The sequence below is a fragment of the Columba livia genome, chromosome 1 (assembly GCF_036013475.1).
Source record: "Columba livia isolate bColLiv1 breed racing homer chromosome 1, bColLiv1.pat.W.v2, whole genome shotgun sequence".
NCBI classification, from domain to species: Eukaryota; Metazoa; Chordata; class Aves; order Columbiformes; family Columbidae; genus Columba; species Columba livia.
Window position 1 is genome coordinate 49700944 of NC_088602.1, and position 72089 is coordinate 49773032.

Consider the following 72089-nt stretch of genomic DNA (forward strand, 5'->3'; position numbering starts at 1 on the left):
TAGCTGTCTCTTTTCCTATCAGTTAGTACTCATTTAATGATACAGCTGTTGAAACATTATCTGCTTAAAGTGCTTCCACATTTTCTCTGCATTACATAAAAACCTTGGTTCAGGTGATAGCTTAGAATTGCTGATCTTTGACTTTCCCATTCCTTGGGTAATTTGTCTGAGTTTTCTGGGTTACTTGAAACACTAGTTTCTATGTCGAAGATGCTGCCAAGCCCTGCTTGCAGTGCTGTCAATTCCAAACGTTTTTTATACTTGCAGCTCTTGGTGCGGAAGGGAAATCTTAATACCTATCAGATTCTTTTGCATCTGTGACAGATGCAGAAAACATAGGAAAAGTCAACTGTTACAATGTGAATACATAGTACTATTCAAAGGGCCCAGTTTAGCTCTACCAAAAGTAATGTGAACTAGACCCAAGACCATAGAATTAAAGAAGCCTTCATTCTTCTTTATAGTTATAGCTGGATAAATCCGTTCTTAAGGGTGCAATTATTCTTCAGAGAGAATGATATTTTCTGTAAGTCTACGTAATGAAGAATCTAGTTCATGTTAGACTAATGGAGAACACCATTGAAAAGTAAAAATAGCATGTGTTGAAGGTAAGAAATATCTAGAAGGAAAAGCTTTAGTATATGGGAATTTTTCAAACCAAAAATAATGCAAAATAATGACAATTAAAACCTCAGTCACCTGCTGTGTATCCTAGCAATATAACAGAACCTGATTTCCTTAAGTATGTATATTATGTATATGTTTTGTGACAAGCAAGTATTTTATAGATTCTGAAATTATTAATCACTATTTGAAGACTAATTCAGCATTAATAACTTGGAAAATAAGGTAACAACTACAGAATCATATTTCTCTGAGATTCATTACTAACCCCAAGCAAAAAAATAATGCGATATGAACTCAGTCCACAACTGATACAGGATAATCACATTTATTTTGTAGAAATGTAGCTCTCAAGAAGCTAAAATGTTCTTGCAAATTGTGAAAGATTTGGTCTGATATAGGTGTTAGTATCTGAAATTATATGGCATATAGAGAGGAGGCATAGCACTTCATTTGGCAAGCTGAATCTAGATTTTTTTTAACAGATGTTAGTAATTTTTTTCCTGCTTTTAATCTTAGAGAAAATAAGGGAAAGTTAAATTTATCTTACAACTGAAATTGTAACTATACATGCAAGATTACCCAAAACAGTAGAAATGTAGATGCCTTGATTAGCAGCAACAATGAAAATGCAGGAACCTGTTCAATTGGGAGAATAAATTGAGAAAATGTAATTCTAGAAACAATATAAAAAGTACCAAAATTAGCTTCTCAGTGTCAACAATGACAACTGAACTAAGATTGCTCGCTTCTTGCTTCATGTCAAGTGGTAAAGAAAACAATGCAAGACCAACAATACTTAAGAACAGAATAGCATATAAGCACAACTCTAAAATAACATACTACTCTCAAATTATTCTTCAAAGAAAGTGATTATTTTTACAGAGCTAAGCTAGGTAACTGCATAGCTGAAAACAAAGTCATTCAGGTAATATTTTATAAAACAGGAAGGGAAGAGATTTTTCATAGATCTTCAAATGGATGGAAGAGTAAGGATGAAGAAATAATGCAACATTCACTTAAAAATTACATACAGTCTGGACATGAAAACTATTTTGCATAGATTCACAAGATAAATCTGACCTGGGACTGAAAGTAAGCAATGCTCAAATCCAGAAATGTATTTTCAGATGCTCATTTTACAGTGTACCTCCATAAATTCATAGTCTGATGACCTAAATATTTTTAAGCTTTTATATCAAGTAAGGTTTTTAACACTGTCATAACATTCTCATAGATTAACTGATAAAGTTCAAACTAATTACATGGACAGTGAGGAAACCTGGCTGAACTGTTGTGCTCAAAGGATTGTGATGCCTGATACAAAGTCCAGTTGGATGTCTGTCACCAACTGCGTGTGTCAGAGGTTGATAGCAGGAAGAATATTTTTAAACATCTTCATTAATAATCTGAATTATGAACAAGGTGTAGACTCTCAGCTAGTTTGTAGATTATATAAAACTAGGAAGAGTGGCTATTAAGCCACATGAATTTGAGACATGCTGAGGAACATGGTCCAACAGGAATCTCATGAAGGAATAACTCTGTGAAGCATTACACATTGTAGGTCAGCTGACTGGACAGTAGCTTAGCAAAAGAGAACCTGGTGGACACCAAGTTGATCATGAATAAGCAAAGTACACTTGCAGCAAAGAACACCAACAGCTGCCTGGACTGTATTAGGAAAGATGACCAGCTGGTCAAAGGGTGTAATCCTTGCTCTCTACTCAGCCTTGGTGAGGCCACTTTTGGAGTACTGTGTCAGGGTCCAGCCTCCCAGTACAAGAGAGATTCAGAAACACTGTGTGAGTCCAGTGAAGGGCCATATGTAGGACTATGAAGATCATTAAGGACTTGGAGCATTTGTCATATGAGGAGAGGCTGAGATGGGACTGTTCAGCTTAGAGAAGAGAAAGGGGGAACCTATCAAGGTGTACAAGTGCCTGATAGGAGGAAGTATGTAAGACAGAGTTTAACTGTTCTTCATGGCATACAGTAACAGGACAAGAGGCAATGAGTACAAATAAAAATACAGGAAATTCTATTTAAACACACACACACACAAAATGACAGTGACCGTCATGTCAGGGACTGGAAAGAATTATGTCTCAAACATTGTGCCAAAACCAACTTCTTCAGCCGCAGGAGATGGAACATTGTCAGAGACTGAAAAGCATCATGCCTCAAACATTGTGTCCTAGTAGCAGAAGACGAGGCATTCAGGGTAAGGTGTACAGTAGGAGGTGGGTGATGTGCCAGAGGGCCCAGCATGACACAAAGTGAAAGCTGAGACCCTTTAAGATGGCTTGAGACTTGTCTGTCTTTTGCAATCCCCCCCCCGCCCCCCCAGACTTTTCTATCTTTCACAATAATACCTCTGCAAAAGACCAAAAAATTATGCAAGCAGGCAACACAGAGGGCTACAAAAGGCTCACCCATACTAGCACTGGAAGGGAACCCACCATCCTGAGGACCACTCCACCCACCAGCCTTGTCACAGGAACTGAACTGAAGACGCTGCATTCCCAGACTACAAATTCCAGCAGACTCGTTGTGGGACACTGGAGGCCACACATCACCGTACCCAGACTACACATCCCATCATCCACGCTGCAGAGCCATAAGGGTGGCAGAATCCCTCTCTTTCTTTCATCTTTTTAAAAAATAATTACTTTGATGCTTCTAATGAAAAGTGTATACAAATGTGTAGAAATGCTCTTTGTTTTTATTCCATGGGAGACAAAATTGTAGGTGTCTCCCATTTCAAAGTTTTTAGATGATTATTCAGTATGGAGATAAACACAGCTGACAGAAAGATACAGTATCATTTACAGTGATTATTTTTCATGCCAGGTGTACTACAGTAAAAAAAGTGAAAAAACAAAATTAACTTTTCAACATCTGAGAAGTTAGCATTGTGTTCCAGTTCATAATCAACATTTACATTCACTAAGTCAGAATAATATTTTGCCTTACTCTTATCCAGTTCTCTTTTCAGTACCCCTGCATTGTTCTACAAGAACTTATTACCAAAAAAAAAAAAAAAAAAAAAAAGGAAAAAGAAGTCACCTTGCTTCATGAAATGTCATCTCTGATGCTATCAGTCACTTATTTTGTTAAGCAAGTTGATTTTATGAGCTGAAGAAAACTCATGGCTCATAAACTCAGCAGAGGTGAGTGAATTATGAGTGTCTTTCAAATACGTTAATGAAATTCCTAAAACATCAGTATGGTACATTAGTCTTCCTAACATTTAGCAATATTAAGTACACAGATCAATAAGAAGCTGTCTTGTATGCCAATTGTTTAGCTTCTTTAAAATGGCATCAGATTTTAAACTACTTTTTCCTCTGTAGCTGAAAGGAAACTTTAAGGGTCAAATTTCAATTTTGTCATGAATCTGAGAATTTTGTAGGTGTACACTGGAGCTAAGCCCAATCTGTCAATTTTAAGAAGTTGTGAATGTGAAGATGTGAATGCTAGTTCTAACATTATCTCCACATATCGTTTATCTACAGCTCTTAACTTCCATTAAATTTGGAAGTGCTTCTGTGTTCTAGAATCCATTTTGGAACTGTCTACACATACTTTTCATTTCTACCCTTGAGAAAGTGGAAAGTGATGTCATGATACATATTGCCAAGGTACTGACACTTCTGTGATCAAAAAGTATCAAAAAGTTTTCAGAGACAGAATTTTTTTTTTGAGTGAGATTTGAAGTGAATCATCAATAAAACACTAAAGAAATTCATCATATTGCAAATAAAATAAGTTGCACATCTATTCTGAAAGTAATCAAATGAAAATTTGAAATATGAATAATTTTTTTTAACAGAAACATGTTTACGTGGAATGCTTATTTACCACATCAGTAAAGAATGAATAGGAAACAGTATAAAGCTTTGCATTTGAATTTGGAGCAATTGGTTAAAAAAAAAAAAAAAAAAAAAAGTTATTTTGTCCATCAGGTAGCAAATTAGTTTCTCAATAATGAAGAAAATGTTCTCTCTTTATCCTAGCTCTAAACAATATACCACACTGTTCTGCACTTTGCAACACAAAGAATACTTCTCAGTTTTTAGGTGCCTTTCTTCTCTTCCTTGCTTTGTTCTTTTTAGCTACTTATTCTGAGTAGAACAAAACCAACAACAGCAAAAACAAGAACCCACAGAAGAGAGAAAACTGCTGTTTCTTGTGAGTATGAACAAAGAATATGTAAAAATTATCTGCTTCAGATATCTACATCCTCTGATTAAAATTTATGTCAGTTGTTTTTAGATTGTGAAATATATAAGTAAAATTCTAGAATGATACAAGATCAATAGATTGAAGTGACAAATCTGGAATAGCAGCTGGTGGTGAGAAATCATTGTGTGATGATGCTTTTTCAAAAAATGTTGTGGAACAGCAAGTATTGGACATTTCATGGCAACTAATAGAGTTGACCAATTCTAACAATGAATAAAACAGAGACTGATGAATCATAAATAGCAACAACAACAACAATAATAATAATAATAAATAAAAGGGAGAAACAGTTGAGTCAGAAAAAATAGTCTCGATCACTTGGTAATTTCAAAGTAAGGGATCACACTCAAATAAGAATACTGAAAAAGAAAACAGGAGAGTAGTAAAAGAAAAGGGGACGATATTGCCTCTACTCAGCACAGATTAATATTCATTAGTGTCCATATTTTGAAAAAATGAAAAATTGTAGTAGGTACAGAAAAAAGACATGTTTAAGCACTGAACAAAATGACTCGTGGTGGAAGATTCAAAGCACAGTCTGTTTGGTTGATCAAAAAGATTAAGTGATTTGATTACAGCCATAAGTACTTATACAGGGGCAAAATGCCCACTGCTAAAGGGCTACATTCTGGCAGAAAAAGGCCTATCAAGGACCTATGCCAGGAAGCTGAAGCCAGATAAATTCCAATTAGAATTTAGGCACATCTTTTTAAGAGGAAGGACAATTAATCACTGAACCAAGCTACCAAGGGATAAAGTAGATTTCTCTGTCTGTAGAAACCTTTAAATGATGAATGGTTCCATTTCTGGGAGACATGCTTCAACCAAACACAAGTTATTGTCTATGTGAATAAAAGTTATTGAGCTCAGTAGAGGTATAACTGGGCAAAGTTTAGGTTTGTAACTGAAAAAAGGCTGGAATTGATGATTTAATGGTGCCGTTTGAACTTTATCTGAAAGATTTTGTGGTGAATATCCTTAGCTATTTCTGTGCCTCTTGTAGTTTGCTTACACAAAAAAATACTGGACCAGCAAACTCAACCTGGTACCTGAAAAATAACTACTTATTTTTCTTCATTTTGCATTTGCAGAATAGATGTACCATTTACTGCTATGCAACTTTGTTGTTTTCAGTGGAGTCATAAAGAAGTAAGAGAATAGTGGTTTGCAGTTGTTTTAATATATATTTGTCTTTCAAATATATAAATAATTTATATCTATTTTCATTTTAGTAGATTCAAATATGGTTGAAGTATTAAAGAAATAAATAAATAGAAGATTGTGGAGTTCAAGGCATCATGGAGATACATTTGGTTAACTTTACCAAGAATGGATAGCCTCACTTTGTAGTCAGGCAGTGAATTCAGCAGCACTAATCACAGTTCAGTATATGTATAAATCTTTGAAGAATCAATGTTTTAGTTTTATCTCTGTAATGATTCGACATGACTTTGAACACACAGGGGAAATGGGCATATTAGAATAAAACAACAGAACATTTAAACCACCACTAACAAATGAGAGATATCTTTAACGAGGTGGAGGTTAGGTGGAATGCAAGTCCAGGCATCAGGCATCCCTCTGGGGACAGTGGTGGCTAAGTCCAGGCTGTGATATGGGGGACTGGCAGGGCAGGGTGTGGGTAGCTGGGGACTGGCCCCACTGCAGTGTGGCTGGGGCAGGGACTGGTGGACCAATGGGGGCTGAAATAGGATCCTGGGCCACGGGTGTGGCAGAATGCAAACCCCCCTCCCTCCTTCAGTATGGCACATCTCCCCCTTTTCTCTGCTACTTGAGGCTAACAGCTTCTTTTGTTTGGCCCGGAGCACCCTGGCTCCTGGGACATTGGGAGAGGGGAGTGCCGAGCCGCTGGGCGCCAGCGGCCAGGGTAAGGCTTCAGGGGCACCCACAGCCAGTGTGGGGAGTGCAGAGAAGCTTCTAGAGTGCCTGCAGTCAGATCTGATCAGATAAAAACGGGACTCTAGTCGAGACCCAGCCCCATTTTTTGTGTGGGGGTCTCTCAGAGTACGAGCTTAGCCACTGCCGCCAGGAGAGCCCCCCCCGCCCCGGACGGAGACTCCGCTTGCCTTACCACCATGGATGTAAGTAAAACTTCTCGCAGGATTGCGAGTATACTTATACTTTCCGTGCACATATGCACGTATAACTCTCCGTGCTCCATTTGAGTGCGTATAAATTTACCCTCGCCGAATCGCGGGTGTATTTTCCTCCCGTGCACATATGCACGAGTAACTTTCCGTGCACATTTGCACGCGTACTTTATCTCTTTAAAATAATCCCGCACCGTGTTAGGCAAGTGTGTACTTCTCCGGGACTCAGGGCCAGCTCCGGCATTTTTTGAGTGAAGCCACGTGTATGCACGCTGTGGACCGCCTGATTGGTTGTATCAGTTGCTGCCCCTCAAATAATTTTCCTCAGCTGACATCCGAACCTTTATTTAAGTCACTTTTGGAGTGCTAAAACCCTGTTCCTCGCCGGTTTAATAAAAGTTGTTTTGGACTCTGTTGTCCCTTAAATTAACCTGCGAGGACTCTCCGTGACAATGGGCAAGGTGATGGGAGAGTCAGGGGGCTGGACAGGGACAGGCAGGGCTGGTGGTGCCTGCAGGGTCCTAACACTCATCATTTTCATCTGCATCTCCTCTGGTTCCATGGATGCCCACAGAAACCAGGGGCAAAAAAAAAGCTCCTAAGTACTCCATCCTTCTCCACATCCCCGGTTACTGTCTCCCCCACCTCACTGAACATCAGGTTCAGGATTTTTTGTTTGTTTGTTTTTGTGTTGGCTCTACACCCTCACACTCAGGCAATGCCTCTTTATTGCTACCATCCCTGCTTCCACCTTCTGTGTACTTCATTTTCACATTCAAGCTCAGTCAGACAGTCACTGTCCAGATCTTGCTGGCCTTCTGCACGACTTTTTGCAGGGAATGTACTGCTCTTGCACTCTGAGGAGTTTGTTCCTGAAGATCGACTGGCTGTCCTGGGACCTTATGCTCTTCAGGTCAGTTTTCCCATGGAATATGGTCAAGTAGATCTCTTAACAAACCAAGATTTTCTCTCTTGAAGTATATTGCTCTAATTCTGCTACTCTGCTATTGCTCACTCCCCTCAGGATCCTTTTCTCCACCACCTCCAATTCTCCAGCATCCACCACAGCCAAGTCTGCCATTAGCCTACACAACTCTGGACAGCTTTGGAACAGTAAGTCTACCAGTACACATCATTCTGTTGGTTTGTTGATCACGTAAGCCAAGAAACTGTCTTTTACATTCTTAGTTTCTTGCACCCAGGCGTGTTGCCTTTGCAGGATGTATTGAAGTGGTTACTTTTCCTCATGAATACCAGGACCTGCAGCTGTGAGACTTCCTTTGCTGTCTAAACAAGGCTTTATAAATAGACAGCATCCCAATGTTAAACCATGAAATCCAGTTTCATGTCAATGAAAATGTTCAGTTAAATATTGAGTAAACACTAGCTTTTTCTAGAAGTGATATATCTGACCAAATAGTAAAAGTTGCTGAAAATTGTAGGCTAATGAGATGATATATGCATTGGAAAATTGGTTTTCACAAAATTTTTAGGGTCTAATTGGTGATTATTATTTGTATAAAAGAAGCTGAGGTTTTGTTCTAAATGCAAATGATAGCACACAGTCCTGAAAACAGGCAATTAAAAATGCTTTTTAAAGAACATACACACATTAGGAAGATAATACTGAAGAGAAAAATAATGAGGAACTGTGTGAAGACTTACCATAACATGAAAATGTATTTGACACTCCTGCTCTGAGACAAATATTTTTGAGAAAAGTAAACACACAGTAAGGCCCTTTGCACACACCATCCAATAATAAAACGAACAAACAAACAAACAAACAAACAAATCCTTGAAACAACTTCACTTATTTCTGTGTTCCAAAAATGATGACATTGATTTTTATTCCTATCATGAAAGTTCCACAGTGATTATATTGCTTACAACACTTACCTCATTTATGTTCATTTCTTCTGGACTTACTTTGTGGCATTTATCCATTTTATTTATTTACTAAACTATTATTTATAGTGACGTGAGAGCTACAGTTTAAAAAGAATCTGGATTTTGACATCTTTTACATAAAAGGACCAATCTTGCAGTAGAAATAACTTACGAAACCCACAGATATTTCACTTATGATCTACATAGCAGGGGTTGTCTTTCCAGCACTCTACAAAGGTATGAGGGCAGGCAGAAGTAATATGACAGGTAGGGGGGAGGAATAGAGGTAGCACCCTCCTTCACAGTAGTTTCAGGGCCGGTTCAGAGACAGAGAACTTAGTCTGTGTCCTTCAAATGTCATTTTGCAGATGTCACTGAAGTGGTTTAAGAAATCAAATACTTCATCATTATATTGGCAAAGAAATATGTTAAACTTTGATATTCAAATTGTTATAAGACTTTTCTAAAACAGAAGTATGACACAAAGTATGTCAACTGTATTTTGAGGTCATTCCTATTAATTAAGCATATTTTTAAATACTGAAAAATGCATACTGAAATCTTCAGGCATTTCTAAACCAGTCTGTCCAGTTTCTAATTTAAAGACATGAGGACTTAATACACATCAATAATCCTTTAAGTAAAATTGTAGCTTAAATGCTGAACATGACGATAAGTCTCTCCATTGGAAAATGGATTCCAAATAGCTAATCTGCTTAAATATATGCTTTGTAGAAACATCTTTGTAAAAACATCTTTGCAAAACTGATAAGACTGTTTTGAATAATGCATTCCACCTCCAGTTCTAAAAGGACTATGGCATTAGAATGCACACATATTCTCGGTCCTCACATCTGGTTTCAAACCATCTCTCTTCATTTTGCAGAAAAGTATTTTACGTATTAGAAGATGATACACGTGCATATGCATGCATACACACAGCCAGAGGTATTTTCTCAGCTGGAATGAAAGCTGCTTTGTAAATATTTTTCACATAGTTAAAAAAAAAAAAAATGCATAGCGCATAGCTTTATTTCTAGAAGAATTCTGCATAGATGTTTTAAAATTAAGATGAATTCAGTTTTGTTTTATTTTGGTTTGTTTTTTTTTCCAATAATAAGTTGGCTTGCATTGTATAATGATGACAGTTACATTGACACTACAATTGCTTCCACAGCTATTAACAAATTCAGGTGAATTTTGGAGTTATTAGAAGCAAAATGTTCCAACATAGAAATAACTCAATTTAAAGCCTATGGAGGCTGGATGAAAACTTTATTGATGTTTGTACTACAGAGTTGCTACAGTTTTAACAGCACTTCACTGTTACACTAGTTTCAGTATAGTACAATATAATTTCTATATCAAATATTTGTGGTGTATGTGAGAAGAATCAGTACAGCTGTCAGAAGAAGGCATGGAAAGAATGCAAGACTTAAATGAAATATATCCACAGGATATTTGGAGATTATAGATTTTATATGCCTGGTTCATCTATTACTATTTTGGTGGTTTTGACTAACATTTGAATGATGAATAGACTGATGCTTACACTTTCTTTGTTAACTCAGAATGTTACTATGTGATGATACTATTCATAAGAGTAAAAATTCAAATTAAGATATTTTACAAAGATTAAAAAGAAAAATATTCTCTCTCTCTTTTTTTTTTTTTTAATATAAAATGAAAAAAAAAAGCTAGAAGTATTTTACTAAAGCAATGAAATTTCTTTACAAAACCACCTGGGTTTTTTGTTGTTGGTTTGGTTTGTTTTTTTCCCCCCCATCTTGAGAGCACAGCTATTCCAATGCTTAACAGATCTATCTTACGTGTGTATTTTTTCTTCAATAATTTACTTTTGGACAATAAAGGTTATTGCCAATGAAATCCCTTTGCAAATGTTAATAGTTAAATTCTTGGAGAAGTCTGTAAAAAAGAGTAGGTCAGATTGTGAATTTTTAAGGAAAGGAGTATCAAATGTGTTTGTAAAGGATTATATATTTATCCAGATTCTCTGAACTTCAGTCAGTATTTCTTAATTGGAGTTTTTGGTTTTACAGTGATGCTATTCCAGGAAAACTGAGAATAAATTTATCGTATTTCTGAAGCAATAATATTCTTAGTCAATTTAGCACCATGACTGAAATAAAGTACAAAGTAGCTGATAATTGCTAACAGTTAGCAATTACTCTCAGAAACAGTAGCTCAAAATTACTGAAAAACATTTGAAAAATACTCACGTGTATTGTCACGAGCTCTTGGGAATATCTGGTCATAGGAGGTTCAGCTATTCAAAAACTGAGTGTAAAAGAATGAAGCTTTTCACACAGAAAGTCAATTTAAAATGAAAAAATAAAGTGAGGGTCCATGGTCATTTAAATATTTGGTATTTTAGATGTGTGAAAGGTTGGTTTGTAAGGCTGTGTCCAGAAGTATAAAAAGTGTTTATACCCGGTCCCAGACAGAATATTATATAGCCTATACATAGATGTTGTAAATTTTAGCTTCAGAAAACTAGGAATTAGCATAAGTAGATAAATTATTCAGTGATTCAATTATAAGGAAATTTGCTAAAAATATTTTATATTATATCAAAATGAAATATTTGGGGTATCAAAATTATATAAAAATAAAATTAATATTTCCATTAAGATTCCATTAAATCTGTGTATGTCTTCAAAGCTTCTAACCTCCTTTATTCAGTAAATTGTCTTCTGACAAAGCAGAAAGGCAAATCTTCCCAAAGAGCTTGATATTAATTCTGTTTGTCCAATGAATCATGTATTGCTTCAGACAGTTCAAAATGTTTTCTTTTGCAGTTGATAAACAAACACTGGAAATATTTTTTCATGTTTTGTCTGACTGATGATTAACTGAAAAGAAATTATTCATTTTGACATGCTTTGGGTTCATAGTTCTAAACATTGAAAGTGACAAATGTCACCCTACTAGTTGAACAGGTCTGCACATGTAATATTGAATAACTATTACTTTTATGTGATATACCCTGTTTATTTTAAAATATTACAAAACATCTACAGTTGCTGATAAGGTTCTATGAAGGGTTAGATCATATAATTGGGTTGTGCTACCCCAAAGGCTGGTGACTCTTTTAGCTGTAAGGGCAGCAAAGGTCAACGAGGCCAAATTTTGCAGTTCCCCTGGAATCTGATTTCATGCACAAATCGGTACACAACAGAGCAGGATTGCTGAAGGGTAGTCTTTCTATAGCCCAGGAAATACAATGTTTTGTCATTACTTGTAAAAAGCCTCAGGCTTTGGATTGACCTGGTAGTGCTGTCTCTCAGGAGTCACTTGAACTTGCCTTGTCCTGAGCTGATGTTCGCTTGCTTTCCCAGTGACAGCAATTGTCTAACAATCAAGTAGCTATTTCCTAAATTTGTTACAAATGTATATAGCTGTAACAGCCGTTCTTTATGGGGGGAACCGCTGGAGACACCAGGTTGCAATGCGGTGTGGAAGAGTATGGGTACAGGATGACATCAGAGGTTCCAGACTGTGAAAATAAATCACAGTGGTCAAAAGCTGGCCATTGCAGAAGTGCACCTGTGTGAGCCAAGTGTAATCAACTCCAGAGAAAAAGGAGAGAAAATACAATCAAACACCCTTAACAATGTACTTATTTGGGCAAAAACCTCAGGACACTGACAGGTTGTTATAAACTCCCACTTCTTAGTAAGAAAGACTGATGTTCTTGACCTTACTACCCCCGAGGGAAGCTAAATGGTGAGCACAACATCAGAAGTAAGGGATGTGTAGTAGGAAGTTAATATATGTTAACTGCTTTTGAATCAGTGTCCTCTCTTATAATTTTTACTTTTTTTTATTAGACTGCTGAAATATTAATTAGACAGATTCTTAACCACACATGTAACGTGTTAACTTATGGCCTGAATAAGATGTTCATATGTGTTTCTCATCTCTATCATGTGAGTGTCTTTTGGACATCTCCTTCCTCGGACTCTGGTGTGAATCTTATAGCTTTCAGACACTGATTTTTGCATGAAGCTTACTGAAGCCTGGCGATCTTAATTTCGTTGACTTATATTGTTATGTGACAACAGCTATTAATAAAGCTGTACTAAGTCAGGCAACAGCCAAATAGACGTAAGAAAGTTATTGCTACTTTGCACAGGAGGCCAGCTTTAATTTTGTAAAATGAACGAGTACATTTGGAAAGGAAGTGGAACTCAAATTAAAACTTAGTTAAAGACTTTTACTTGAATTATTAAATTAAAGAAGAGCAATGTAGTTTTGTTTTTTTTTTTTTTTCTTCAGGAAATGCAGTCTAATGATAAACAAGATACCCTTTGGTATAAAATTGGTTTAGTAAAATACATCTTGCCTTCTATCTGATGTGGTTATAGTTCTGTAGTGATTCTTTCTGTATGGGAGAGATTAACAAGTCCTTTAATATTAAGTGTTTTTTTTTTAAAAAAAGAAAAAAGGTAAAAAAAAACCCAAACCAACAACAATCTCATTTTCACAGGGTGAGAAGATTTCTGCTAGGTCACATTCTTAGCTGCTGTAAATCAGGTTAGTTTCAGAGTCAATGAGCTAAATCACCAGCGTGTAATCTATCTCTCAAATAATTTTGTAATTCTGAATCTCTGTGAAATAACAGAATTGTGAAATTTAATAAACAACTACAGAATTATGTGGTTTAAGCATAAGTTAAACAGACAGTCCAGTTCATCAAACAGTTGTTAGTCACTTCTTTCTATAATTGTGTAAACCATAGCAAATTTTTAAATAAAGCTTTTATTTAGTTAGTGTTCTCTAAGTAAAGGCTTTTAAGGCTATTAATTTTAGTTATACTGTCACAATGTTTAAATAAGAAAAAAAAAATCATGTCCATAGTCTCAGTCATTTTAATTGTGTGGTTTTAAGAGTAATATTTGCTTGCTTAAACTGTGAAATAATCTATCAGTTTGTGTGCCAGAAAGATACACATCTTTATTGGGTACATATGCTAATGCAGTTGTTCTGCTCCTAGCTCCCTGCCCATTTTGCTGCAGATTCAACATTGTTCCAATCTCCTTCAGGAAAAAAAATAGAATTTTTCATTCAAAGGACAATAAACACTCAAGATAGATAACTCCTTGCCCCAGCTAACTTAAACATTCAGAATTATACAGAGGTGATGGAGTATAAAAACTTCTCACGAACCACATTATATGCAATTTAGTTATTAAAAGGCCAAGATCTTTCAATTCCTTGAGGGTCTATGTACTTGCTTTTTTTTTTTATTTTTACAGTCTCATCTTGGTTTATGAGATATCTTCACACAGTCAGGATAGAGAGACCCTACATTTTTAAAGACTTAAAATGCAAAAATCTGTATGCAATCATGATCATATAGAATTGATTTGGCATTCATCTCACCTAACTGTAACTAAATATATAATCTAAATTATTCCTTGTCTGCAGGGTAAAATTACCCCACTCATTGTAAGAGAGAAGCTAGAGGCAGCTCCCACTTGGTACTGGCAATTATGCCACCTGTGTTTACTCTTCCTTGCCTCTATCTAAAAGTTCATCAAGAAGTTATCTGATAGTAGAAGATTAACAGAGTTGTTTTCTTGGTAGAAAATCCCCTTACAGCTCAAATAACCAAAATGAGGTAACCCTTTCCACAGATGACGTCTTCATGATATGTTGCCTGTGGATTGAAGACTTGTTTATTCAATGTTGTACACCTCAGGGTTCCCACCATCTAAGGAGATTTATGATTACCTATCTTATTTCCTCTTTATTTATAGTGTTAACTCTAATAAATAGCATTTTCAATGATACTTTCCAAAGTCTGTGTACCTTTCTTCCTGGTATCATAAAGCCCCAGCACCTTCTTGTGCAAAACAGATGGTGAAAAGTTTATTGTATAAGCACAGAGAAAAAGATATTGTCTAATAACTTAAATTGTTCAAGAAAGTATTCAAGACATTTTCTTTTCCTAGAAACAGAAAGTTCTTTCAACTTCTCTCATCACTGCATTGTCTGAACCCTTTCCAGGTTATGCATTAAGTAGTATACGTATATGAAAAGTATGACATGTAGTCCATTCTTCTATGAGAGAAATGGTATGGGTTTGCAGTTTAAATGATACAATCGGTACAATTTCCTATCTGCATAAGATGGTTATCTTTAGGAAAGAGTGCCAGAAGAGTGTTCTTCATATTTCTGGAAGCTTTTTCCCTCCCTGCAGGGACTCTTAGCCTTGTCACCTGCACAGGTAAAAATTACCCTTTTGGATAAAAGTTCTGTTGACTCAATCAGCAACACTGACTGCTCTGATTATCGCTTGAGAGGCTTAGGTTGCTCTTTTAGGTAGTGTTTGATCTGTTAATTGAACATAGGGTATAATATTTGATGTATTTGCAGCACCCTCCACTACTGAGAAGTGCATTGCAAAGGTTTTCAAAGATCTCATAACTCCATTCTCAAGTGCAGTTAATGGGTTTTATTCATAGTGCAGGAAACAAATACACCTGCAACCAAACAAATACACACGCAACCAATCCAAGGACGTAAGCCTCTCTTATTTTCTCAGCGAACGGATGACATCAGAGGATATATGTGAGGGTATTCTGTGAGAAAAAGAAGGTGATTCTGATATACATACCTGGTCTTTTCTGTGCATCAGCTATGAAACCTTTTAGGGCAAACAAGGAAAGAAAATAGTAGGAGGTATAGTAAAAAGTGAAATGATGTATAAAATTGCTCAGTGTGTTGGTTATAAAGGCTTTAATGATAATCCTATTATTTCTCTCCTCTAGTTGTTAAAAATCTGAGATTTATTTAGCTCATTTTCTGAGTTTAGACTTGCTTTTGCTCAAATTGAAGACGTTGGAGTTTTAATAGCACAAATACTGAATTTTCTCACACCTTTCTTTCTATTCAATGGGCAGAAAATTCCAGTTGATAATTAGATAATTTTTCATGTGAATTGCTGAACTAGTCTTGTTTTAACACACTTTATAATAAATATTTAGGCACTGACTGTGCCTCAATCTAGAAGCATAAATTTCTGACCACTGCCATCTTTACTTTCAGGAGGTGTTGTGGCGATTGCTGGAGAGAAGTAAGATCACAGTATCACAGTATGTTTGGGATTGGAAGGGACCTCAAAAGATCATCTAGTCCAATCCCCCTGCTGGAGCAGGAACACCTAGGTGAGGTCGCACAGGAACATGTCCAGGCGGGTTTTTAATGTCTCCAGGGAAGGAGACTCCACAACCTCCCTGGGCAGCCTGTTCCAGTGCTCTGTCACCCTTATTGAGAAGAAGTTTTTTCTCAAATTTAAGCGGAACCTCTTGTGTTCCAACTTGATCCCATTACCCCTTGTCCTATCATTGTTTGCCACCGAGAAGAGCCTGGCTCCATCCTCATGACACTCACCCTTTATATATTTATAAACATTAACGAGGTCCCCCCTTAGTCTCCTCTTCTCCAAACTAAAGAGACCCAGCTCCCTCAGCCTTTCTTCATAAGAGAGGTGCTCCACTCCCTTAATCATCTTCGTTGCCCTACGCTGGACCCTCTCCAGCAGTTCCCTGTCCTTCTTGAACTGAGGGGCCCAGAACTGGACACAATATTCCAGATGTGGTCTCACCAGGGCAGAGTAGAGGGGAAGGTGGACCTCTCTTGGTCTAATAGCCACCCCCCTTCTAATACACCCCAGGATGCCATTGGCCTTCCTGGCCACAAGGGCACAGTGCTGGCTCATGGTCATCCTGTTGTCCACAAGGACCCCCAGGTCCCTTTCCTCTACACTGCTCTCTAATATGTAATTTCCCAACCTATACTGGAACCTGGGGTTGTTCCTGCCCAGATGCAGGACTCTACACTTGCCCTTGTTAAATTTCATTAGGTTGTTCCCCGCCCAACTCTCCAGCCCGTCCAGGTCCCGCTGGATGGCAGCACAGCCTTCTGGCATGTCAGCCACACCTCCCAGCTTAGTGTCATCAGCAAACTTGCTGATAGTACACTCTATTCCCTCGTCTAAATCGTTAATGAATATATTGAATAATATTGGCCCCAGTACTGACCCCTGAGGCACTCCACTAGATACTGGCCTCCAACTAGACTCCACACCATTGACTACCACTCTCTGGCTTCTCTCCTTAAGCCAGTTTGCAACCCACCTCACTACTCTATTGTCCAGACCACACCTCCTCAACTTAGCTGTGAGGATGCTGTGGGAGACTGTGTCAAAGGCTTTACTGAAGTCAAGGTAGACCACATCCACCACTCTGCCATCATCCATCCACCTTGTTACATTCTCATAAAAGGCTATGAGGTTGGTCAAGCATGACTTACCCTTGGTAAAGCCATGCTGACTGCCCCTAATAACCCTCTTATCCTTGATATGCCTTGAGATGGCACCAAGGATAAGCTGTTCCATTACTTTCCCAGGGACAGAGGTTAGGATGACCGGTCTATAATTACCCGGGTCCTCCTTCTTGCCCTTTTTGAAGACTGGAGTGACATTTGCTTTCCTCCAATCCTCGGGCACCTCCCCCGTTTCCCAAGACTTGGCAAAGATGATGGAGAGCGGTCCAGCAATGACTTCAGCCAGCTCCCTCAGCACCCGCGGATGCATCCCATCTGGACCCATGGATTTATGGATGTCCAGACTATTTAATTGCTCCCTAACCCAGTCCTCATCAACTAAAGCAAACTCCTCCATTGACCTGGCTTCATCCAGGGTCTCAGGGGTACAGGGCTCCCCAGGACAGCCTCCGGCAGAGTAGACAGAGACAAAGAAGGCATTCAGTAATTCTGCCTTCTCTGTATCTTCTGCCACCAGGGCACCCACCCCATTCATCAGTGGGCCTACATTGCCTCTGGTATTAGTTTTATCTGCTATGTATTTGAAGAAGTTCTTTTTGCTGTCCTTGACCCCTCTCGTCAGCTGTAATTCTAAGGAGGCCTTGGCTATCCTAGCTGCCTTCCTACATCCTCTAACAGCAGCCTTATATTCTTCCCAAGTGGCCAGCCCCTGCTTCCATGACCTGTAAACTCTCCTCTTCTGCTTGAGCATACCCAACAGATCCCTATTCAACCACGCAGGCCTCCTGGCTCCCTTCCTTGACTTCCTATGTGTGGGGATGCTCTGATCCTGAGTGTGGAAGAAGCAATCTCTGAATGCAATCCAGCTATCTTGGGCCCCTTTTCCTTCAAGCAGTCTTGCCCATGGGATTTCCCCCAGCAATTGCTTGAAAAGGCCAAAGTTAGCCCTGCTAAAGTCCAGGGTTGCAATTCTACTTGCTATTCTGTTCCTGCCACCCAAGATGCTGAACTCCACCATCTCATGGTCACTGCAACCCAGGCAGCCCTCAACCTTTACTGCTTCGACCAGACCCTCCTTGTTAGTGAGGATGAGATCCAGCAGTGCACCTCTCCTGGTCGGCTCCTCCACCATCTGCATGAGGAAGTTATCATCAATGCACTGGAGGAACCTCCTGGACTGTGGCTGGCTGGCTGAATGGTCCTTCCAGCAAACATCAGGGAAGTTAAAGTCACCCACAACAACCAGGGCCTGTGACTGTGAGGCCACTCTCAGCTGCCCATAGAAGGCCTCATCAACTTCCTCAGCCTGATCTGGTGGCCTGTAACAGACACCCACAACAGTGTCACCCCTGCCAGCCTGTCCCTTGATTCTGACCCATACACTCTCAACTCGCTCGTCATCCACTCCTGGGCAGAATTTAGTACATTGTAGTTGCTCTCTCACATAGAGGGCAACTCCACCACCATGCCTGGCTGGCCTGTCTTTCCTGAAAAGGGCATAGCCATCCATGACCACATTCCAGTCATGTGAACTGTCCCACCATGTTTCTGTAATTGCCACCAGATCATAATATCCCGACCGAACACAGGATTCTAACTCCTCCTGCTTATTCCCCATGCTGCGCACACTGGTGTACAGGCATTTTAGGGAGCAAGCAGAACACACCAATTTCTCCCTAGGGGCATAGGAGGCCACCCGGTCCTCACCAGTTTTAGAATGCTGCCCCACTGGGACAAGCCCAGCTACAACCCCATCCCCCTTTGAGCCTAGTTTAAAGCTCTCCAAATGAGCCCAGCTAATTCCTGCCCCAGCATCCTTTTGCCCCTGCGAGATAAACTTTTCCCACTTGACACTGTCCAGACTGGTGACTTATAAAACCAACCATTATCAAAAAATCCAAAGCCCTACTTGTAGCACCAGAAGATATAAAGATATAAAGGAATTTATGTAATCTCTTTTTAAACTGCATAATATTTACAACCTTCTTTGAAAGTCTACTTTTTCATCTCAGATTTAGAATGAAACAACAACTGACATAAGAGTATACACAGTTGTCATCTCTAAAGGTTTTACTCAAGGACATATGGATTTGCAGAGTTCTAAATTGGTTTGAGTTAGTGCATAGAAGGAATTCAAAGAGGCCTTGGCAACTGGAGAAACCAGATCTTAGATACTTACTGAGACCACATGACAGAGTTCTCTGAAATTAATAACAAGCTAAAGAGTAGCACACAAAATCTAACTTCACTGAAATAACAGTAACTTAAAGAAAAAAGGAATATTAAAGAAGCCAAGCCAGAGCATGCTCATCTTCAATATACCTCAGCTCATTCCACTTGAAAACAAGAGATTTCTTGAGACTTTTCAGTTACAGCATACTTGAATATATTCCTACAGTACAAAGCTCACTCTAATTCAATTATAAATCAACAAAATTTTCCCCCTCACAGCTGTAATGATAGTTAAACATATGACCCATCAACAACTAAAATGAAACCAAACTGGTTATTTTAATGCTAAATTGTTCAATTGTAATTATAGTATTACATTTACAACTGGGACTGTAAATCAAAAATTTTAGTTGTTAAATTCCACTAGATTGTTTTTTTATAATTGTTATTTCTATTATTTCCTGGTTACATCCAGTTTTATCTTTCTAAAGAGGCAAAGACTTTATCCTCCCAAAACACTTTGAGTTTAAAGCCTTTCACAATATGTGGCAGTTTTCATTACAGGACAAAATCTAGGCAGATTCACCTCCAACCTGAACACACTTAGGATCCTCTCACACGTGTATACATATTATCAGATATGATTCAGCTATACTTTTATACAAATGCATACAGAAAAAAAAATGCACCATAGAGATCGATTTTATGAATTGAGATTCCAGTCAATGGCCCATTCTAATTTCTAATATTCATAATATTACTGAATATGACATGCTATCACATCTTAGTCAAAAATTATGTAGGACAGCTTCCTGTAATGTATATTTAATGTAACTATTCAAAGAAGATACTGCCTTGAAACAGTGAAGTAATGAGACTCACTTTGAAGAGTCAGTTAGACATTTTTCTAGTATAACTTTTGAGGAGTTGATAGCAACTGGTAAAAAGACAGAACACTATTTTCTTATTGCTATTATCTCTAAATTGATTAAATTGCTGCTGAATAGAGTGGAAGATGCAAGCTCTGTAGCCGAATGTTTTGAAGGAGACTTTTATGCAGTGCTGAAACTAGGACACTAAAATTAACAAGGCAGCTGCTCCTATCCATAATCTTCATATGAAGATCTGGTACTTTGCTTATTTGCAATTGATAGAAGTTGATAAAATTTTGAATAGATTTCTTTGGGACAATTTTTAACAATGTGTGTACACATAGGTAGAGACAGATATGTAAATTTATTTCAGGGGGTATTTAAGTTTCCTGATGTTTTGTTTTGAATATCTAGAAATGCTGTGGTGGATTGAACCTAGCCAGCAATTAAGCACCCACCAGCTGCTCACTTAGTCACCCTCCCTGCACCAACCCCCCTTCCCACACTGTCCAGAAGGAGGATGCTGGAGAGAATTGGAAGAATAAAAGACAAAACTCATAGTTCAAGAGAAATTGAGTTTGATAAGTGAAGAAAAAAAGGGAAAACCAAAAAAAATAACAACTGATGCAAAACCAGTCACTCGCCACTTTTTATGAGCAGACCAAAACCTGGTCAGTCTCTGAGCACAGGCTAATTTTTAATGGCTCCCACTCCACTCTCCCCTCAAGTTTTTATCGCAAAGCATTATGAAACATTCCTTTGGTCATTTGAGGTCAGCTGTCCCAGCTGTGACCCCTCCCAGCAACTTGCCTGCCCCAGCCTACTTGCTGGGTAGAGAAAAGAGTGAGAAAATGAAAAGGCCTTGATGTTGTGCGGTGTTCAGTATTAGCTAAAACACTGGTCCGTTATCATCACTGTTTTAGTCACAAATTCGAAACACAGACCCATATGGGCTGCTTATGAAGAAAATTGACTCTCAGCTGGACGCAGTCCAAATGCTCATGTTAAATAGTTCAGTGTGAGGAGCTTGACATCACATAAGAGTAGAACAAAATGGAGGAATACTAGTGAGACTGGTTGATAAAGGACAGTTAATATAATAGGCGTGTCACAGAATTTTCAAAAAAACTGAGGTAAAACACTGAAGGTCAAAATATTGTACAGTGGATTTTTTGAAGTTGTAAGTATCGTAGAATTTAACTGATTCACAAAATTAATAGAATTATGTTTGTTCAGAGCACAGGAAATATAATAAAGAATGTTAGTCTCATCAGACAGAGTCCCCATAATAAAAACAAAAAAATATAAGACACAATGCTTAGCTGGTGCGTATGAAGAAGCAAATGCTGGATCTTATGATGGGTTCCTACTTAATTGCATTTTTCAAGCCATCTGTTTGCTTTCCTAAATAAATATGTATCTGTGCATCACATTAATTTTTGACAAAGCTACATTTAGAAGGACCTGCAAGACGTCACTGTCCTTGTACCACTTTCCTACACAAGTAACTATAGAAACAGTAGGTGACATCGATTTAACATCGCTTTAAAGTTAGATATTAAAATTCAACCTAATTACCTTTTACAGAGAGAAATGGAGACTTCTGGAGGGCAACTCATCTCATCTTAGTCACATACTTCAGGATACATCAACTGAACTGCTCCCTGGAGGCACAGACATTAACTGTTCTTTACTCTGCTCTTTGCTAGGTGAAATGACTCGGACTAATACTCCAAACTGTTTTGTGTTTGGTGTTTATACAAGTTATAGCCCATCCTACTTCCTATACAGATTCACATGTCAATCCTATAATTACCTGGAATACCAAAATTGATTAAAGATAATTAGATCATATACCTGCCTTTTGGAAATCAGCATAGCTCTGTTGCCCCTAAAGAGGATTAGGTTGACTAAATTAAATATAGGTATCTAAATGTTGGAGACACAAATTTATGTGAAATTGTTTATATCCCATACTTGTAAAGTCAGGAGGATTTGGGGGCTTCATTAAACAGCTATTACAGCTACTACACAACATATTTCAGGAAACTGTGGCTCATTTTAAAGAATAACTGCAAAAAAATTACTTCAAGTGTTTTCTCCTTCATTGCATATTCCTTGTATTTTTTTAACTTATTCATGTAGAAGTTAATTTGCCATGAAAGACCAACAGTCATGCCAAGCTGAGCAAATAGCCTAGCACTGCGTGCACTATTTGTAACAATACATTCACAAATATTTAGGGCCTTTTCAAATATTTTTTAAAGTTCAGGAGCAAGAAATGAATTTGTGTGACATACGAATGTCTCAAGCAGTTCAATGTACTTTACTTCAACAAAATGTCACAGAAAAAAACACGATGATTCTAAAGTGAAGATCATGCAGCATTTGAGAGAGGTGAACTTGCAAAGGGCTGATGGTTTTACAAGTTCTTAACTGACTATTTAAGTTGGAAATTGAGTTATGTAAATATGAAGTAAAACATAGTGCGATTTATTTTTCTGTCTTTTGCAGGCTTAAAAATTAAAGCTATACAAGGAAGGGCTTTATTAAAATTATAAAATATCTCATAAGCTAGAAGGTAATTTCAGCATACAAGATGCTGGTTTTGACTACTTTATTTCATTGTAGTATAATACTATTATGTTATATTCATATACAGAATCTTTATTTTACTATGCAGTGAAATTAATATGGAAATATAGGTACTGTGAGTGATACGAAGGTTTGTAAATATATGTTAGTTACTATAAAATTGTTGAATGGTTTTAATGGAAAAAAAAAACAACAGAAATACTTAAGTTAAATGTCAATTTTGTCAATAATATTCATTAGGTTTTGAATTCTACCAAAATATTTATCCAAATCTGAAAATAATTTTGAAGATTTGATCACAGATATTAAAATGCAAACAAAAACATTTAAAAGTCACTTTTCAAGGTGAAAGTTTATTTTTTCATCTTTCTTTCTCCTTTTTTGTCTCACTCCCAGTAGAACAGAAGAGAGAAATTATTTCTTTTTTCATGGTGACTTCCTTGGAAAACGTTATTACTCATAGGTGTATACCTACAGTACATGACTGTCTCAGTGAAGGGCTTTCCATCACAGTGTTCTTTCCTTGAACAGTGACTACCAGAGAGTATTATTGATTTGCTTGATGTATGATGATTCAGAGGTTAGACAGCTCAGAGTGCAGCTGGTTTAGAACCTTTATGTCAAATAAACATGATTCTGTAGATGACAAACCTCAGGCATTTTCTGCCCTCTAGTGAAATTATATTTCTTAGTTTTTTTATTTTGTTTGTACCAATTAAAATAATGTAATTTTACAATTATTAAATGTAATGTAAAAACCTATTAGCAAAGATATTTGTCAAAAATGGTCACAGGCACAGTCTTCTTATTTTTAAAGCTTTAAGCAAATTTTAAAAATATACTATCAAAATAATACAGCCTCAATTTTATATTTTTATTTTTTTTATATAGCTTAGTGTTCAGTAACATAAGCCAAATGCCTATGGGATTTCAACATGAACTGTCATTTTTCTTTTGCATTTTTGTAGAATTGTTCCAGACAGAACTAGTACTTGAAATGGAAAGTGTTTTATTCATCAATGCACCTACCTAGGACAGGAGGGAACCCAAAAGTCAACATAAATCTTTCTGATTCAGAGACAAGGTATGTTTCACACCAGTTGGGTAAATTTTGTGCAGGCTGTCACCCAGACTTTGTAGGAGTGGTGTTAAATTAGGCTCAGCTGCATTCCATATGGTTATGTTCTCCTGCTTGGAGTTATGTCACAGAACAAGAACAAGGCCAACTGAAGAGTTTGCACCTGCAGCTGGGTACAGGTGTGGCAGTTGCTGTGTGCCTTGCTTTAGGAAGCCATCTAACAGATTTACATTCTCAGTAGGCTCACCAGAAGTATCTGGGATAGAAACACCTTGAGAAATTAGAGAAGCTAAAACAAAACAGGATTAAAGGAGCTACATACATTCAGTCAATAAACGTTGAATTTAAGGTTAAAGAAATCAAAAGGCTCTTTAAACTCCTGCTAAGCCCTCATCTGGTCTCAAAACCCTCTTCCAAATAATGTAAAAGAGAGACGTAAGTCGGTGTCTTCCACAAGCCAATTGAATGTTCTAACCCTTGTGCTATTCACTATTCATTACATTGTTTTTTCAAAGTGCCTTTTTCATTTTGATGTAGTTTTTAATGTTTTGTAGTTTTGTTTCATTTTTAATGTAATTACTTTCTTTTTGAAAATGGAGTTCTTGTTTTCAGACCAATCCATACTGAAATGATGATGTAGACATTTAAATTAAGTGAAAGCATAATATTCAAGATGTCAGGTTTTGGATACTTGTTAATACCTTTCAAAAGCTGTTTAACGCCATGATTATTAAAGCCTTTGATTTTGCAACATCATTTGCTCTGACTGGGCGACACAATTATCATTATCCCGAAAGAGAGAGGAAAATACATACAGCTGATAAATCTCTATAGGATTTTACAGGGAAAACAGCTGAGGTCCATGAAATTTCAATTCAAAAAGGTCAGAGAGACAGACAGAGCAATTCAGAGCCACACAAATCACCAGTTCTTCCCATCATGCTCTGTGTCCTAGGAGCAAGTGATTGATAATAGATCTGAGTTTTCTCTAACAATAATAAACAATGATAAACTATTTACCTCCTTTCATTAATATTTTAGCGGTGCCAGTTTTGATCCCAGGGGAAGCTACAAAATGTAGTGAGGACAGATGAGACTATCATCATTGTGCCATTGCAGGAGCACTCATGGGATGTCTGATGACTGCAAAAGGAAAGAGGAGGGGAAGCAGCTGTTGACAAGAGATGACAGGCAGGTGATCCAGTCTTCGGAAGAGAAAGACAAACCGTAGCTGACCAAGGAGGGAAAGTCTGTTGCACAATTAATATAGTTCAAGGGCAGAGTACTTTTTCTACCTCATCAGTATTCCTGAAATGAGCTTTCTCTTTTGTGTCATATACTACAGAACCTTTCTCACAGTATTCCTGATGTCCAGTCATCATAGATATCAAACACCAATAGAAATAAACAAAAAGTTCAGTACCACATAAAATTCAATAGACCCCAAATCTGGAAAATACTTCCTCTGAAATGAAATTCCTATTGCCACTCATCATGGTGTCAGTAAAGGGCCATTGGATCACACCAGTCCCTTATCAGAAATATCTGTCAGGTTGCAATAAAATTAGACAAGACGAATGCAGTAAGTAAAGTACTTATTCTGTAACTATTCTGCTACTTATTCTGTAACTATTTTAAAATCACTATTGTAGCATTAAAAGTATTTAGTAAAATTCCCATGAGCATACATCTCAGTGAAAAACAGTAAAGATTGCAAAATGGCAGTGTAATGTGTTTATGAATTGTGGAGCTGACTTCAGCTTATTAGAAGCCAGTAACACCTGATGTATTTTTACCAGCCATACTTTTGAATTTATTTGCAAAAAATGCTAAGGGTTTTTACTTCTGCTTCCTCTTGAATGATTTCTTTTGAAGAGAAAAGCAGTAGAAATCCGACTGTAAAGCAGCAGATAGTTCTTGTCAATTCTGTTAGGATTATATCAGCATGTTTGGTTTATAGTACATTTTGCAGTTGCATTTGCCCCTGGTGTATACATTCTCAGAAGAGCAGGTTCTCTCAATTATTGACTCTCTGACTCTGAGTTTTCTGAATAAAATGCATCTTTCCCTAAGCAGTGCCTCAGCAATAGGGATTTATTTATGCCACAGAAGCCTTGGTGGGTTCTAAGTACTTAGGTCAAAAAATGCTTTGAAATTGTACGTTTTTATTCACTCTAGATTTCCTCTTTATTCAGACAAACACAGACAAAAAAAAAAAAAAGAAAAAAAAAAAAGGAAGTCCAAACACAGTGAAAAGCTTAAAAGCTTAAGGGAGAGGAGTGCACTTCTCCAATTCTCCTTTGCATTTTCTCTTGCCAGACATTACAGCAGGTACTTGCTTCCTCACTGTGAAATCTGAATGAAATATGGTTATCTGTTAGCTTTGGACAACATAAAAAATTATGTATAAATACAAATAAAATTATACTAGAACACAGTGTGGACCCAAGATGCAAGACTCATTGATTATTCAAAGAGTATATTACTCCTGGTATTACTGCTGGTTTCAAATGTATTATTTTACTTCGCAGTTCCGCTTCTGTTTCTGCAGCATGTGTCAGCCTTCAGTTCTTTAATGGAATATTTTCATTTCTTTCTCAGCAAGACTAAATTCCTCTCATGTCCAACCTTATCTTAAATGTAGAGTGAATACTGCTAACCAGTGGGAATGTATCAATTTTGTGTTTAATCTGTAGCTGGAGATAAATGAAACAGTGTCCTTTCATTTCAAATAGCAAACTGAAAATACTACATTCAAATAATGAACCAGTGCAGATAGGAACATCTCTCAGTCCACTGTGAAACTTATTCTTCACTGCACAGCTAAGTGCATAAATTTGAGGTGGAAACAGGATGGAGTGATGCTGAGCTTCAGTGTCTTCCCTCCAGAGAATCTGCCTTCATCTGTTTCACAGTCCTCTGCTTCCTAACCTGAAGACATAATCTTTAGCTCTCCATCTTGGTCTTTCTCTTCATAGTCTGTAGCAAGATGTGTTTCCTGACACCTGGTCACTACAGAAATACTTCAAAGAAATTAAAATCCTCATTGTCACTTTGAGTACAGCCTACTGCCCTGACTCTGAAACCTTCAGGCCAAGTTGAATTTAGATTAGATTAACCCTTTCTTATTATCTCAGCAAGACAGTAGTAACCAAGCCACAAGAAAGATGTATTTTTTCAAGGGAATTAAGATCTTTAATTCTGAAAATTATACTGATAAGCTTTAATTTTGAGGGGCTTTTACATGTTTAATGTCTAGACATTCACTATCTGCTCTTTATTAGTTTGCAAAATAAAGGTAGCAAAAATTAGAGCTATTAAAATGTACGTAAGTACAGATTTTTTTTTTTTTGACATTTGAAGTATCTCCTTGAGATGACTGCTTGTAAATAGTCCTATATTATCCTATTGCATCATCAAATCCTACTAGTCTATGACTACATTTCTCTTTTTATTTAATAAATGGTACATAGAAATAAGCAAAGATGGGATCTTCTCATGTATACAAATAGGGACATTTGTTTTCAGGTCACCTTTTCTTTCAGTAGCTGTGAAGGTTTTCTGAGCTTTTTTTACAGATTCATATTCGAAATTAAAATTAACTTATTCTGTCTAGTTGCAGTGTCTGTGTGGCACTCCTTGAAGGATATTTTCTGCTGGGATAGATTTTTATTAATGAAAAATGTAAAAATATCCATACAAAGATAAGAAGAATATGGCCATTCCATCCTTGCTTGAAGAAAACTGAGATACAGTAATAGTCCTGTAGATGCCCAGAAGATGGCTTTTTGTGGCACGGCAGTCTCTTCCAAAGGAAGAGAAACTGCTATAGCAGGGCACAGTTGGGATGTCAGGCTTGAATACAGGGCAGTGGCCAAGGTCAAAAACAAGGGTCACAAAATGTACTTTCCACCCCTGTAGCAGTTCCAGCTGAATTACCAGCTTAGATGATAAATTTAAAATGGCAAACTTCATATAGCTAAGTTTTATGTCACTTATGATACAGATTACTCAGATTTAAAGTGACAATACAAGATTCAGGAGATTATAAAACTGACAAAATGCATTACTGAAGCACACCAAAAGCGCCTACTTTAGTGACTTATTTCTCTTCTACAAAATCAATGGACAAACTCCCACTGAAATAAAGAGCAGAAAGAACCTTTAATGCTTTAAGTTAAATGTTACTTAGGTTGGGTAAATAGAGTGATAAAGTGCCTTTCACACTTCTCTTTCCCTAACAACCAAATTCAGTATCATTCCATCATTCCAGAAAAACAACTTAAAGAAATAACTATCTGAATCAAAGCTGCAAAAATCACAGTGTTTTAAGTAACCTGCTAAATATTTCCTAATTTTGGAGGAAAATTAAAAAAAAATAAAAATGTTATGCACGAATCAAATTATTCTCAGAATTGGAGAAATGATTCAATATAATTCCAGACGATTACTGTTAAGAGACTTCTTGGCTTTGTTAAATGAGCTTTTGCTCTTATTTTTATTCTTATGGAGCAGGTCAAATAATTAAATTTATAATTAAAATCAAATTTCCTTCAAAGCCATTCTCAGCACTGGCATTTCCTTTGGCTGTTTCAGAGACAATGAAAAATAAAATCCTTCCTCCTTTCTGGTCTATATTTTACCTTTCTGTTTCACAACTGAGGTATTATGCTGTTGTGGTTTAACCTGAGCTAGCAATACAACAGCTGCTTGTTCACTCCCCAGTCTCCCATCCTTGAAGAGGGGAAAGAATTGAAAGGGAATAGAGAAACTCATGGAATGAGATAAACACAGTTTAATAAAATACCAAAATACAACTAATATACTACTAGCAATAAGAAATATATATGAAATAGAATATAAAATTAAAATATACTAAATGCAATTCCTCACAAACTCCGTCTGCACTGAGCAGCCAGACCCAGGTCCCAAACACCTGGTCCCAAACAGCCAGTTCCAGAAAGGGCAGAGAGAAGAAGGCAGAAAGGCCCAGAGACCTCTGCAAAATGGCAGGGTGGCAGAAGGCTGAACGGCAAAATACTGGGGAGGCATTTGAGTTACCTGTAAATTTCTGCAGAACACTTAAGTTTGCTTATCCAGAGATCCTTGATGCCATATCTGGCAACACTGTTTTTGATGGCAAGTCTGGCAGGTTAGAAAGATAGGCTGTATAACAATTTATTTAATTAACGTGACTCCATTGGAGAGACTAATTTTTCTTTCCACCACAAGGCAGATTTTTAAGGCAAAGCTGCTGATTACGGCATCTTCATAGTACAAAAAAGGATTAATCTTAACATGCTCAAGGGACTTAAGTTTTAAAATAAACATTTTTGGATGCTTCAGTTTTATATGGGTAATGTAGGACATTAACATAGTGCTGTTATTCGGAGTAATTTTCCTTTAAAGAGTGACTTATTGCTCTGTGTTGTTCAGTTCAGGCCAGGTACCTGAGTGTAAAGGCAGGCAGACCTTCTCCTTCACTTGCAAGTGTAAATGCCCATTATTTTTTCCAACTGACAATGTTGCTTAAGGCCAGCTACTGTTGGCACAGACAACAGTTAATTTCCAGAGTGTGTCTGGAAGGCCAGAGGAAGTGGAAATTGTTCTTCTTACATTGAAATGCTACCAAACACTTCCACTTGCAGCCCATGCCCGAACCTGTGGCAAGTCACCGTTTTCTTTGTTGAAAGCTGGGCCAAGAGACATGGTCTCTCCAGTAAGTGTCTTGAGCAGCATCCAAACGACGACAAAGGAGATAATATTTTTTTTTCTATTTCTGATCCTTGGAAGCTCACTGTTAGCTTTTTCTTTCCTGAAAAATATTTTTAAGCTGTATAATAAAGATTTGGAGTTCAAAACATTAGTAAAATATGTAACATTTGACAATGTGCCTTGTTTCCTGAAAAAAAGGCAAACCACCTTTCACCATAATCACTTTGGTCATTATGGGCCTGGCAAAGGGAAAGGGCATTTAGCACTTGGGCCAAAAAAGGTGGCACATGGGAGAAGATGGCTGAAGGACACACCATCATGTCTCACTTCTTGAGTCTAAGGAGGACAGCACATGCTCCTGCTCTATGCAGGAGCACTTCAATTCACAGCAGATGATATCACAGGAAATAAAAATATTTACAACTCTACTTCTGTGTGCTCTAGAGGCACAGTTAAACCCTAGAGGAGGAGCAGAAAAAGACTGATGTGTGAAAGGTCTAAATCCGAGTCTAGTCAATGACCTCACATTTATCAACCTTCCTCATGCTGCCAATGTAGTTAGGGCATGTCAGTGAGAAATGACATGTTTCAAGGGGGGGCTCTACATATTTTAAAAAGATGGAGCAGGATTGCAAAATGCCTACAGTAGATGCTGCGTGAGCATGAGGCAGGAAATGCAGGAATATGCTGCTAAGGCTCATTTCATGGAATGTGAAGGAAGAGGTGGAAAACCTGAGGCATTCACTTGCAGCAGCTCAGACAAGATGGCCTGTGGGACTATTCATGTAAGTAAATGCTCCATAAACACGTACAATGGTTCTGAAATCTGCTCAATAGCAGCAGAAGGAAACAGCTCTGCAAATAATTTTTTCTGTCATATCTGAGTTGGATTTCCTATGAACAGTAACATGGACAATAAAATCTTAAGGCATTTTTCCTCCTATTCACTAATTATTGCCATACAGAAGCATGTAAATTCAGATTCCCCAAAGGTACAGTCTGTCTCCCCAAAATGTGACAAGAACCATGGAAACAACAGAAGTTACTACAAGATGCATGATCATTGCTGTTTAATGAACTTGAGCTTTGTTTTTACTTGAATACAGTGCTTTACCATAACATTTTCTTCATCTAATTCTTAGCTTTTTCTCCCTCTCTAATTCTGTCACTGCTCTATTTTGTTTCCTCTCCAGGGGACATTTACTCACATCAGAACATCATTAATTAGAGTTTGTTTGTGGCATCCGCTGTCACTCATTATGAGGTTTAAGCTCCTGATAAAAGCTTTTTTCCTTATTCTCTTCACATCCTTTCTTTTAAATCCTTAATGTGCCATCCATGGCTTGTTTCTTCCTAAGGAAATAAGGCAGTTGTAAAAATAAGGCTATTTTTTTTTTTCCTTAAATGTGTTTTTTAAAGAATATATTGTCTGTCTTTCCTTACATAATGAAGCCTACTGTTGTCAAGGCACTGTTTCTTATGGAAGCAGATGCAGATAGTTCTGTTGAAGAAGAAATATGTTATTTATAGTTGCAAAGCTGGAGACAGTATCAAGATCACTCATGACGCAAGAGTAAATGTAAATCAACAGAAAAAGTAGCAGCATGATTTTTTTCCTTAAGTAATACAGGTTGAGACAGACCAGGGGTAAGCTCAAAGTCCTCCCTCTTCTTACAAATAAAATACAGACATTCTTTTGCATACATAATTTTTAAGTCAGTGCTTTTTTCTATATGTCTAAAAGAAATTTAAATCCGCTTAGAAATAAAAAATAAATAAATAATAATAAAAAATTCACAACAGTCCTATCATAGTCTGAGTGCTTGTCAACCTCTAACAAATTTTCAGTAGACTGCATGTCATGTAAGAAACAACTAGTGTGAGCGTAAGTTTAAGTACTAAGGACATTAATACTTTTTTTTTTTCCCTTTTTTAAATCCAGATTTTTTTTGTGTCAGTTGTTAGCTATAATGAACTCAAGTTTTGAGCCTTGGCATCAACTGTGAGCCTAAACTGAAGACATAATTTGAAAAACAGCTTTTGCAAAACATCTAATGGATATGCAACATGTTGCCAGAGGACATGAGAGTTTGAAACAGAACAACAGGACACAGCTGCCAGCCTGGAATATTTCCTAATGAGCTGAGTCTAGCATGTATTTTAGCACCTGATCTTTTGGCCACAAAGACATGGCTTTTTTTATAGTGTGTTTTAGATCATAGATCACTCATCTTTCACAGTTTTTCTATGTTGTAGAACTGTATTTCAAGACAATAATGTACCCAAGAGAATCAGCTGCTGCACAAAATTTTATTATTACTTTGGAGGAAAATACATTTAGTGCTGACATCTGTCCTCATATCAGATCTGAAATGCTATATCGATTATTCCTAAACAAAGGAAATATATTATTCATTATTATTGCAAACATACCATACAGTGCAGAGTTTTATTTGTTGTCTGGTTTGGTTTTGTTTGTTTGTTTGTTTTTTACTCAAAATTACATATTAACTTACTATATCTCTTGAGTCTTTTTGGTCAACAGTGTATGACAATGTTTCATGTAATTTATGGGAAAATTTTAATAAAAGTTTGTAAGTTTTTAGATTTTTCAAACATCCAGTTTCAGGATTTCATAGTTGCTAAAAGGGAAAGTCAGAAGAATTATAAGGCAAGAAAAGTGATTTATTACAAGTTATATTTTAGAGACAAGGCAAAAGAAAACTGTATTTTTGACTTGCAGCATGATCTGGATCTTACGTCTTTTTTTACGTGTTCTTTCGACCATTAGTTCAAGAGACACAGTGACTAGACTGGTGCCTTTGATTCTTGGTTTGAATACTGGAAGTGGTTTTAGAATTTGATAATTAACATGATCATATAAAATAAAGTGCAGAACTCCCCAGACTCAAAGAAGCATTATATAATATAACACTGAAAAATAATTTTTCATAAGGGGTTTTGTTTGTTTGTTTCTGAATACTTTTAGTCCTGAATTGTCTCCTTATAATATTGTGCTGTGGATTATCAGAAATCAAAGTTAAACATTACAAGCAGAAGGGGATAAAAGAAGCAATCATAGTCAATGGCTTTACACCTATGTCCTCTTTTCCTTTACAGTTGACATCTGCTTTATTTCCTTCTCTTTATTATATAACATTCATGGAGGGATGAAAAGACTTTCCTTACAAAAACACTTGTGTAATTACCTAAATAAACTATCATAAAACTGTATCTTAGATAGGTCACCACAGTCAGTTTACATTGAGGCTAAGAACCTGAACATGATGGAAGACTGAACTTCTGTAGACTTTATTTTTGGAATGAGCTTTAAGGCCTATTGTTTGATTTGTTTCTTTTCAGGAAGTTTTAATATATATTTCTTCCAAGTGTATAATTTACTACCCTTTTTTCTTTTCTCCCCTTCTAATTTTCATTTATAATTATTAAGTAGACATTGCTGTTTTTCTAGATACAGACTGAAAATACCCATCAAAGCAATATTACAAATAGTGACATAATCCTTTCTTCCCTCACATGTAGACACATGTGGACACATTCACACCAAAACATCCCATCTTCAGTCAGTGATTCAGGCTTCAGGTTTCATTAAAGCCATTAGAAGCAGGTAATACTCAGCAATTTTGAAAATCAGCTCTGAAAGAGAGGCAGTTACAATTTCTCTGTGACATTTTTTGTTGGCTATATGGTATGGCATCTTTGAATGTGCTGGATTTAAAAAAAAAAATCTTAATTCTCCGGCCATACATCACTGAATATATATTAATATTATAGTAAAAAAAAAAAATACACATAATTGTAGAATGAGTGTCAGATTGTTTAAAATTCACAACACATCTTCTAGTTTTCACAATGTGATATGTAGGCCAGCACATCAACAATACTCATATCCAGGCATATTTCTCCTCAGGCATATGCCTCAAAAGAAACAGAGACATCATCTTAGGTATTTTTTGTGGTTTAACCCCTGTAGACAGTTAAGCACCACAGAGCCAACTGCTCAATCCCCTACAATGAGATGGGGAAGAGTTGGAAGGGTAAAAGTGAGAAGATTAATGGGTCGAGATGATACGGTTTAATAGGTAAAGCAAAAGCATTTGTGTAAGCAAAGCAAAAGAAGGAATTAATTCAGTACTTCCTATCAGTAGGCAGGTGTTCAGCCTTCTCCAGGGAAGGAGAGCTCCATCATGTGTAACAGTTACTGGGGAAGACAAATACCATCACTCCCCACCATCACATCCCCCCTTTTTCTTTCTTCTCTCAGCTTTTATTGCTGAGTAAGATGCCATGTAGTATGGAATATCCCTTTGGTCAGTTGGAGTCAGCTGTCCCAGATGTGTCTCCTTCCAGGTTCTTGTGTACCCCCAGCCTACTCACTGGTGGGGAAGTGTGAGGATCAGAAAAGGTCTTGACATTGTTTAAGCACTACTCAGCAATGGTTAAAACCTTGGTGTGTTATGAACATAATTTTCATAAGAAATCCAAAACATAGCAACCATACAAGCTGCTCTGAAGATAATTAACTCTATCCCAGCCAAAACCAGTACAGCGCTTAAACTAGCTGTGCTTGTATCATTACTGTTGCAGCTGACTGGAATCCTACACTTTTTGCACTGTATTTAAGCTACATTCCTATAAATTTATTCCTACTGGTTCTACATGGTGGTGACCTTTCTAGGCATCTGGAGCTATTTCCTATCTTCAGTCTGGCAGGCTGCTTTTCTTCATACATGCTGTTACTGGTGTCTTTTTCTCTCCCCAGCATAGCAATGTTACTCTGCACAGCTCTATTCTGTGTATCTATTGTGAAAGTGTTATATAGCACTGCCACCCAGGGGAAAGGAGGCAGGCAACCATCAGTTAATATGTGCTTGTGTTCAACCACAGGCAAAGGCTGGCATCAGAAAGTAGATTCTTCTCACCAGAGGAATGGCAAGAGAATGACTGAATGACAGAGTCTTTGAAGGATTTAGGAGCTGCCTAAAAGTACAACTGTACCTGTTGAGAAAGACGGGTGTAATAAACTTCAGATAAAAAGTATTACTGAGGTAAATCATGTTGAAATGATGTTTGCCGTCACAATTTTTTTCTTAACTGTAGCAGGATCGTGATGAATAACTGATATGAAAATACTAATGGAAAAATATAATGGCTGTTCTTCAAACATCCGTATGCTTGATTTCCTATTTAGGCCACAGACTAGGCTATGGTTAGTAAAACCCTTTTTATTTTATTTTATTTTTAATTGTTAATAAAAGAATAATCACAGTATTCTTCAGTGAAAACAGTAACATTGTGGATTAGCATTTTGCTCTGCAGAAAATTAACCATTTTTCCTCTTTCCCATATTTCATCTAGATTCTTATCTCTATTATTTGCCTCTTAATAGAGGATTTAGCTTTAAGAGTTCTTTTTTTGTGCTTGCTTCGGCATTCCATATTTTTGATAATGTGATACTGTGATACTGTGATGAGTTCAAATTGGAACACAAGAGGTTCCACTTAAATTTGAGAAGAAACTTCTTCTCAGTGAGGGTAACAGAGCACTGGAACAGGCTGCCCAGGGTAGTTGTGGGATCTCCTACTCTGGAGATATTCAAGACCCACTTGGACACATTCCTGTGTAATCTCATCTGCGTGTTCCTGCTCTGGCAGGGGGATCGGACTGGATGATCTCTTGAGGTCCCTTCGAATCTCTAACATTCTGTGATTCTGTGATTCTGTGTGAATTACTCTATCAATAGTCTTTTGAAAGTCTTATGATACTCATTTCTCTTTTATCTCCTGCTTTATTGTGAATTGAATACAAAAGGCACATTCTAAAAATTCTAAAGTATTAACAAACCACAATCACCTTTTGAAGTACTGTCAGTGTACAAGTGAAGATAATCCTGCTGTTTTACTATTATAGTTTGTAATTTCAACCATTTTTCTAATTCACACATAAATCCTGGTGATGTCTTATTCTTCACCTGGTATCTAAGATGTAACTTTTTACTGTTTTGCCCTTTAATTCTCTAGTGTAAGAACTGAAGAGGGTAATTCTTTGCTAACATCTCACTTCAAAAGTTTTCAAAATCATATGGTGCTCAGACAAGAATTATGAAAATGGTATTTTAGATAGAGGCTGCTTTGAGACACTTAAGCTCTGTTGTAATTGTGGGCCACAAAGGTCCATAGATTTGTACTGACCTTTTGTATTTGTCATACAAGTTGCCTACTGTTAAAGCATTTCACAGTCCTGGCATGGTTTCATTCTGAGGCAACACATCTTTTTCCAAAGACCATCTTAGCACACTTCAGGATTGAGCATGGGAAAAACACTTTTTCCAAAATTGTTTTTTTGGAGGTGACTATTTTTATTATTCAGTCTCAGGGCCAGAGAAAAGTCATAGATACACTGAATCGAGTAGCCTAGATGGAGATGCAGTCTCTCATTCAGAAATAAATAGGTGCCTCCCCAAGAAAATTCACTTTTTTCTTAAGTAGATGGGCAGGACTACTTTGTCCAACCTATTTCAAAAGTAGTCTGTAAATGTTTTTCCCCATTGATGATAAAGGAATTATAGGAAGACTAGGTCAGACTTATCTAACTTTTAGGTGATTAAAGGTTGATGTAAGTAATCTCATCTGCTCTCTTATTTTTTCGGATTTGCATAAAATATGCACTTTCACAAATCTGATTTTTAACAATATCTGCAACTGGTTCAGACTCTGAGGGAAAAGATGAAATTTAGGGTTAAACATAATGAACTCCCTATTCTTTTAAATTACCTTTGTATTTAATGTAAAACATTATAATTTTATAAAACACTGCATGAAGGGTTTGTGATTCTGAATTTTTAGCCTAGATTTTAAGGGTTTTTTATCATAATAATAAAGTGTTGTTAAGATTAATAAAACTGTATTTATAATGTGTTAATTAAATGTTAAACTGGTATGAGTGTTTGGATGTTTTTAAGAACCAAGTTAAACACCTAATGTGTAAATGTTTCTCTAACACTTCTGTACAAGAAGAACTTGTGGAGTTTTTACTTATGTTGGTGTATTTCTTCTTCAAAGGTTAGGTTTAAGAGATAGCTATATACAGAATAAATTCATATGCATTACTAAGAGAAAACAATATTAAAAAAAAAAAAACTTAGAAAAATATAGTCCTTTATGCATACATTGAACAACTCAGATATGTTTTCTTATTCTAAATAGAAGAATAGAATATTATCACAGAATAATAAATATTATCTGTAAAAATACAGGACTTTCGGTAAAACATTCCAAAAAGTCATAGTTATTCCACAGGATGGTAGTTGAAAATGTTTTCTTTTGGGTTTATGCTTTGTTTGTTTTTTGTTTTGTTTTGTTTTCCTGAGTTATCAATTTTGAAATCCTCTATAAACTCATATAAAAACTCTTTGCACCCTTGTGTCAGTATTTTTTAAATCTTATCTAGAATAAAAATGCTTGAGACAGTTTGTAGAAAAATATTTTCCTTTCATTTTTCCAAATTCTAGTTTTCTAAGAGCTGCACTAAACAGCTCACAGAATAAACAATAAGTTTCCAAAAGAAAGAGTTGATCAGCTGCTGTAACAGTCAAATATTGCCTCACCATGAAAAATATTATGAAAAAAAAAAAGTTAAAACATCTGTAGAAGTAACAATAATTTATAGGGATTTTTACAATTTATGATATCTTTTATCTTCAGAAATGCAAGTTTTCAGACATTCTCCTTTAAGCAAAATCACAGAAACACAGAATGACTGAAGTTGGGAGGGACCTCTGGCAATCACCTGGTCCAACCCTTCTGCACAAGCCAGGCTGTTTAGAGCTGGCTTACCCAGGACCATGTCCAGATGGCTTTTGAAAATATACAAAGACAGAGAATCAACAATCTCCTTGTGCAACCTGTGCCAATGCTTCATCACTCTCATAGTGAAAAACCGTTTCCTCCTGTGTTTCTATTTGTGTCCATTGCCTTTTTATAAATAGTGAATAAAGTGGTATGGATGTGATTTGCCTATGTGTCTTCTTTATTTAGAAGGTTTTCAGACATGAAGGTGAGTGATGAGTGACAGAAGGCATGCTGTTCAGAGTGTGATTATGCTGTCTTTCCAAGAAACTCTGAAATTAAACTAGGAGAGTAATTTGGGCCTTCTGTTGAGATTTTGGACTAGGGCAGGATTTCTGTAAGCTGGAAGTCACTCAAAGAGCTGACAGCAAGTAGTAGCTGGATCATCAGCTATCTATTATCAATTCTACATTTCTTCCAATAGTTTAAGAATGAGTGTGGCATAGAGATTGGGAACCCAATTGATGTTTCTTGTCCAGTGTTTCTGTTGAGTGTTAGATGTTTTTTGTCAATTACAAGTTGCTGTTATGAAAGTTCATGATGAAGTGAGAGGAGTTAAATGATACCAAAACAAGTGAATTAAAAGAAAATTTTCCCAGTGGCGATTTTCCAGTAAGCACTGATTTGTTTGTAATCCAGATAACCAAATATTACCTTATTGTTTTAGGATTATAAATCTCAGGATCTGAAAATATTAGCTAGTCTATTTTTCAATAGATGAGAAAACTTGATGTACTGTTTAGCTATCTATCACAGAATAGACAATGTTTAAGAAATTTATTACATATATATTTCTAAATCCAAATATTTATATTTTTTCTCCCTGTGCCCATTCCCTTCCCCATGGAAACCCAGTAAAAACTCAGAATCACTTCTGTTTATTATTGTGGGAAAAATTTGATAGTTCAAATAAGAATGTTTTGTTTTATAATCCAAGAAATTAGAGAGAATTAATTTAAATTCTGTCAGCATGTGCTTTAAGAAAATTTATTCCCATCTTTAAGAATACTCTTATTATCTTATAGTGTAGGCAGAAAACACATTTTCATAAGCTTTTTTTAAAAAAAAAAAAAAATTATTTATACTATAAAAATAACCATGAATATATTTGTATTTTTTTAAAAATTTTATAGTGAAAGTTAGTGACAGTGCTATGTGTTGTTGAATTAACCACCAAGTGGAGCTCTAACCTAGGAAAAATAAAATAATCATTTTATAACCAGTGCAGATGCCAACAGCAGTTTTTCATAAAACAAGCTAAACTAAAAGAAAGGAAAAAAAAAAAAGCCAGCTGTACCATTTGCCATTTACACCTGCTTTATGTCTTTCAGAATCTGTTTTGTCTGTAACTCACAGTTACAGTCAAGTGCTGTAAAAATAAAGCTCAATGAAGGCAAAGCAGAAGGGTGATTCAAATTAACATGGAATTATACTGCAATAGAATGAAGATTTTGCTTCAAAGCAATTACAGTTAATGAAAATGATGCTCAATCCCTCAAGTGCTCTATCCATGGATTCAAGTTACAGATAAAAGAAACTGACTTATAAATTGTATAATGATTAAAAGAACTGAGTAAATCCTTAATAATGCACATTTAATTGCCCTGATTAGATTGAGAGAGACTTCTACTTACGTTTGAAAGTTGAATGACCTATTTTAGAGGACCATCTAATGTTAAAATCAGCTGGGTCAAATGCTAATGATTGACATTCACTAAAACATTTGTTATGGGTTGATTAGTTGGCTGAATGTCTTCATAATATATTCTTGTGATTATTTAAAATCATGTTTGGAACTGAATTACTGACTTACTGCATGTAACACAGCGTGTTTCATTTGCTTACCTGATTTATTTTATCTTGTTCCGTGGGCAGACTGTATTCTGTTGCACTTATTCCACACACATGTGAGGATAGGACTTGGGAGAGCTTCCGACTTCCCAGGCCAATTTGTGCACCTCAGTCAACTTCTGATCGCGTGTGTGTACAGTCACTCCCATCTCTTCCTCTTCCCTTCTGCTGACATACTTACTCTCTCCCTCTGAAGGTAATCTTGAGGTCATGCCCTGCAGAAAGCCATAGTGCAATAGGTGTCTCAGTGTGGGCAGGAGGGATACTAAGAGGACACTGAAGAGAAAATAATGGCCTGCATTACAGGCTGCGTAAATATCTCACAAATACAAATAGACATATGTGTGTGATTATTTGTGACAATTGACCTGGACTACTCTGCAAATAAGGTAAGCAGTGTGGGAGGCAGACATCAAAGAGAATGTAAGTTTGTGCCAGAAAATTGAGAGATTGGAGTTTCTGCAGGCTACTGAAGGGACCAGAAGGTCCAAGTCAAGTGTCCTGGAGCTTTGGGGTCAACTGAGAGACCCATCTGCATGTGCTGTCTGTCGGTCTGTGAGACAGCTAGAACCGAGAGGATCCAAGGGCCAGCTGCTGAGCAGATTGACTAAGGGCAGTTGTAGGAGGGATTGAGAGAGAGTGACAGTGTGTGGGTGTTATGTGTGCAAGAAGGTCTGAAGACCCGCAGTAGGAGTGAGACTGTGGATCTCAAATACTTATGTACCAAGTGCCCTCAGTGGGAGAAACCAAGCATTCAAGGCTAGTTAGTGTTGCAAACAAGAATACTTACAATATTTGCAAATCTTTTTATATTCTGAACCAATTATGCTTACAAAAAATAATAACAAAGCTGTTTCTGGTTTACCTTCACTGATTTCAGTGGCATCATATATCTGATCCATTGTACTTATATACATATTCCTCCCAAGTAAATGTAAGTAATTAGTATTCACCGTGACAAATCTTTTAAATAAATTCAATAACAATAAACTGTTGCATTAGGAGTCATCTAGGAAGAAACACAACTAAGACACCTTGCTCACTATAGTCTAAATATCAACCTGAGCAAAGACTGCATATTTTAACATGAATTGAACAGATAAATTACATTTCAGTATGCTTAATAATGCTTAGGTGGGACATTCTTTAAAACCTCTATCTAAATTGAACTTATAGAACTGAAAACTTCTATTTCCATTCTCTTGGAGGTTGAGAAAAACCCTGAACATCCAAATATGATTGCATCAATTGAAAAAATCAGTTCATAGCTTTGAAAACTGACAGTAGATAGGTGGTGTGAGATACAGAGACAAAACAAATGGAAGCAGTTTTAACAATGACACATTTACCTCAGACCACAACTTCTAGGAAGAGAATATATTCCAAAGCATTTTTATTATTATGGTAATAACCTTTATTTAATTGTATATTTTCTTGGACTAATACTTCATAACAAACTTCGCTAGGCCCTTATGCTTCCAGACTTACAGTCATGACCTTGTAGCAGGGAACCTGAAATCATAGTAAGAACCTGACTCCTGGGGTCTCACTATGAAGAATCCCCAAGACTCAGCAGCTATGAAGCCTGTAGTTTTCTGTGGTGGGCAGCACAGGACCTGTGGCACTGTTTGCTACCTTGAATCTGTGTATTGCAGAAGCATCAGGATACACAGTAGCATGCTGTATCCAGTCAGAAATTTGCTAAACACTACTTTCAGTTTCCTAATGATTTCTGGGAAAAATACTTCAAGGAAAAGAGTGTAATCTTAGTAAAGCGATGTTTTTTATTAAAATTCTCTTTCATCATGTTTCCCCCAAATAGCTGTAGTTGACAGGTCTCCACACTGCCTCTGTTCTCCATCAGGGTATTATTTCCATTCACTTTTTTGTGTGTAGATCTCAAACAGATTTTTTTTTTCTAAATCTCTTGGTTAACTTCTTTAGTCATGGGTGGACTCATACATACTCATACGTGTCATGGCTAAAGGCCGTTTAAATTATCTGATGCCATTACCAACAGAGACACTTTAAATGCTATGAAGCCCTGGTGCTTTTCTATTGTCTTTACCATGAATGAAGCAATGGCTGAGCCTGCAGTTGCAAAGTCCAGGAACATGTAAAGGTAGCAGGTTACACTTCAAACAGATTTCAAGAATGTTAGGAAAAGTTTGAAGTGCTCTCTGAACCAAATTATATCCAGGAGATGCTGGAATTATCAGATTACACTGTAATAATGTCAGATTGTGCCAAGTGTCATCACATCAAGTAATACTTCCTAATGTCTTTGCCTTTAAATAAAATGTTGTGTAATTATGCATTTTTCAGTGTAAAGATAATCAGTAAACATTCTAAATGGTTCAGTACAAATACTAAAGTAATTCCATTCTGTGACTTTGTGAAAATAGAGTTGCTGGTCAACACACATGTAATAGTACTCTGTGGGCTACAAAAGAATATCCAGAAGATCTGTGTTTCAAACTCTCACATACTTGCATTCCTCCAGTGATATTGAATTTCAAAGTGATTTTCAAATTCTTATCATCTGGAGGTGCAACATCTTAATGGTTCCATGTCTGTTACTTCTGCAGAATGCTACAGTCATGACCTCCCAAAAGCCCTTTCCAATAGAATTTGTTTGTTGCTGATTTAGAATAAAATGAACACACATTACAAATTAACCTAGGGGAAAAAAGACTGATTTAAAATATACACTAATTTTCTGAATTAAACATCAAGTCCTCTATATACATACTTTTTAAACGCAATTATTTTTAAACAAAGACAATTCTCAAATAATTTGTGGTGTTCAAACACAGAGGAAATAACCTTGGAGTTAACTTTGCACTCTGGGTCCCATTATGGGTCTTCTTTCATTATCCATATTTAAAATCAGTGTTATTTTCTTCATACCTTACAAGTTGTTACCTTGGTGTCTTTTAGCTTGCTTCTGCCAAGCTGTGTTCTAGTACCAGTGATTCCCCTACTCATACTGTTTCCATTTGAAACCACAAGCTTTGCTCAAGGCTTTTCAGAATATGCTCATGACTGCAACAGCCATAAGAGAACGGAAAGTGGAAAATCTTCATTTAAAATTTTACTAACAGTGGAAAAGGTATGTTAGTCAGATTTCAATAGTCATGCAGTATTCACGTTCAGCCTTATTGTCTCAATCAAGTCTTCAAGTCTTTATTTTCTTGGAGAAGTTCTAAGCAGAACTTATATCACAGTTGTCAGGATGTGTTAGGAAGATATGTTAAAACACTCCAGTATTAATCACTCCAAAATGTGTCACGTTAATCTTTTTGTTAGAGACTACTCTGTCTAATCACTTAAACAATACTTTCAGGTACTGTAAATTATTCCTAACTATTGTAGGAGATATGCCCTGAGCAAGGACGTGCTTTATAAACTCACTCAGCTGTAGAAATACTATGCTAAGGCATTTTATCTGACTGTGCTTTCTTTGACTGCCCTTGAGAGCAGATTTACAATTTATCCAGTCAGCAATCCTGCAGGGACAGATGAAGGTCATTCCTAAAATATGTGGGATTGTGTATGCCTTAGAGTTTTTGTCACGCTCACAAACTGTGTCTACCTACATATGCTTGCAGGCATGTCCTGGGAGGCTGTCCACAGGCTACTTAAAAGACCATGAGTCATTACGAACAGAGTATTGACATAATAATTGTGTCTTCTTCCTCCTCGCACTGTGCAAAGTTATGTGGTAGTGTCAATGCTTTTCTCTGCTGCCTCTACTCTTTCTCCTCTTCATCTTCTGTTACTTTACTTTCTCTGGCAAGTAAAGAAGTGCATGCAGAAGGCAGACTCATAGGGTCTGTCTATTTCTATAATTCTTCCAGACAATAAAGTAACTCTGCTTATTCCATAACCCATGTTTATACCTGAACTTGAGTTAACTTCATATCGATGTTTGCTGTTTGTCCAACATTTCTCAATGGTGATGGATGGTGCCTTGAACAGGAAAGGAACTTGCATTCTTGTACAGTCTTTGTTTTATCCTGTGGGATTCCTAGCCAATGATGCAAGAAATTAATAAGTTAAAATCCTCTGTAGCCTTATGCTACTATGCTGTATCATAATATTCAGGCTTTAAGCCACTACATTTCTTCCTTAAAAAAAAAAAAAAAAAAAGAGAGAAAGAGATGGGAGGAAGAAGACTTTAAACACTACCCCTCCACTTATGATTGCAAATTACACAGTAGATCAAGATGATCCTAAGGAAAGATTATTTCAGTCTTAGAGAAAAAGTGTTTCTGAAGACATTCTGAAGAAAAATGTTCTTGATCATACTTCAGTTTTCCTCTTGAGCAGACCCAATACACTTTGTAATTAACTAATTTGTTTCAATTTTATGTCACAAACTCCTCCTAAGCATCTAGAACTACATTTGATCAGTCTTCCTATGTATTTCTTGCACACATTCATAGATATTTCAATGGTTTTCCATGTGCATAAAGTTCCTGCAGTCAGACCTTTGTGTTTATAAATTATATTGAGAAACAAAACTAGTTTGTATTGTTCCTGCTTTTGCAATCAAAAAATAGGTGTTTGCCATACCTATTACAAATATTGAGGCAAAAAAAAAAAAAAATCATTATCAAAATGTACTTCAGAATGTAAATACACTTGTTTTAAATTAGTACTAGTTAGAAATGTGATCAAAGAATATTAAAATAATTTTGGTTGGTAAAGACCTTTAAGATCATTAATTACAGCTGTTAATCTATCAGTGTCAAACCCGCCTCTAAACCATGTCCCTAAGAATCTCATCTAAGTGTTTTTCAAACACCTCCCTTGTGTAGCAGAACTATTCAAAATTGCTCATTCTAGAAAAAAAATAAAGGAAATCTAGTTAGTTGTTTGCAGCTCATTAATTTATCTTGAGTAAAAATATTCCTTTCCTCAAAAAAATCTTTATCTCCAAGTAGATCAGCTTCATCACTATTTTCAAAAATTTCTACTCATTAAAGATTTTGGTCATTCTAGTAATAATATACAACTAAGTTCTCATTTAATGAGGCTAAAGTGTAAAAGTTTGAGCAACTGAAATATTGAGATTGTCTAATGACATATTTCCAAGTTCATCTGTTAAAAGCTTGAGTTTAACAGTTATTTATTTCCTCAAAATAAATAAATAAAGGGGAAAGAAAAAAAAAAAAAGAAAAGAGAAAGGACAGAAAAATAGAAAGAAAAATAAAAGAAAAAAGAACAAAAAAAAGGAAAGAAAATAATTCAGCACTCAGTAGTTAATGTATTTTTCTTTTTATCTTTTCTGGCTTTCATACAGATTTTTAGATGACCCACATTTCCACTTTCGATATTTAAACCAGTTTCATGATTTAAATAATCTCTTGATACAGAGATTATTTTGTTTGGGGTCACAAAGGCATAGTGATTTCTGCTGACATGTGTTGGTTGATGTGCTTCTTGGTCCTTTGCAGTATTTCTTTATTTGAACTCCCTGATCAGAGTCGTCTTTGGCTAAGGCACATATCTGAAGGGCACTGAACAGCACCATACAGTTGTCAGACCAGCAAAAGACAGGAATATCACACTCTTATGCCTTTTTCTTCCAGAGTCGTTCTATTTTTTGAACTACTATTAGTTAAAAGTCCAGACCTGAGATCTGCTTCTTTGAATCCCTGAAATCTGTCAGTCTAACTACTCCTAGTCAAATTTGAAAATGCTGACTGTTTTTACTTCAGTATATCATAAAACAGAATTGTGTATTAATGAGTGAGACTTATGATGTTTAAGGGAAAATAACATTAATTATGTAATTTTATTATTTTATTTGATTATTGATGGAATTCCCCTTTGCACAATAAGAAAATTTAGACTAAACTCAAGCTAAATTTCTGAAGACATCATATTAGGTTAGGGGCTACAGACTGTCCCCAAACCTTCTCTCAGGTTTTGTTTCAGAGGTAACCTGTTGACTCCAAAATACAACTTTGTACTGAGCTAGCTTTTATGCACTTGAAGTATTGTGAATGTTCCGGGGTGCAGAATCCAGGAATGAAACACAGAACTGAGCTATCACCAACAACATATTAGAATGGAAAGTTGTTATAAATTCTGCAAATTACAGATGTTCTTTATTTACCAACAGGTATTATTCTTGCCACTGAATCTCCTATTTCTTTGTTTTGAAGTGTAACATGAAGTATCAGATTGTATAAGTAATGTCAAATTAGTTATATGAAAGCACTCAAAGATGCCAGAAATGACTTGAAATATACAGCAGCTTTTAAAGAGATGTAGCAGTGACTTACATAGAAAGAAGGTATATTTCTTTAAAATAGATACCACACACACATGCATACACAGAGATTTTGAAACTAGTTATTAAATTGAAGAAAAAAGAAACCTTATAATGAAAGGCATACAATGAACTGCTATTGTTGTTCTGCTAGCTTTCTCTTAAATAATACAATAACTTTTATAAAATCTTTTTCTCTTTTGTGCTGAGTAATTGGTGACTATTGCTTTCATGTTTATGTTAAAACTTAAAGAAATAACTAAAAAAACACAACCCCTTAGCAACTGAAAAACCTGCTTTTATTTTCATTCTTTAAAACAGTAAGACCAACTGCTGAGTCTTGCTTTAAAATATTAAAATAGCCGAGTGAGTTTGTGCTTTCATTTAGGGAAAAAAGAAAAGGATGTTACAATATTCTTCAGTATTCTTCAGGGCTTTTTACCTCTGATCATCTTTTTTTTTTTTTTTTTTTTCCATAATTCATGTTATCTCCAAATGATACCTCCTCAAATCAGATGGGAGTCTCCTCAAATCAGATGGGCTTCATCCTTCTAGGGGGAGCAAGAGGACTATAGCCCATAAGTTGGCAGGGCTGATCAGGAGGGCTTTAAACTAGGTTTGAAGGGGGAAGGGATTGAAACTGGGCTCTCCAAAAATCAGCCTACGGATGGAAAGCCCAAATTAAGAGGGAAATCAGCAGCCCACTTGAAGTGCATGTACACTAATGCACGCAGTATGGGCAACAAACAAGAGGAGCTGGAAGCCATCGTGCAGCAGGAAAGCTATGACATAGTTGCCATCACAGAAACATGGTGGGATGACTCATATGACTGGAGTGCTGCTATGTGTGGCTACAAGCTCTTCAGAAAAGATAGGCAGGGTAGGAGAGGTGGAGGGGTGGCTTTATATGTTAGAGAGTCACTCGACTCTGTTAAACTTGAGGTCAGCAGTGACAAGGTTGAGTGCCTGTGGACCAGAGTCAGGGGGAAGTCCAACAAGGCTGACATCCTCGTGGGTGTCTGTTACAGACCACCCAACCAGGACGATGAAGGAGATGAATTATTCTACAAGCAGCTGGCAGATGTCTCAAAATCGACGGCCCTTGTTCTTGTGGGTGACTTTAACCTGCCAGATATCTGCTGGGAGCTCAATACTGCACAGAAGAGGCAGTCTAGGAAGTTCCTAGAGTGTATAGAGGACAATTTCCTTCATCAGCTGGTAAATGAGCCCACCAGGGGCAAGACCCCGCTAGACCTACTGTTTACAAACAGAGAAGGGCTGGTGGGAGATGTGGTGGTTGGAGGCCGCCTGGGGCATAGCGACCATGAAATAATAGAATTTTCAATACTCAGAGATGCAGGGAGAACCATTAACAAAACCTCTACGCTGGACTTCCGGAGGGCAGATTTTTGCCTATTCAGAAGTCTAGTTCAGAGCATACCCTGGGAAACAATGCTTAAAAACAAGGGGGCCCAGGAGGGTTGGACATTCTTCAAGCAGGTGGTTTTGAGTGCACAGGAACAGGCTATACCAGTGTGCCGAAAGGCTAGCCGGCGGGGAAGACAACCGGCTTGGCTAAACAGGGAGATTTTGAATGAAATCAGAAATAAAAAGAGACTTTACCGACTGTGGAAAAAAGGGCTGGCTACTTATGAAGAATTTATGGAAATAGCTAGATCATGCAGAAAAAAGATCAGGGAAACAAAAGTGCAATTTGAAGTTAACTTGGCCAATTCTGTCAGGGATAATAAAAAGTCCTTCTTCAAATATGTTAATAACAAAAGGAGGGGCAAGGAAAACCTCCATTCTCTGTTGGACTCTGAAGGAAATATAGTTAACAAAGATGAGGAGAAAGCTGAGGTACTTAATACCTACTTTACCTCAGTTTTTACCAGTAATACAGGTGGCCCTCAGGACAACTCATCTCTGGAGGTGGTTGGCAGAGACAGGAAGCCAAATAGGCCCCTTGTATTCCAGGAGGACATAGTTGGTGATTTACTGAGCCATCTGGATCCTCACAAGTCTATGGGACCAGATGGGATCCATCCTAGGGTGATGAGGGAGCTAGCAGAAGAACTTGCCAAGCCGCTCTCCATCATCTTCCAACAGTCCTGGCTCACTGGGGAGGTCCCATATGATTGGAAATTGGCCAACGTTACCCCAGTCCACAAAAAGGGCTGCAGAGCTGACCCTGGCAACTACAGGCCTGTCAGCCTGACCTCGGTGCCTGGCAGGGTTATGGAGCAGATCATCCTGAATGGAATCACACAGCACCTTCAGGATGGACAAGCGATCAGACCCAGCCAGCATGGGTTTAGGAGGGGCAGGTCCTGTCTGACCAACCTGATCTCCTTCTATGATCAGGTGACTCACCTGGTGGATGAGGGGAAAGCTGTGGATGTGGTCTATCTGGACTTCAGCAAGGCCTTTGACACTGTCTCCCATAATATACTCTTGCAAAAGCTGGTAGCCCATGGCTTGGACAAGTGTACTCTATGCTGGGTTAAGAACTGGCTGGAGGGCCGGGCCCAGAGAGTGCTGGTGAATGGGGCTGCATCCAGCTGGCGGCCAGTCACTAGTGGTGTTCCCCAGGGGTCAGTGTTGGGTCCAGTCCTGTTTAACATCTTTATTGATGATTTAGACGAGGGGATTGAGACCATCATCAGCAAATTTGCTGATGACACCAAGTTGGGAGGGAGTGTCGACCTGCTGGAAGGCAGGAGGGCTCTGCAGAGGGATCTGGATAGACTGGAAAAATGGGCTGATTCCAATGGGATGAAGTTCAATAAGGCCAAATGCCGGGTGCTGCACTTTGGTCACAACAACCCCCTGCAGCGCTACAGGCTGGGCGCAGAGTGGCTGGAGAGCAGTCAGACAGAAAGGGACCTGGGGGTGCTAATTGACAGGAAGCTCAACATGAGCCAACAGTGTGCCCAGGTGGCCAAGAAGGCCAATGGTATCCTGTCCTGTATCAAAAACAGCGTGGTCAGCAGGACAAGGGAAGTGATCCTTCCCCTGTACTCTGCATTGGTGAGGCCACACCTGGAGTATTGTGTTCAGTTCTGGGCCCCTCAGTTCAGGAAAGACATTGAAGTGCTGGAGCGGGTCCAGAGAAGAGCAACACGACTGGTGAAGGGACTTGAACATAAGACCTATGAGGAGAGGCTGAGGGAGCTGGGGTTGTTTAGTCTGGAGAAGAGGAGGCTTAGAGGTGACCTCATCACTCTCTATAACTACCTGAAGGGAAGTTATAGCCAGGTGGGGATTGGTCTCTTCTCCCAGGCAGTTAGCAATAGGACAAGGGGGCATGGGCTTAAACTCTACCAGGGGAAATTTAGGCTGGATATTAGAAAGAAATTCTTTACAGAGAGAGTGATCAGGCATTGGAATGGCCTGCCCAGGGAGGTAGTGGACTCGCCGTCCCTGGAGGTTTTTAAACTGAGATTGGACATGGCACTTAGTGCCATGATCTAGTAAACGGACTAGAGTTGGACCAAGGGTTGGACTCGATGATCTCTGAGGTCTCTTCCAACCCAGTCGATTCTGTGATTCTGTGATTCTGTGATTCTGTGATTCTGTGATACATACAGAATTCATGAAAGATGACAAAATAATAGCAATAAGGTAGAAATTCATCAAAATACCCCTGAATCATACCATTCCTTCTTTCCTTCCTTATTTCTTTTGTTTGTTTGTTTGTTTGCTTGCATAGTATTTTTATGAGAACAGTTATTGATATCTTACGCAACTTGTATCAAAGAAACTAAGCATTGTTTTGTTTTCCAGAAAAATATGTTTAAACAATCATTTTCCACATAGATAGTTCCCTTCAGATAGCATATAAACTTTCTCTGTGTGTGTGCACATCTAAAAGAACTGAGGAATGGTGTTTATTTAGCAATGAGTTTATCTTAGATGTGAAACAGGAGAGACAAACTTTCAAACTTATTCAGAGACATGAGGAACTGCTTCTTGGTGAAGGAATGATATTGCTTTGCCACAAAATATGATGTCTGACTAGGTAGGTTCATAAACACAACATTTCAGGTGGCTCTATTCTTAAAACCCTCAGTTTTCCAATAAGTCCCTGGTACCTGCTTTCACCTAATGAAGTGACAGTGCTGTAGAAAATACAGACTATAAGTTTAAAAGCTACAACTTCAATAAACACTGTTTGTTCTTCAGGATTGGCAGTACAGTGAGATTAGAAGTTTGTAAATATATTGGCAAACAGGAAGGAAGCATATGCTGTGAGTGACCTTCCTCCTTTTGCAATATTATTTTCACCTCAGTAAAAATGGCAGAGGGAGAAATCAAGAGTCTGCTTTCAGTCTGTGAAGTCTAGGATATACCACTGGATTCAGCCCTTTATTACTTTTTTGTTAGCAGAGACTAATAAAATCTGTTTCAGGATGCTGTCCGTTTTGTGCTGTGCTGAAGGTAAGGAGCAGTTTGGGTGGGAAGCAACTGCACAAGCTTCATCACCTCTGTGTCATAGACAGATTTTCAAATGTAGTACAAATTAACTGTCCACTACCAAACATGACTTGGGCAGTCAGTTCCTTTTGAGGGACAGAAATTCACTGTAACAACTGTACAGATGTATGCAATGTCCCACTCAACTAGTTAGTTGTATTTTACCTGTTTTAACCTACCTGAAAACTAGATCACTTGTAAACTATATAACTGAATACATTTTTATTTTTTATCAAGCTTATTAAGTCACTTTTTTAAGCTAGAAAGGTCAAATGTAGGAAATTAAATAGGAGCAATAAATTGTTGCATACCCTCTCAAATATAAAAATAAAAAGAAAATTCCTTTATATAACTCTCGGTGATGAGAAATTATGGTAAAAGATTCTTTTCAGTACATTATGTAAGTAAAAACCAATCAGATTTAGAATGCTTATGTGTTCTAACATTTCAAGGATTAAAAAAAAATATTTAATAATTAATTAATTTTTGCTTTTTAGTGTGAAAAGGGTTTTTCTTTAGTATCAAACGTAGAAAACAAATAGCATGGTTGTTTCATGTAATATTTTGTCAATATGCCTTTTTCTGAAGGTGAAAATATTTTATTGTTTGCGATATCCCTCCTAAATATTCAGTTAAATTATTAGACAAATATTGTGAGAAAGAGTTAACTGTTGCTGAAGATATTCAAAACTCTGAACAATGGAGATTCAGATTTCAGACTTTCTATCAGGCTGATGATATAGATATGGCAGCAAAAGCTTAACAGATGTCTAAGAAAAGATCCTAGTAGTATAGTATAGAAGATAAGGGCTTTTTCTTTTGGTTCTGTTGTTCTATTTTCTTTCCTTTCAAACAAAACAACCTGAAATCAGAATGTTAGATGATTTTTTTTTCAGAGCTGGATAGTGTAGATACATATCTTGCAGGTATTGCATACTGAGAACTGAGTTACTAAATTTTCTATGGGGAGACAAAGATTTTTTTTTTTTCTTAGAAAAAAGCACACACAAAACAACAACAACAGCAACCAAGAATACTTTTGTTTGTTTGATGAAAAAAAAAAAAGTTGCTAAAATACTGCAACAATTTTCTGGTCTTTTTTCATTAGTGGAAAGAGATTTGAATAAAATAATCTCAATTCCCCCATGTGACAGTCTTATGTGAATATTTCAGAAATAGGTTTCTTCTCTGCTCCTTCTAAATTAGTGACAGAGCATCTTATTTTCTGAGGCAACTAGTAAATCAGGCACTTCAAAAGTTTTCAAAAATGATGTAATTTTCCTCAGGAAAATATGTATACTATTAAACCTTGTTTTCCCTGCATTTTGTCTCTTAGTAAAAATTATATGGAGTAGAATCTCCTTGATCTGGGTGCAACCATCTCATCAGAACAATCCATGTCTCACTATTCTGTTTTACTTACTGTACGTCCGTTGTAAGAAAATGAAGAATTAAGTTTAAAACAATTAGGAACTAAAACAAAACAAATAAAGAAGTCAACCTAATATCTCAGATATACAAGAGAGTGCTTTCAACATTCCAGGTTACCTGTTTCAGGAGCTCATTCTCACAACTACTTTTATCAGTTCTTTTTCATTTTGCAAAAATAATTAACCTTAATTCAAATGGTTGTTGAATCCTATAGTACAATGCTGATTAAATTTACTCAGGAAGAAAAGATATATGCTTCAAATACCACTGAAAATGCATGTCTGATAAAGCTCACTGCTAATCCCCAAGGTAAATTGTGGATTTACAGTTGTGTGGTTCACATCTCAGGTGAGTTCATCAACCAGAAAGCTTCATGGTGAAATAAACCCTCACTAATACCCTGCTAATGGCTCTCCAGTTTCTACAAACCATCAGGTATTTGCTAGACCAAAAAGAAACTGTCAGCCAGAGATTAATATACACACCTGGAAACTAAGAGATCTGATTGATTGATGTCCTTACTCTGGACACAGACCAGAAGAAACATGGAACAGAAAGACTGAAAAAGAATTACAAAAAAGTCTCCCTGTAAAACAGAACATTTAAGACAGGGATGTTTGACCCCATGGGAAGTCCGCTCTGGAACAGGCTCCTGGCAAGACCTGTGAGCCCATGGAGAGAGGAGCAGGTTTGCTGGCAGGACTTGTGACCCCGTGAGAGCCCCATCCTGGAGCAGTTTGTGAACAACTGTAGGCTGTGGGAAGGACTCATGCTGGAGAAGTTTATGAAGAATTGTGTCCTGTGGGAGGGACCAGATACTGTAGCAGGGAAGAGTGTGAAGAGTCCTCCTCCTGAGGAGGAAGGAGCAGCAGAAAGTATGTATGATGAACTGGCCGCAATACCCAGTCCCCATCCGCCTGTGGTGCTGCAGGGAAGGAGGTAGAGAATTTGGGAGTAAAATTAAGCCTGTGAAGATGGGAGGGGTGAGGGGAAGGCATTTTATCATTTGGTTTTGTTTTTCATTACCCCACTCTGATTTGATTGATAATATATTAAACTAAGTTTTCTAAGCTGTGTCTGTTTTGCCCATGATAGTAACTGCTGGACAACCTCCTTGTCCTTATTTCAACCCACAGGATTTTAATTATATTTTCTCTCCTTTGTTCAGCTGAGGAGGGGGAGTGACAGAGCAGCTTTGGTGGTCAGCTCTGTGTTCAGCCACAGTCAACCCACCACACTCCCAAATAAGGAAAATCTTTATTTTCTTTCTGCTCACATTTCTGCTCACATTTCTGCTCACATTTCTGATCGCTGCTTCTCTTGTACTTGGTGTAGCTTTTATGGGACTTTATGACCTAATGGAACTCAGTAATTAATCAGAAAATTAGTCACTTTTTTCAAATAAGTTTTATATACAACCACATATTGTCACTTAAATGAGTTGAATAATCTCAAAGAAGGGGCCAACGAGTAGAGGAGTGAAGGCATGGTGGAAGTAAAAAAGAAAAAGAACAGTGTGAAATCAGCTTTTTAACAGTAAACTGTTAGATTGTATTAAGCTGTAGCATATAATTTCGTCTTCACTTAATTTGTCTTGCATATGATACACTACCTTATAAAAGGCAGTGCTTCCCCCAAAATAAAATACTACTACAGTTCTTTATGAAATCAAGTGTAATTTGATCTAACAGTTCCATAGCAAGTGTGAAATCTCATGCTGTTTATATGATGTAAAAGATTGAGTAACATGCTAATAACAAAAAAATCTGTGCTCTATCATTAGAAGGCTCTTGGACTCCATAACCCTCGAATAAAGTTAGTAAATAACTAAAAGTACATACTGCCTTGAAATATCAAGACAGAAGCTAATAATGAGCTAGTGTATCTTTTGCCATTTAGCACTGAGGGTTATGTAGGTGTGTGAAAACTAGACTTTAACCTTTTCATATAACTACCCAGACATTGTCTTTTGCAGCATCAAAATCTATCCAACAAGATAAATTAAGTACTTTTTTTGTGTAAATATATGTATTTTACTATAACATGCATCATATACTTACTATTACTGCTTCAGATCTGAATCTTGCTGTCACGCCCTAATTTCCAAACTAATTTTTGTCTTGTCCATCTTATGCAGGGAGAAACTTTTACTGGTGAAAGAGTAGCAATAAAAAGCAGCTTTCTTCATAGCCAACACAAAAAAGCAAACTTACCTGTGGAACACATGCAAGCACCAATGCATAAACTAAATAGATTATTCTTGCTTAGATGAAAACACTCTGAAGGGTGTTTTCATTTATTTCACATACGAAGTAATTGAAGAAGATAAGCAGGGATTGACACACTCCTGGGCTTTTCCTAGGGTGTGCACACCTGGCAGCCCTTCACAAATGTCAAGTGCTGCACGCCAGGGCTCATTCCAGTGTACACAGGCACAAGGGGCTGACATGCTGACTTGAACTACTTGGGACAAACTAGAGTGAAGAAATATGGAGCAGAGCACCACCAGGTGATCAGATTTGTTGCCTGTGTTCTTTGCGTTCTTTTTACTTTTTTTTTAATTTTTTTCAGGTATACCAAAGCTTCTTTAGGATTCACTTCTAAAGAACATTTCTGAATGCACTTTGCAAGTGTGAATATAATAGCCTGTGACAGCTGAGTATCACTTCTTCATGTGTCTACTCACTCTTTCAAAGATAACTTTGTGAAACATAGTTTTCTTGTTGTGTTGACTCTTCCTGTAACTGCTCTATGTCTACACTTTAATTAAAATTCCATCAATTTTACAAATTCAAATGCTGTACCTAATAGTTTGCAGTTTTCTTTGGGATTCTCTAGTTTTTTTTTTTACTAAAAAATAATTTTGTCTTAATCAACATTACATCCTCTGAATCCAAGACAATTTAAATGAGAGGGAGCCATAGGAATCATAGAACCAGTCTAGTAATAAAAAAAAAAAAAAGCAAAATTAAGAGAATACCTCTTCTCCCACTTTGTTCTCCAGGAGCTCTTGAGATGATGATGTACCAGATGAGATCACAGAAGTCTGCTCATCAGCCACTACTGGTGAGAATCTACTGTTAATGAAAATACAAAATTTAATACATACTTAAGCTGTTTTGAAGAACAAACCTTGAAATATACATATCTCTATAGGATACTTCTCTGACTGTCAAAAATTTTGATTACTTAAAGCCCTCATAGAAAACCACAAAGATCTATAACAAAGACAAAAGAAAATCCATAAGGATAGACTCGATTTACACTTAGTTACTTCACTTGCTAAACTTTGTATAGGGACAAAAAATAACCAATAAAATTACAGTCTGAACACACATGTGAAAGCTGTATTGAAACTTTAAATTATTTTGTTGTACCAGTTAAGACAGTCAGAAGTGAAAGATTTTATGAGAAAGAAACATACTGGATTGTAACAAACAGTGAAATTATCAAAGATCATAGAAGGATGATACTAGTCCCTCATATATTCTGAATTTGAATGAGTATTAATGGCTGCAGTTAAGAAAAAATGTTATTATGGTTTTGGCTTTCTAAAGAAAGGGTAGTAATTACTTTTTTTCAGAAATAATCTGTTCAGACTTGATTTCAGAATGCCAGGTTGCATTGAAAGTTTAAATATTGATGATGATTTATGCCTCTTTGCAATTAATTAGTTTCTTGTAGGCTTTCTAAGAATTCTCAAAGCCCTGATTTTAATCAGAGCTTTTCTTCTGTGAATAAAATAATAATAATAATAATAATAATAATAATAATAATAATAATAATAATAATAATAATAATAATAATGAAAATATAGTTATATATGCATATTTTTATTTTTTTAAAAAATCCTTCTTCAGGACAAACATAGTTTTAGGTCATTATTGGCAAATAAGAGCCTACTACATAGATAAAAGTAGTCAGTGTGCACAAGGAAGGTTTGCAGAAACATGAAAGCACCATGTTGAATCCTTTGACCAATTCTGTACCTGAATACACTAGTATTTCTGATTATGAAGCAAGTTGTTAAAAGAAATTTTGCTTAATCTGTCTTCTTTTTCTTAAGTATTAGAACAGCTCTACTTCCAGAATTATGTTCAAAGGATATACACTCTCCAATCTTATTATCAAGTCAGTTAAACTGTGGAGAGTTAACTCTAACTGGATGCCAGGTACCCACCAAGCTGCTTTGTCCCTTCTCTCCTCAAGTGAAGAGAGCACAGGAAAGACATGGACCTGTTGGAGAGAGTCCAGAGGATAGCCACAAAAATTATCAGAGGGGTGGAACACACCTCCTACAAGGAAAGGCTGAGAAAGCTGGTGTTGTTCAGCCTAGAGAAGAGAAGGCTCTGGTCAGACCTCACTGCAGACTTTCAGTACTTAAAGGGGGCCTATAAGAAAGATGGGGACAGACTTTTTAGTAGGGCCTGTTATGATACAACAGAGGGTAATTGCTTTAAACTAAAATAAGGTATATTTAGACTAGATATAAAGAATACATTTTTTAAAATGAGGATGATGAAATACTGGAACAGGTTGCCCAGAAAAATAAATATCCCATCCCTGGAAACATTCAAGGCCAGGTTGGATGGGTCTCTGAGCGGTTACTGATCTAATTGAAGATACCCCTGTTATTGCAGAACAGTTGGACTAGATGACTACTAAAGGTCCCTTCCAACACAAATTATTCGATGATTCTATTATTCTAGTCTGCCTTGGAGCTGGCTGGAACTGGCTCTATCGGACATCAGGAAAGCTTCTGACACCTTCTTATAGAAGCCACTTCTGTAGCCCCCCTTTTACCAAAACCTTACAATGCAAACCCGATACAAATGTCTCTAACGTTTTTCCATGGTGAAAAAACAAACAAACAACAACAAAACAACAAAAACAATAAGGTGATTTTGAAAACCCTCACAAAGGATATATTTTGACAGTGAATTCATCTGGAAACAACAGAAACATCTAAAAACAGCAGTGACTTGGGGAAGACATAGAAGTACTTAGAACAGGAAATATTTGCTTTGTTCTCTTTATTCAAACCAGGAGTGTACTTGGAATTGTTTTTATTCACTTACTTTCACAGAGTGAAAGAAGTGAAAGAAGTGAAAGAAGAGCCAAGAAATTAGGCCTGTTAGTGTTTAAAATTTTAATATTGAATACATTGATTTAGACCATTTGGGAATGTTATAAAATAAAATACAGTTGTGACTTCACAATTTAATTAAATATTTCATAACCTTCCCACTGTAACTGCTAGATAGCTGTGAAGTTGAACATAAAGAGCAATTACAAGAACCATTTGGGAAACTCGATTAAATACTAAGAGACTTAGTCCACGTAAATTTCTGTACTTACACTAGCTTTAATGAAACTGTGTTACATTACACCTGATGAGCATTGAACCCTAAAAATTTGTCAAAAGAAAAAAATTGTTCGAAGTAAGACTTTGCCTCCCACAAATAATCATGTATTCTTACTCAAGAATTTTAGTAGAATTGGAACGTTTCTTGAAATCACATTATATTTGTGTTATATGTACACAGAGAAAAACTTCAAAAACTCAATCAAATGACAACTGAATTTATTACAGAAATAGGTGCACAGCATTCTGAAGTTTATACTATACCTTGAGAGACAACAAAGACTCTCTGAACTCAGTTAAATACACTAGGATTAGAGCTGCCTAGTATTCAAACGTCACTTCCCCTAAACCCAAGACCAAAGCATCACTGTGAAGAAGAAATCAAGTAAAGTGAGTAAGAGGTCAAGGTGGATGAATAAGGAACTACAGTCAAAACTCAGGTGGAAGAAAAATGTTTATGTAATGTAGGAAAAGGGATGGACCACCTGGGAGGAATACAAGGAGGCCGTTAGAGTATGTAGGGATGTGGTGAGGAAGGCCAAGCTCCACTTGGAAGCAAATCTGACCAGGAGTGTCAAAGACAACAAGAAGAGCGTCTTCAAGTATATCTTCAGTAAAAGGAAGGTTATGGAAAATGTAGGTCCACTGCTGAATGAGGAGGGTGCCCTGGTGATGGATGATACAGAGAAGGCAGAGTTATTTAATGGTTTCTTCAATTCCATCTTTACTGCTAAAACTGGCCCTCAGGTATCCCAGACCCTAAAGATAGAAGAGAAAGTCTGGCAAAAGGAAGACTTTCCCTTGGTTGAGGAAGAACAGGTTAAAGATTTTTTACACAAACTGGACATCCACAAATCCATGGGCCCCGATGGAATGCATCCACAAGTACTAAGAGAGTTGGCAGATGTTATTGCAAAGCCACTCTCCATCATCTTTGAAAGGTCTTGGAGAACAGGAGAGGTGCCTGAGGACTGGAGGAAAGCCAAAGTCATTTCAGTCTTCAAAAAGGACAAGAAGGAGGACCCAGGAAACTACAGGCCAGTCAGCTTTACCTCCAAGCCTGGAAAGGTGATGGAGCAACTCCTTCTGGACATCATCTCCAAGCATGTGGAGGAAAAGAAGGTAATCAGGAGTAGTCAGCATGGGTTCACCAAAGGGAAATAATGTTTGACAAACCTGATAACCTTCTATGATGGTATGACTGGCTGGGTAGACAAGGGAAGAGCAGTGGATGTTGTCTACCTTGACTTCAGCAAGGCTTTTGACACCATCTCTCACAACATCCTTACAGGCATAGGTGAGATGGGTCATGAACTGGCTGGAAGGCAGAGCTCAGAGGGTTGTGATCAATGGTTGAAAGTCTGGCTGAAGGCCTCACAGACTTCTAAATTAAAATTTATACATTAATTTATGAATACACTTCTATACTCTTTCTGAATCAAGACTTTGTTTAGGAATTAACTCAATTTTCAATGCAGTTTGTGTTTTAGTGTTTTGATGAGAAAATAATCTGGTGTAATAACAGAAAAAAAATGGAAGGATGATCACAACAATATCCTCCAGATATAAGAATATAGAAAAAGTCATATTCTGATTCCCAAACGACGGCTTGAAGATAATAACAGCGTAAGCTGAAACTGGGACCAGCATACTGACAGGAATATAATTCCTTTTAGTCTCCATTTAGGAGACACATAATTACAAAACCATCCTCTTCTTCAATAAAGTTCAGAGACAATGAATTTTTTTTTTTCCTTTCTGTAACCTTCGACATATAATTTGAGAAACATAAAATTGTCCTTTAGGTATTTCATCATCCAGTTAATCCACATGAAATATTAAAAGTTATTAGGAGCAATAACGGGGAGTTCAATTTGATAACAGCCATTTGAAAAAGTATTAAATTTAATCAAACTTCCATTATGAAGCAGTCTTTGACATTAACTTTCCAAATTGTCCCTGGGATGTACTGAACACTATTTAAGTGATCCTGAAATAACTCTAAGGCAAAGGAGACAAGGTTAGGACAGGTGCCTAGAAGTCAAGACACTCAAAACCAGTTTTCACTTGTTGCCTGAGTGTCTGAAAATCACATGAGTTCTATAGTTCTTCTCATGCCATGTCGTGAACGAGTAGGCTAGGAATGCATAAGAAGTTGAGAGAAGACACTGCCAGGACAGCTGACCCCACTGACCAAAGGCATATTCCATACCATATGATATAATGCACAGTATATAAATTGTGGAAGAGAGGAACATTCTAAGTTATGGCATTTGTCTCTTCAAGTAGCCACTGTATGTGATGGAGCCCTGCTTTCCTGGAGATGGCTGAACACTTGCCTGCTGATGGGAAGTAGTGAATGAATTCCTTACTTTGCTTTGCTTGTGTGCATGGCTTTTGCTTTTTCTATTAAACTGTCTTTACCTCAAACCATGATTTTTCTCACTTTTACTCTCCTGATTGTCTTCCCCAGCTCACTGGGAGGAGAGCAAGCAAGCGGCTGTGTGGTGCTTGGTTGTCAGCTGGGATTAAACCACAATGTCACATTGATCACTTGGGATATTTTGGCTGGGAAAAAAAAATAAAAAAAAGAGTTTATGACACTCGGAAAAATGGGCAGGACATTCAGAAGGACTACAAAGTAGTTCTGAGGTTATGCAGGGAGAAAATTAGAAGGGCCAAAGTCCAGATAGAACTTAATATGTCTATTGCCATAAAAATGAATAAAAAAATGCTTCTCTAAATACAGGAGCAACAAAAGAAGGACAAAGGGGAATCTTCACCCTCTATTGGATGCAGAGAAAAACATAGTGACAAAGGATGAGGAAGACAAAGGATGAGGAAAAGACTGTGGTACATAATACCTTCTTTGCCTTAGTCTTTAACAGTAAGACCCGTTTTGCTCCAGGTACAAAGCCCCTCGAACTGTAAGACAGAGACAGGGAACAGAATGAAGCCCCCATAATCCAAGAGGAAATGGTTAGCAACCTGCTACACCACTTAGACATGCACAAGTCTATGGGGCCAGATGAGAGGCAGGTCCTGTTTGACTAACCTGTTCTTCTGTAACAAGATGACCCTTGTGGTATATTAATGAAAGTCTGGGGATGTTGTGTAGTAATACTTTAGTAGAGTGTTTGACACCATTTTCTACAACCATGCTGTGTAAAAAATGGCTGGATGTCTGGGCCTGAAGAGTTGTTGTCAATGAAGTCAAATTCAGTTGGCAGCCAGTAAGAAGTGATGTCCCCAGGGCTCAGTGTTGGGGGCAGTTCTTTTTAATCTCCTTATCAACGATCTGGATGAGGGGATCAAGTGCACCCTCAGTAAGTTTGCAGATGACACCAAGTTGGGTGGGAGTGTTGGTCTGCTTGAGGATATGAAGGCTCTACAAAGGGATCTGGACCAACTGGATCAATGGAATGAGGCCAGCTGTATGAGGTTCAACAAGGCCAAGTGTTGAGTCCTGCACTTGAGTCACAACAAACCCATGCAATGCTACAGGTTTGGGGAAGAGTGTTTTTGAAAGCTTCCTAGTGGAAAAGGACCTGGCAGTGCTGGCCGGCAGCTGGCTGAATATGAACTGGCAGTGTGCCCAAGTGGCCAAAAAGGCCACCAGCATCCTGGCTTGTATCAGAAACAGTGCAGCCAGCAGGAATAGGGAAGTGATCGTATCACTGTACTCGGTGCTGGTGAGGCCCCACCTTGAACGCTGTTCTGTTTCGTGGCCTACATTGCACGAAATACATTGATATGCTGGAACGTCTAGGAAAAAAGTCTTATAAGGAGAGGCTGAAGAAACTGGGGCTGTTTAGCCTGGAGAAAAGGAAGCTGAGAGGAGACCTTATCACCCTTTACAACTACCTGAAAGGAGGTTGTAGCATGGAGTGTGTTCGTCAGCTCTCCCAAGTAATAAGTGATAGGATGAGAGGAAATGGCCTCAATTTGTGCTAGGGGAGGTTTAGATTGGATGTTAGGAAAAATCTCTTCACTGAAATGGTTGCCAAGAATTGGAACCGTCTGGCCATGGAAGTGGTTCAGTGCACTATCGCTGGAGGTATTTAAAAGACAAGTTGATGTGGCACTTAGGTACATGGTTAGTGGTGGACATGGCAGTTTTAATCGTTGGACTTGACTATCATGAAGGTCCTTTCCAATCTAAATGATTCTATTTTTTCTATGATTCTATGATTAAACCAGAACTGCACTGAACAAGCACAGATGGAATTGACACAAAACACTTGGTAAATGTATGTGTTCGGTTCTTGAATAAATCTAGTGAAAGTCTATGTGTAGAAAATTTCTGTGGATTCAGCATTTTGTCTTTATTGAATAAGCAGGATAGAAAACAAAACAAAACAAAACAAAACACAAATCAACCCAAACATACAAACAAGAAAAAAAGAACAACAACAATAAAAGCTCCACACAACCCCCCAACCAAAGCAACCCCCCAAATCTTGAAACGGTATATACAGTCTATATAATGTGAGTGTGTGTGAGAGAACAAAAAAACCCCATTGTGTACAATCTAATTACTTTCTTGGAAAGACATAGAATTATGGAATGAGGCATTATCTACTCATTCTCCTAAGTTCTGTTTGAGATAACCTATCTCTTATCTTTGTCTTTTATACCTAGTTTGACTTGTACAAAACAACTTCCTGTTTGAGACTGTATATTAAACTGTAGATTTTTAAAACCCTATTTTATTCTATTCCAGTTAAAGAGGAAGAACTTGCAAGCAATTTGTCCTTTTTTTCATTTGAGTGGAAAACTTACTAAAAGTGAAAAAAAACAACTAAAAACTTGAAAATGTGATGAGGTTGCAAACAATTTGTCATTTTACACTGAAAATTTTCTTAAAGGAGAAAGTTTGTACATTCAAAAACATTCATAAAAACTGTAATGAACAGCCTATACCTCTGTACCACCTGAAATAAAGATGTCTCATGAGTACAATACTTAGATATAATACTGCGTATTTCTTCTATTCTGTCCATTTTCATATCTGTTCTCCTTAAAAGGGGGGTTCATTCTCAATATTCTCTTTACCTTCAAATGTGAAAAATGAGTTACAAATGAATTCTATGAATTTATCATTTTAAAGTTTCAATAAATAATCTAAGTGGGAAAGTTACCTACAGTCTAGGGGTTGATGATTTGGTTTTTTTTAGTTAAAAAATAATCCTAAGATTTGCTCTACTTCCATGTAGAACTTTTCTCTAACTGTGTTCCACAGAGTAGAATAATAGAATCATAGAATAGTCTGAGTTGGAAGGAATCTTTAAAGGTCATCTAAGCCCCTGGGCCATGGGCAGGGACACCCTCCAAAAGACCAGGTTGCTCAAAGCCCCACCCAGCATGGTCTTGAACACTCGACAGCTTCTTGGGACAGCCTGTTCCAGTGTCTCATGACCCCCATCACAAAATTTTTTTTATGTTTAATCTGAACCTACCATCTTTCAGTTTAAAACTGTTGTGCCTTGTACTGTTACTACAGGCCTCGATAAAAAGTCTCACCATCTTGCTTACAAGCCTCCTTTATATATTGAAAGGCTGCAATACAGTCTCCTCAGAGCCTTCTCTTCACCAGGCTGAACAACTCAAATTCTCTCAGACTTTCTTGATAGGAGAGGTTTCAGCTCTCTGATAATTTTCATGGCCATCCTCTGGACCCTCTTCAACAGGTCCGTGTCTTTCCTATGTTGGAGACCACAGATCTGGATGCAGAGCTCCTGGTGGGGTCTCATGAGAGCATAGTAGAGGGGCAAAAAATCACCTTACTCAACCTGCTGGTCACACATCTTTCTATGCAGTCCAGGACACAGCTGGCTTTCTGGGCTTCAAACGCACATTGCCAGCTCACGTTCAGTTTTTCATCCACTAGTATCTCCAAGTCCTTCTCTACAGGGCTTCTCTCAGTCCATCGATCCCCTAGCCTTTACCGACGCTGCGGGTTGCCCTGACCAAGGTTCAGGAACTTGACTTGGCCGTATTGAACTTCATGGGGTTTGCATGGGCGACTCCTCAAGCCTGTCAAGGTTCCTCTGAATGACATCCCTTCCCTCAGATAAATTAACCACACCATGCAGCTTTGTGTCATCTGCAAACATGCTGAGGGTTCACTTGATCCCACTGTCTATGTCACTAATAAAGACATTTAACAGTACTGGTCTCAACATGGACCCTTGAGGGACACCACTCATTTTTGGTTTCTGTTTGGACACTGAAGCTTCAACTGTGACTCTTTGGTTGTAGTCATCCAGTCAACTATATAGTCCACTCTAGACAAAACTAATTAATATTTCCATCCAGGAATGACTGTCTGCATAAGACACTGCTAAATCCAATCACACTATAGCATGCAGCCAGAGCCAGTGTTAAGCCGTCACTCCACAACCAGCTGCAAGAAACACATATTTTATATCATGTTATAAAAGATGAATGTGACAAGCAATGTCTAAAAACTATATTGAAAACTTGTTAAAATGTTTCAGACCCAAATGGGGGCTTTATGGGCAAAGAGGAAACCCATTGTTTTGAGAAAATATATGATATTTGGGAAGATGGAATAGTGTGGGAACAAGGAGCAGGAATTCAGAACTGCAAAAGTGTCCTTGATTCCATAGCTATGATGTAGGGAAGCCTCATACTGAGAGATATGAGTACAGATCAAGCAGTTTTATTCACAGTCTAAAAAGATGTACACTGATGTCTATGCCATCTCTTGTGGCTTTCATATTCCATTGAAGAGATGATAGTGGGTCAGCAGGCTCCTGTGACAGGTGCAGGGAGTCCCCCCAGATGTCTGTCAGGTCGGTGCAGCTACTCCACTCAGGTGGCTCATGAAGCAAAGATCAGTCCCAGAGTATATGCCAATAACAGTACAGGCACAGTACATATACATTCCCTTCTTTAAATCTTTATCTACTCTTTAATTATTTGGCATAATAAGAAAATATGCTTGCAAATGTATGCAGTGCTCAAATAAAAAAAAAAATAGGCTGTAGACAAAGCAGAAATTGGCAACTAAGGTGTTAATTCCATACTTCAGACTGTTTCTTCTGAGTAAACCATGAAATGAGAAAATACATTAACAGAAATAAGCAAAATTTGATTTATTCCACTTAATACATTTCTACCTTTATGAATAAAATAATATTGTGTACAAGAACAGAAAACAAGTGATGAGAAGCCTCTTACAGAATTCATATGAATCTCAACTTTTTTCTCGAAGTTACAGAATTCTTTAAAGTACATTAAATATGTTTCTTGGAATATAGATATAGAGTACATCTATTGCATATACAATTGCAAAGCTTGCTCGCTGAGGTTAAGTTCTGAATCTTCTTAGTCCACATCATTCACAAAATGAGAGAATGTAGGAACACAGACCAATGAAATAATCAAAGTAATTCTCCTGCAATTGTTAGGAGAAGAAATATTAATAATTTAGCCCAGGACTAAAAAAACTTTTGATTCATCTTAGATGACCATGCACCTTACAGTTGGGTTTTAGCTTCTGGCACAATAAATCTCTAGAAATGAAATAGTACAAACTTTGCCAATCTCATGTTTAAATGCTAGAAGGAATGTTTTAAGTTAATCTTCCTAGATGTTCCTCTGAGGCCTATCATATTCTACAAATAGTGGTTGTATGTTTGGGTGGGACAAATATTCTCTTGCCTAGGCATTTTACTGGGCTACCGTATGTCTTACTGACTGATACAGTATTAGTGAGTAAACTACTGCAAGATACTTTGAACTAATTTGGTAGGAAAAAAAAAAAAAAATTGTTCGGATTTTCTTATATGAGATTTTCTTTCTTTTTTTTTTTTAATCTAAAAGTAGTGAAGGATTTATAAACAGGTGTTTTGCTTTGCAGACCCCACTAAAGGTACACCACTACAATTGATGGAATGTTTTAAAGTGAAAACAGGATTAAAAGTCACAGAATGTAAAGTTGGAAGGGACTGTAATGGTCATATATATAGAAAGTCAGTACAAAGCAGAACTTTATTAATTCATTAACTCCTAGTGTCAACTTATGAGAAAATAAATGCCCACTGGGGTAGCAACTTTATTTGTGTGAAGATGGGCAGATAGTTCATCCTATCTTTGGTAATGTTTCTGATGTATAAAATAAAAATATGGGATGGGGGGGAACCATATGAAGGCGTGTATCCAAGATTGATTGATACCTCTTTTGCAGCTTGGTGAATAGACAGCCCATCTTTTCACAGAATCACAGAATGTTAGGGATTGGAAGGGACCTTGATTAGCAGTGGCAGAGTACACATCATCACAATATATCCTGAGAAGATTAACTTTCAGTGTCTCCTAACTTTTCTGTTGCTCTTTACTTAGTTGTATGGCATCTGAGTCCTAAATCTAACCTTTTTAAACAGAAGTGCCCTCTTCATTCCAATATCCCTTCTCTTTTCCTTCCCCTGGGTAAGGCTTAGAAGGACTTGACTTTAACTGAGAAAGTCAGTAATTAATTAAATAAATTTAAAGCATAACCCCTCAGGTTTGACCTGAGAGCAGAAATTGCTCTGACCGCTCAGTGACACAGAATGTGATTACTAAAAGATTAACAATGTGAAAGACAGCTGAAGAAACCACCCAAATAGATAGTCACAAGATGCATTTCCACTCTATTAGACCAAAAGCCATCCAGCTGGATCTTAACAGATGGTCTCAGTCTCTTGTAAAATATTAAAGTACTCCTTAATTCTATCATAGGATTTCTACTGAAGAAAGAGCTTCAATTTATTGTACTTTTGCTGCTGACAGCAATAGTTTATTGAACTGGCAGTGAAAGCGCAGTCAGACACTGGGGTTACTCTGTCGCTCTGGCTAGGTGCCCACAGATGCTAGGAAGTCACTACTATTGTCATGCAGATGACAGAAAGCAAGGCACGCACTGCAGCTGAATTAATTCAAAGAAATGAGCTGCAAATCCAAACAGAATTTCAGCTCTGAAAATAAATCTTGGCATAATGATTAGCATTTCATGCTTTTGAGAGATCAACACTCAACTGAATAATTAAGCTGTGGTGAACAGAAGTGCAGCAATTTAAAACAATCAGAAAGATTTTTATGCAATAGCCAGGGTTTGCCAAAATAGATACATTTTTTTTTTCTTTTTAAGGGGGAAGTGGAGAGGAAACAGGATGGTAGAAGGACTAAATAAGTAGGTATTGGTCTCCTTTTTATTTTCTCAACTCTAGTTACAAACAGCACTCTGTGATCACAGAACTTTTCAAAGTAAATGGACTGTAATGATTTAGACATACAATCCACTTAAAGACATGACCTGAGAATTTTAACTGCACACCAGTTTTATGAAGAATACGTTTACTGACTTCAGAGGAATTTTTCTTTATTTTCATCAGCTTAACAGAAAAAAAAATTACTCCAAATTATGCTAGAGTAAGAATACTGAGTTTTGAATAATGACCTCTTTTCAGCTTTTTATTCTTACTGCTATACAATCCAACAGTCAAAAATATCCACAATGCATATCCTTCTGATTCCTGAGATTTTAATACTGATTAAACAAAAAAAAGTTAATCAACAAGATTTTAGGATTAGACTATTTTCTCAGCATACTCTAACATATTGTAAAAAAGATTTATCAAAATAAAGAAAAAGTAAAATAATGATTATTACTAAAGACAAATAATTATTATTACTAAAAGTGAAGTAGACTGCATATTATGTGAAAATAATATTTAAAAAAATATTAAATAAGTTATGAAGTTCCATAGCGATGAAAAGGAATAAGTAAAACTTTTTTTGATGCATGTTTTCACTAAATACTTTCTTCCTGTTATTTGTGTGTGTTTTGTTTGTTTGTTTGTTTGTTTGTTTGTTTTATTGGTTTGGTTTGGTTTGGTTTGGTTTGGTTTTTTTTTTTCCTTTTTTTGACAAAATTGAATGTCTCCCTAGTCATTTTCAAACAAAAAAGTGAACAAAACTATTAAGAAGTTTTCTTCATTAATCCACACTGAAATGATCTACCGTGTCATAATTCTGCAAAGTTCTAAGCTATTCAGTTATGCAAACATGTTCTAATGTAACCATATTAATCCTGCTGTCAATCACTTACTTACATTTACATTTCTCTACAAAGTTTGTTTATAGTTACTACAGTCAGTGTTGTTTCAAATGCCACCTTACAATATCACCTATTTTGTTATGAACTTTAGTTGCTTAGTTGAATAGAATGTGGAAAAAATCTGTAGGTATTCTATAAATAATTTCTTATCAAGAAGAGTTTGGGACAAAAGGCACAACAGCCTATGACTTTGTGATGAATCAATAATAGGATATGAACAGACAGGTGAAATCAGCTCTCTGAAGCTGGGAACTGTAGAACAGGAAAAAAGAGCCAATAATCTTCTCCTATGAGAACTATACAACCATAGTGCAACTGATCTTTTGCAAAGGGAAATGGAGAAAGCTGTATCCCTAAAATGTTTTAGCTGGAGTGTAAACACTTTTGTCCAGTTGAATCCAAAGTTCACACTTCAGAGGTCATTAATTCCTGTTAAAGAAACTTCTAAAATAAAATTTTATTATGTTAAGAAACATTTATTAAAAGCAGTTATTAAAACCAATCAAATTAAGGGCTATAGGAATCAGTTCAATATTTGTTTTAAAAAATTCCAGCAGAAAAAACAAATTAATATTTAATGCTTAACTGTTTTACCAGGAGTTCATCCTAGCTGACAGTTGTAGCCACTTGAATCTTTTAGTTAAGAATTATTTAGTCGAAACAAACAAGTTTTATTGGGCGAAAAAAAAAAAAGGTTTTAACATTTTATTTCTCAAAAAGCATTTCTCCCATTTTGTCTGCAGATGGCAGCAAATATTCACTGCACAACAAAACTTCCATTGAGATTCATTAAGCTACATGAACTGTGTCATACTTACAAGAAGATCAAGTTAACTGTCAGACATTTTATTAAGGAAATTGTAATATTAAACAATGTTTTCATTACACATCCAAAAGGATTATTTTCTTGAATATGTATTCCTGTAATGATTAAAATTAGTAGATAACATATGTAAAAACCAATCATAGAATTTCCTGAGTTGGAAGGGACCCACAAGGATCATTGAGTCCAATTCCTATCCCTGCATATGTCAACCCCACAGTTCACACTGAGGGCACTGTCCAGTCTCTTCTTGAAGACTGTTAGGCTTGAGTTCATGACCACCTCCCTTGAGAGGCTGTTCCAGTGCTCCACCACCCTCTAGGTGAAGAACCTTTTCCTAATGTCCAGCCTAAACCTCCCCTGGCACATCTTCCTGCCGTTCCCTTGGATTCCGTTATTGGTTGCCAAACAGAAGAGATCAGTGCTTACTCTTCCTCCTCCCCTCATGAGGAAGCTGTAGATCACAATGAGGTCTCCCCTTAGCCTTCTACAGGCTGAACAAATCAAGTTATTTTAGCCACTCCTCAAAGAGCTTCTTCTCTAAACCCTTGACCAACTTTGTAGGCCTCTTCTGGACACTCTCCAGTAGCTTAATACCTTTTTTATACTGTGGTATGTATGTAGCTTTGTAAGAGTAAAGTAAGTGGGGCTTTACTAGAAGAGAGAAATTAAAAACACAGTATTGAAGTTATTAATCTGCTGATTAAATTTCTTTTGCCACAGGTGTCAATATTTCTTATCTCTGTTAGTTATTCCCATACTTAGAAATCCTCCTTGGTTGTAAATCCATTCTAACAGATAACATGTAAAAAGAACAAAAAGATCCTACTGTTCAGGCTCATTCATATTTATGAATGGGTTCAGACACTTCATATCTTAACAATGATTTTTTCTTGAGATTGCAGAGATTAGATTTTAGTACATCTTCCAAAAATTAGATGTAATTTTTAAGGCAAACTCTGAAGAGTCTAAGCATACAGTCCTCCATCAAGAGTTACCCTTTCTGTGCCAGATAATTAATAGAGATTAATAGAGTTAATTTCTAATGCCTTTTTTTTTTTTTCTGTGACTGAGAAGTTGAAGTTCACAGATGTGTTTTTGAAAGAAAATGCTTAGTCTAGGTATAATACTAGCCTCAAATTTTTGTGGCTGTTCCAAATATTAAGGAAGATATTGGATTTTCATATATATTGGAAGAATTCTTCATAAAGAAGACATTGTAGGAGATACCATGGTCCTATCTGCCAGCTAACCACATTGATGCTAAGTATTTGTAACTGCTGACATAAATGTTACTATAGAATAGAATTAAATTATTGTATAATGTGGTCTCTGCTGTTTTAGTAACTATGGACAAGTTATAAATGATAACAACAACTGAGGAACAACATCAACTGAAAACAGTCAATGGAACAACCTCACCAGGAACATGACAGAGTCTTGAGATTTTCAGGACATGACCTGGACTCTCATCTAAGCTCTCTCTCCCATGAAGGGTTGAACCAGTTGATCTCTTGAGGTCCCTTCCTACTTGGGCTGTTCTATGATTCTGTGAGCAACCACATGCGGAAGCAGAAACCTTTTTATTAGCTTGTGGGCCTCCTATGTGCTTTAAATTCTTTCATGTCTTTTTTACATGTCTGTCACATCACAATAACTGAGATCTTCGATCCCATTCTGTCACAAAAATGTCAAATGAATGTACATTAAAACTGGAGTGGGAAAAATTTACCCTAGCATACAAATTCTTGACTGGTACTTGACACTTTCAGAGCTTCTCAAAAATCAGTTTATTTATATGCAGGAATATTATTACAAAATATCTTTGGTGAGCAAAAAACAGCTAAAATAATAAGTTATTTTTACCAGAATTTAAGATAATTAGTTGTTCTGGTCTGTTGTAGCCTAAAATTCACAGTGAAATATTGTCTTCATTTACCTCAGTCACTTGTTTCCCTTTTCATTTAGAATACCTGTTTTCTTGTACTACCATTCTTCTATAAAAGCTTGAATTATCTAATCTTAGAAAAGACTTTAAGGAGAATTCAAATGGGTTGCATATCTTCAGACTGTATGTATTCCTTTCAGAAACATTTATTCCTTTTTACTTGTTGATACAAACAAAAATTTGCTTCAACATTAATGCCTCTAACTTTCTGTGATTTTTTTTAAACATACTAGTTCCATAAGTTTTGAGTTCCTCTAAAGATAAAAAAGCACCCCAAAACACAGAAAAAAAAGATCCAAATGATATGATACTAATCTACATAATCTTTCTGCTTTCTTAGTCCTTTGAATGTTGTGTATGCCGAGACTTAGTCAATATTGCTGGTTCTATTGCAGTAGCAAGCAGTCAAAAGTTTGTGCAAGATTAATTCCCATATTGAAGTAATTCTGATTTCAGTTTTAGTTTTCTTTTTAAATCTCTTTACATCTGCTGTGATACTGTATATCTTATTAATGAATAGTGATGTTTCCCAATGGGTCTTTTGCAACATTGATTTATAATAAATTCAGAGTGGGAAAAAATGACTGGTAAATATTACTGTCTTATAATGATCACAGTAAAACTGAGTATAGACAATTAGAACCTCACTGCCTGAACAGCTGTGCGTACTAATACTGCAATTCTAAGCAAACAAAATATACCCTTAGGTAGCTTCCAGCTAATCCTGGAAATACTTAGACTTCCTATGTATGTTCCTTTTGAAATAAAAGTTCCCTTGTTGTTGAGACAATTCTACCTCTCACTATGCCTGCATTTGTCCAAGCTTGAGCATCTTGACACCTCTCAACTAATTCCAATTTCAATCCAGCAGCAAGTATTTCTCTGCTTGGATGCCCCAACCTGCCTTAAGTTATAGAGAGTGAGGCTGTCTTCAAGGCACCCCTTTCTGCCATATTTACACTTGTCAATAAAATACCTTATGTAGCAGCTTATTTTAGGTCATTATTATGGGGCTTTTAAAGAGGAACATATGTGTGTGTGAGGGGAAAGCAAGCACAATATTAAGAAGACTTCATAAGGGATCATGACTAATGATATTGTTGTTAATAAGGAGACAGTCCTAGAGAAGTCAGCTGTTCAGGATAATAAATTACCCGATACAAATGATCCAAGGAGTGAGACTTTCTCACTTATAGAAGGAGTTTAGCTTGCTCAGGCTGGTTTTGTGCTATCTGCTCTTATATTTTTCCACAATATAACAGTTGAGGATGCACAACCTAAATGGAAAGATCCTACATCTTACAGTAATCTAGCTGTTAGGTAATTAGCACTCTTTGAAAGGCAATAGGTTAGAGCATTGCAGATGTGAAATATTGAAACCATTTAGCTACCTGCACAATAAATAGACACATTAAGAAGAACAGTAAAAACAAACAAAAACACAACAAACAAAAAAACCCCCACCATTTTAAATTTTTTGCTATATGCATAAATATGATCCTTCACAGCACTAAATGTTGGCACTTACAATCCTTAAATCAGGGATTTAATATATCTCAAATAACAAGTATACTTTAAAGAAAATATTACTGTTCTTGTTAGAACTCCTTAAAATTAAACTTTTTAATTCTAACAGAAATATATTAAGCAAATGAACTTTACTTACAGCAGTTGTTTTTTCTCAATAATATAACACAAATCATTAAAGCAAATGCATTTATCCACTTGCCTGGAAGGCTCCTTAAGCATTTTTGTTTGTTTGTTTGTTTGGATAATTTTCTTTTCAATTTGATTAGGTTTGCAGTTGTGCTGTTTTGTAATTGCTACAGATATATCCAAAGACTAGGCACAGATATTAGAAAATGAAACAAAATTAAACAGTCAGAGGAGCTTCCTGTTACCCTGTGATGATCTGTGGAACCTACATATTATAGAGATTGTTGTCAATGATGGATTCAAACACTATAGAATATGGGGAAAAAAATTGCAGAATCACAGAATCGACTGGGTTGGAAAAGACCTCAGAGATCATCAAGTCCAACCTTTGGTCCAACTCTAGTCCGTTTACTAAGTGCCACGTCCAATCTCAGTTTAAAAACCTCCAGGGACGGCGAGTCCACCACCTCCCTGGGCAGGCCATTCCAATGCCTGACCACTCTCTCTGTAAAGAATTTCTTTCTAATATCCAGCCTAAATTTCCCCTGGCAGAGTTTAAGCCCATGCCCCCTTGTCCTATTGCTAACTGCCTGGGAGAAGAGACCAATCCCCACCTGGCTATAACTTCCCTTCAGGTAGTTATG